Below are 72,089 nucleotides of genomic sequence, written 5' to 3' on the forward strand. Positions count from 1 at the left end.
ATAAGTATAGGCTGTTTTTAGAGTCCGTATGTGTGGGGAAACAAGAGATAGGGTTGGTTTCGGACCCCTTCCTCAAGGGCCACGAAATTCCCCCCCTCTTCCTCCATATATACAGCCCTTAGGGCGTCGTTTAGACTTTGGGTTTTGTTTAGATTAAAAGTTCGCCATAGCTGCAACTTCGCGTACTTCGTTTGTGTTCAGCGACCAGACAAAGGCGTCACAGAACCCCACCTTGATCAATAAAGCTCTCATCTTATATTCGCAATATCCAGATTGCAATCTCAGTTTCTTGCCTGTTCTTCGTTTGCTCGCAGGAAACAGACCCTCGTGGTCAGGTTGATCGTGCTCCGGCGTGGTCGATAACCTCTCGGAGTTGGTTTAGCGATTGCTAAGGCGCGACGTCCTCGCACGTTCGTAGTCGGATCGTCAAAGTCGACTTCCATCAAAGCGATATTCATCATCTCATCGAAAGACGGGACACCTTTGCCTCTATCAGACTACGAACGTGCGAGGACGTCGTGCCTTAGCGATCGCTAAACCAACTCCGAGAGGTTATTGACCACGCCGGAGCACGATCAACCTAACCACGAAGGTCTATTTCCTTCAAGCAAACGAAGAATAAGCAAGAAACTAAGATTGCAATCTGGATATTGCGAATATAAGATGAAAGCTTTATTGATCAATGTGGGGTTCTGTGACGTCTTGGTCTGGTCGTTGAACACAAACGAAGTACGCAAAATTGCAGCTATGGCGAACTTTTAATCTAAACAAAACCCCCAAGTCTAAACGACGCCCTAAGGGTTGTATATATGGAGGAAGAGGGGGGAATTTCGTGGCCCTTGGGGAAGGGGTACGAAACCAACCCTATCTCTTGTTTCCCCACAGATACGGACTCTAAAAACAGCCTATACTCATGTATTTCGAAATTACATGGCCTGGCCCAATAATAAGGTGACGCAACACCTATAAAAGCCTTTGGACAAAATTTGTGAAGTGGCATCTTGTATATTTCGTCCAAGACTTCATTACGGTGGCTTCAAAGTCCTGAAATCATCACTTGAAACTCCGTTCTTGTTTCCCTTGCGCATGCCATCATCTCCACGCTTGTTCTTGCTCCAATGTTCATCCTTCTCCAAGCTAGGCCCTTCATTTGTAAGCAAAACAAATGTATCCAATTTAGGCAGCATCATATTCTCATGAACATTAGAATCATTACCAAGAAACGAAATTACCTGGTAATTTAATTGGCGTGCACGAGCTCTAGTAATTGGTCCAGTATGTATAGTAGCAGGGGTTGTGGGTGTAACAATGGTATTAATGTCCTCATCATCCTCCCCTTCTTGAAATGAAGTCGTCCTCGACGGAAGCTCGTCTTCCTCACCCAAATAAGGCTACAAATCTGCAATGTTAAAAGTGGGACTAACCCCAAAATCTGCAGGCAGCTCAAGTTTATATACATTATCATTTATTTTCTCTAACCCTTTAAAAGGACCATCAGCACGTGGCATTAGCTTTGATTTGCGCAAATCAGGAAATCTATCCTGACGCAAATGTAACCAAACAAGATCTCCAGGTGCAAACACAACTTGTTTTCTACCCTTATCTCCAGCAAGTTTGTATTTAGCATTCATACGCTCAATGTTTTCCTTAGTTAAATCATGCATTTTTAAAATCAATTCAGCACGTTCTTTAGCATCAAAATTAACCTTCTCCAAAGATGGAAGAGGCAACAAATCAATAGGTGCATGAGGTAGGAAACCATACACAGTTTCAAAAGGGCACATCTTAGTAGTAGAATGCAATGAACGATTATAAGCAAATTCAATATGAGGCAAGCATTCTTCCCACATTTTCTTATTATTCTTCAAAACAACCGTAAGCATAGTAGACAATGTTCTATTGACTACTTCAGTTTGTCCATCAGTTTGGGGGTGACAAGTAGTACTAAAAAGCAATTTAGTCCCCAACTTAGCCCATAAACATCTCCAAAAGTGGCTAAGAAATTTAGTATCACGATCTGAAACAATAGTATTTGGCACACCATGCAAACGAATAATTTCACGGAAGAACAAATCAGCAACATTAACAGCATCATCGCTTTTATGACATGGTATAAAGTGTGCCATTTTTGAGAATCTATCCACGACAACAAATATGCTATCCCTCCCCTTCTTTGTTCGAGGTAAACCTAAAACAAAGTCCATAGATATATCCTCCCAAGGAACACTAGGTACAGGCAAAGGCATATATAAACCATGAGGATTGAGTCGTGACTTAGCTCTTTGACATGTAGTGCAGCGAGCAACAAAACGCTCAACATCCCGTCTCATCTTTGGCGAAAAGAAATGTGTAGCAAGTATGTCCTCCGTCTTCTTCACGCCAAAGTGTCCCATTAATCCTCCTCCATGCGCCTCCTGCAACAACAAAAGACGAAGAGAGCTAGCTGGAATGCATAGCTTGTTAGCACGGAACACAAATCCATCATTAACGACAAACTTGTTCCAGGTTCTTCCTTCTTTACAATTCTGCAAAACATCTTTAAAATCAGCATCATGCACATATTGATCTTTGATGGTCTCCAAACCAAATATTTTGAAGTCAAGTTGTGAAAGCATAGTATAGCGACGAGACAATGCATCAGCAATAACATTTTCTTTACCCTTCTTGTGTTTAATGACATAAGGGAAAGTTTCAATGAATTCAACCCATTTAGCATGTCTACGATTCAGTTTAGCTTGACTTTTAATATGTTTAAAAGATTCATGATCAGAATGTATAACAAATTCTTTGGGCCATAAATAATGTTGCCATGTTTCTAAAGTCCGAACAAGAGCATATAGTTCTTTATCATAAGTAGAATAATTCAGACTAGGCCCACTCAATTTTTCAGAAAAGTATGCAACAGGTTTACCATCTTGTAATAACACACCTCCTAATCCAATTCCACTAGCATCACATTCAAGCTCAAAAGTCTTATTAAAATCAGGAAGTTGGAGTAAAGGAGCATGTGTCAACTTATCTTTCAATACCGTGAAGGCTTCTTCCTGTGCGGTACCCCAAACAAAAGGCACATCCTTCTTTGTAAGCTCGTTGAGAGGTGCAGCAATGGTGCTAAAATCTCTCACAAAACGCCTATAGAAACCAGCGAGTCCAAGAAAACTCCGCACTTGTGTGACCGTTTTGGGCTGCGGCCAACTCTCAATAGCTTCAATCTTGGCTTTATCAACTTCAATTCCCTGTGGAGTAACAACATAGCTAAGAAAAGATACTCGGTCGGTGCAAAAGGTGCACTTCCGAAGGTTACCAAACAAACGTGCATCACGTAGAGCAATAAAAACAGCACGTAAATGTTCCAAATGTTCTATTGACTACTTCAGTTTGTCCATCAGTTTGGGGGTGACAAGTAGTACTAAAAAGCAATTTACCCAACTTAGCCCATAAACATCTCCAAAAGTGGCTAAGAAATTTAGTATCACGATCTGAAACAATAGTTTTTGGCACACCATGCAAGCGAATAATTTCACGAAAGAACATATCAGCAACATTAGCAGCAGCATCGCTTTTATGACATGGTATGAAGTGTGCCATTTTCGAAAATCTATCCACGACAACAAATATGTTATCCCTCCCCTTCTTTGTTCGAGGTAATCCTAAAACAAAATCCATAGATATATCCTTCCAAGGAACACTAGGTACAGGCAAAGGCATGTATAAACCATGAGGATTGAGTCGTGACTTAGCTTTTTGACATGTAGTGCAGCGAGCAACAAAATGCTCAACATCCCGTCTCATCTTTGGCCAAAAGAAATGTGTAGCAAGTATATCCTCCGTCTTCTTCACGCCAAAGTGTCCCATTAATCCTCCTCCATGCGCCTCCTGCAACCAAAAAGACGAACAGAGCTAGCTGGAATGCATAGCTTGTTAGCATGAAACACAAGTCCATCGTTAACGACAAACTTGTTCCATGTTCTCCCTTCTTTACAATTATGCAATACATCTTTAAATTCAGCAACATGCAAATATTGATCTTTGATGGTCTCCAATCCAAATATTTTAAAGTTAAGTTGTGAAAGCATAGTATAACGACGAGACAATGCATCAGCAATAATATTTTCTTTACCCTTCTTGTGTTTAATGACATAAGGAAAAGTCTCAATGAATTCAACCCATTTAGCATGTCTACGATTCAGTTTGGCTTGACTTTTAATATGTTTCAAAGATTCATGATCAGAATGTATAACAAATTCTTTGGGCCATAAATAATGTCGCCATGTTTCTAATGTCCGAAAAAGAGCATATAATCCTTTATCATAAGTAGAATAGTTCAGACTAGGCCCACTCAATTTTTTAGAAAAGTATGCAACAGGTTTGCCATCTTGTAATAACACACTTCCTAATCCAATTCCACTAGCATCACATTCAAGCTCAAAAGTCTTATTAAAATCAGGAAGTTGGAGTAAAGGAGCATGTGTCAACTTATCTTTCAATACCGTGAAGGCTTCTTCCCGTGCGGTACCCCAAACAAAAGGCATATCCTTCTTTGTAAGCTCATTGAGAGGTGCAACAATGGTGCTAAAATCTCTCACAAAACGCCTATTAAAACCAGCGAGGCCAAGAAAACTCCTCACATGTGTGACCTTTTTGGGCTGCGGCCAACTCTCAATAGCTTCAATCTTGGCTTTATCAACTTCAATTCCCTGTGGAGTAACAACATAGCCAAGAAAAGATACTCGATCGGTGCAAAAGGTGCACTTCCCAAGGTTACCAAACAAACGTGCATCACGTAGAGCAAAAAAACAGCACGTAAATGTTCCAAATGTTCCTCCAAAGATCTGCTATAAATCAGTATATCATCAAAATAGACTACCACAAATCGTCCAATGAAAGCACGTAAAACTTCGTTCATTAATCGCATGAAAGTACTAGGTGCATTAGTTAACCCAAAAGGCATGACTAACCACTCATATAATCCAAACTTAGTTTTAAATGTTGGTTTCCATTCATCCCCCAGTTTCATACGGATTTGATGGTATCCACTACGCAAATCAACTTTGGAGAATATTTAGAGCCACTCAATTCATCAAGCATATCATCTAGCCTAGGAATAGGATGACGATAACGAATAGTAATATTATTAATGCCTCTACAATCAACACACATACGCGATGTACCATCCTTTTTCGGCACTAGAATAATAGGCACAGCACAGGGGCTAAGGGATTCACGTATATAACCTTTGTCGAGTAGCTCCTGGACTTGACGCATAATCTCCTTGTCTCCTCTGGATTGGTACGGTATGGTGCACGGTTGGATAGCGATGCACCAGGAATTAAGTCAATTTGATGCTCAATCTCTCGAATAGGTGGTAATCCCGGTGGCACGTCTTGTGGAAAGACGTCAGCGAACTCCTACAAAATGGTAGTCACAGCAGGAGGCAAAGACGAAGGCACGTCCTCGAATGAAAATAATGCCTCTTTGCACACAAAAGCATAGCAAACAGATTTGCTAAAATCTAGCTCATAAATATCAAATTTTGTGGCAAGTAAACATGCACTTTTCAATTTAATTTCAGAAGCAACACTAGATGGTTTATTATTAGGTTTCATTTGTTGCTCAAATTCTTTTGCCACAATCTGGTTTTCACTCTTATTTTTCTCCTGTTTTGCTTTATTAGCTCTATTTATATCATCTTTCAAAATGGAATCGGGAGTCATAGGAAGCAAAGTAATATTTTTATCCTTAAGAACAAGAGTATACTGATTGTTTCTACCATGGTGTATAGAATTTTTATCAAATTCCCATGGTCTACCAAGTAATAAGGAACATGCTTGCATAGGTACCACATCACAATCAACATAATCAGCATATGTAGAGATACTAAAATGCACACGAACAGTACGTGTTACCTTAACCTTCCCGCTGTTGTTGAACCATTGGATGTAGTAAGGATGTGGATGTGGTCTTGTGGTGAGAGATAGCTTCTCCACCATCTCCATGCTAGCCAAGTTGTTGCAGCTCCCTCCATCTATGATGACGCGAACAGAGCGTTCCTTCACAACTCCCTTTGTATGAAACAAATTATGCCTCTGATTTTGCTCAGCTTGTGTAACCTACACAGTCAAAACACGTTGAGCAACTAAACAATCATACCTGTCGGCATCTTCAGCAGCCATGTATTGCATCTCATGACCAGAATCATCTCCACCGTGTTCTTCACTTGTAATAAGAGCCAAAGTCTCCTCATCATAGTCACTAGCGGACTCATGCCCACCATCCTCAGTAACAATCATCACACGCTTAGATGGGCATTCTCTCGTATAATGACCTCCACCCTTGCAACGACGACAAATAATATCATGTGTTTGCCCTGTTGATGCCATGGATGAAGAAGAGCTCTGTGCAGGTCCAGAAGGTGTGCTCTTGGCAGATAGTGGTGGTTGTGCCTGCTTTCTTGTATCACGGTTGGAAGTGACAGCTGACGGAGGTACCGGTGCAGCAGAACGTGTGGAAGTAGAGGATGCACGCGGTGTCCATGATGAAGATCGACCTGTGAAAAAGTTAGTTCGCGCCAATGCCTGTCGATCCTGCACTTCACGTTCAGCTTTGCAAGCAAGATGAAATAAACGAGTGATATTATTATATTCCTTATACTCTAGAATGGTCTGAATCTCTTTATTTAATCCACCCATAAAACGTGCAAGCATAGCTTCATTATCCTCAACAATACCACATCTAATTATGCCAGTTTGTAAATCCTGATAATATTCTTCTATAGAATTTTTTCCTTGTCTTAAATGTTGTAGTTTTTGAAGTAATTCACGTTGATAATATGGTGGAACCCAACGAGTACGCATAGCAGTTTTCAAAGTAGCCCAAGTAGCTGGAATAGGATATAATCTACAATGTTCAGACCACCAAACACATGCAAAACTAGTGAAAGCACAAACAACAGCAGGAACACGTCTCTCCTCAGGATATTGTAAACATGTAAAACGTTGTTCAGTTTCTAACTCCCAAGTAAGATATATATCAGGGTGCAGCCCTACCGTTGCGATGATATGCATGAAGACGACCTGGTGGTGGTGGTGCCGGTGGTTGCACGTAGTTCTGATTTTGATCAACCTCATCCTCATAATGGTCCTCCACCTCTGCAGTAGCAGGAGGAGCTACAGAAGCATCAAAAGTAGGTACAGCGGCACCAAAAGTTTGACTAGGCTCAAGGGGAACGCGTTGTGCTCGTCCCACTTGATTTGGAAGGCGATGTTTTTGTTGTTGTAGTAGAGGTGCGACAGGTGCAGCGGGCGGTGGTTGTGGAAGACGCGCGAGCAATTCATTAAACTTGTTATCGAGCTTTGTTTTGAATGCCTTCTCAATGCCATCTATCTTCTTCATGGCCTCTTCAAATCTGTTTAGCACATCTTCCACCTATCCACTCATCATTTGCTGAAACTTATCATGTAACTATTTGTTCGTCATGTTCTCCCAGTCTGTCTCGTCGGCTTGTGATCCTGCCATGGTTAGCAGCAATAGAAACACACAAGAATATGATCCTACAAACTACTAGAAAGTGGCGGTGGTGGGGTATCACAAATCCGTCAAACAAATCTCAAATTCTTACTAGTTCTTAACCAGCAGCAGGTGGTGATTGGCAACCGTTGGAGTCAAAACTCTCAAAGCTTGGATAGAGCGATTACCAGGAAGAGTCAAATGCAGAGACGTAGATGTATGTGGAGGTGGGATGGCTTATAATATGGTAGCAAAAAGATCAGCAATAATCAATTCAGAGATGCAAAGGTGAATAAACGCTCAACGACGGTACTGTGCTGGTCCTAGGCTAGACCGTACTAGAGACGCGAGCCTAGAACACTAACAAAATCACGACGCGACACTGAAACAAGGGAAAAGCCCACTCTGGAATTGTTTTTATTTGCTCTTTTTTCGCGCACTTTTTTTGCGAAAAATCACTAGAATGGCGAATGTCTCAAAACTCTTCCCAAGTCAAGATAACAGGATAGGCACAAAAAAATTGACTATTTTTGTCGAAAATCAGGGCAGCGACGATGAAAAAGTGCGACAAAAAATCACTATGATGGCGAGTGTCTCAAAACGCTCCTTGGGACCTATAATTGGTCTTGCTTCTATTGCTGTGCCTCCTACTGATCCTTTACAACAATATCTGTTAGATCATGAAAATGATTTACATATGCATGAAAGAAATGAAATAGATAAGATTTTCTTTGAACAACGTCCTTTGCTTCAACACAATTTGCCTATTGAAACTCTAGGAGGTCCTCCTCCACCTAAAAATGATCCTGTGTTTGAATTTAAACAATTGCCAGACACTTTGAAATATGCTTATCTTGATGAAAAGAAGATATATCCTGTTATTATTAGTGCTAAACTTTCAGACCATGAAGAAGAAAGATTATTGAAAGTTCTAAGGAAGCACCGAGCTGCTATTGGATATACTCTTGATGATTTAAAGGGCATTAGTCCCACTCTATGTTAGCACAAAATTAATATGGAACCAGATGCTAAACCCGTTGTTGATCACCAACGTCGATTAAATACGAAGATGAAATAGGTGGTAAGAACGAAAATATTAAAACTTCTGGAAGCAGGTATAATCTATCCCATAGCTGATAGTAGATGGGTAAGTCATGTTCATTGTGTCCCTAAGAAAGGAGGTATTACTGTTGTTCCTAATGATAAGAACCTTAGCATTCGGGAAAGACAAGAAAATTTCAGGGTAGGAAACATTATCTAGAATTTCTCTTAGATTCGAACCCATAGCTGATGATAGAACTAGAATAGATATCTTTTGTTTTCTACTCACGCGAGCCGAATTTATTCCACAAAGAATTGTTACAGGCTATAGAATGGTAATTGATTTTAGAAAATTAAACAAAGCAACTAGAAACGATCATTACCCTCTGCCTTTTATTGATCAAATGCTAGAAAGATTATCTAAGCACACACATTTTTGCTTCCTTGATGGATATTCTGGCTTTTCACAAATACCTGTTTCTCAACCTGATCAAGAAAAGACCACTTTTACTTGTCCCTTTGGAACTTATGCTTATAGACGTATGCCTTTTGGTTTATGCAATGCACCTGCTACCTTTCCAAGATGTATAACTACTATATTCTCTGACTTTTGTGAAAAGATTGTTGAGGTTTTCATGGATGACTTCTGTTTACAGGAAGTCTTTTGATGATTGTTTAAGCAATCTTGATCGAGTTTTGCAGAGATGCGAGCAAACAAATCTTGTCTTGAATTGGGGGAAGTGCCACTTTATGGTTAATGAAGGTATTGTCTTGGGTCATAAAACTTCTGAAAGAGGTATTGAAGTGGACAAAGCTAAGGTTGATGCAATTGAGAAAATGCCATGTCCTAAAGATATCAAAGGTATTCGTAGTTTCCTAGGTCATGCTAGTTTCTATAGGAGATTTATCGAAGACTTTTCTAAAAATTCTAGGCCTCTTACGAGTCTTTTGCAAAAGGATATCCTTTTGTTTTTCATGATGATTTTTTAGAAGCCTTTGAAACACTCAAGAAAGCCTTAATTTCTGCACCTATTGTTCAACCACCTGATTGGAACTTGCTTTTTGAAATTATGTGTGATGTTAGTGATTATGCTGTTGGTGTTGTTCTAGGACAAAGAGTTGATAAGAAACTGAATGTTATTCATTATGCTAGTAAAACTCTAGACAGTGCTCAAAGAAACTATGCAACTACTGAAAAAGAATTCTTAGCTATGGTGTTTGCTTCTGATAAATTTAGACCTTATATTATTGATTCAAAAGTAATTGTTCACACAGATCATGCTGCTATTAAATATCTTATGAAAAAGAAAGATGCTAAACCTAGACTTATTCGATGGGTTCTCTTATTACAAGAATTTGATTTACATATCACTGATAGAAAAGGAGTTGAGAACCCCGTAGCTAATAACTTGTCTAGGCTTGAAAATGTGCCTGATGACCCACTACCTATTGATGATAGTTTTCCTGATGAGCAGTTAGCTGCAATAAATGTTTCTCATAACACTCCTTGGTATGCTGACTATGCTAATTACATTGTTGCTAAATATTTACCACTTAGCTTTACATACCATCGGCAGCTCCCCCCACTGCGGGACCAGCATCGCCTCAAGAGGAGCTTCCTCCAGCACCCCCCTCAGGTGCCCCAGCTTGCGGCCCGACCTCAGGAGTCCGCCTGCTCCTCACACTTGAGCCTCAGGAGGGGTGCTGGACCGAGGAGTTTAAGGCATACCTGCTCCAAGGCACCTTGCCGGAGAAGGAGGAAGACGTAGAGCGTGTGGCCCGCCAGGCCACTGCGTACTGCATCCAAGACGGTCAACTCTACCGAAAACGGCCAAACGATGTCTCTCTATGATGCATCTCCAGGGAGCAGGGATGCGAGCTGTTGGCCGACATACACGACGGGGACTACCGGCATCACTCCTCATCGCGCACCCTCGTGGGCAAGGCATTCCGCAGCGGATACTACTGGCCCACAGCGCTCAATAATGCCACCGAGCTAGTAAGATCCTGTGATGTCTGTCAGTTACATGCCAAGCAGATCCACCAGCCTGCTCAGGGCCTCCAGACCATCCCGCTCTCATGGCCGTTCGCGGTCTGGGGGCTGGACATCCTGGGCCCGTTCCCTCGAGCGCCCGGGGGCTACCGCTACCTTTACGTCGCCATCGACAAGTTCACCAAGTGGGCCGAGGTAGAGGCCGTCCGCTAGCCACAACCAGTCCACGCTCGGGAGCTTGTCTAAGGTAGGACGAGACACCTCATGAGGCTTTCTAACCCTGCAGCTACACGACGTCTCCTGAGGCTCAACGACTCTCGGGTCCTCAAGAAGGAAGCTCCGGAAGATGCCCTGCAAAGGCACGCCCTCGCGACCTAAGAGTCGACCGCAAGCACATCGAGCTAAGTTACCCTAACCGCACCTAGTGGAAACACGGATATCACGGCATAATATAAATGAGCATAGCATAACGGCGCAAGCGATATGGTTCATTACACGCCCCAGCAGGGCCCTCTACTTTTTTTTATGCAGGAGAAAAGAGGAAACAAAAGCAAGTCGCGTGACCACGGCAATTCCTGAGGCTCGGGCCCGGCAACACCCGAGCTCAGTCGAAGTCTTCCTCCTGTTTCACCGGGATGTGCCGACGATGCGGCTCATCGCCCTCCCCGGTCCAAGCCTGGCGGCGCGGCGGCTCATCGTAGTCGCCATCGCTCGTGTCTGCCCCGCGGAGGAGCCCCCGCTGCTGGAGCCGGCGCGGCCGTCACCAAGGGCAAGCTCACCAGCAGCAGCACTGTCACCGTCATCATCGTTGTCGCTCTCCGGGCAGCACCCCAGACGCCGGTCGCTCTCCCCGAAGACCCTGACGTAGAGGGTCGCGGCGCCATCATACTTGAAGTGGAGGGTGCATCTCCCGTGCAGACCGTGCACGCGGGCAAATGGTTGCCACCCGCGGTTCAGGAACACATTGCCAGCGGCGGTGACTTCAACATCCACCCACGAGGCCTTGCTGCAGCAGTCGTCGGCCTGTAACCAGAGGCCGCCAGGCCCTCCAGTCGGCAGCGCGCTCGCGAAGGAGCGCGGAAGCTGGAACCAGATGCCCGCTAGCCTCTCCGACCAGACGACGAACTTTGCAGGCGCGTCGGCTGAGTGGGAGCGCTCTCGCGGTGGCCGGACGATCGCCGCGCGCCTCCCCCCATTGCCGAGGTCGCCCTGTCCACGGCAGCCCCTACAACGGGAGGAAACCCCACCACAGCTGCCGGAGGCAGCGCCGGCCGTCGGAGGAGCGCGCCCGCGCCCCCGAGGGGCGGTTGCCGAGATCGCCGCGTGCTTTCGAGGCCGCCCATGGCCTCTCTTTGGCGGTGGCGAGCCCGGCCCCTCCTTGGGGGCTTTTCCCTTCTCCGCCGCGGAAAACCTCCTCGTCGGTGCCATGGACACTTCGGCAAGACAGCGAGACAAGAAGGAAGAAGAAGGAGCAAGCAGCGAGAAGGCGGAGATGAGCAGGGGGCTCCGCCCCTTCCCCCATTTATAGCCAGAGGGAGGCCAACCGCCGGCCTCCACGATCTCCGGTAATAATGATCTTTTTTGCATACAGCAGGCTCTTGTCAAGTCGAACGGTTGCCGAGACTGCGTGGGGAAGTGGAGACGCCCACGTCCTATCAAGCGCCACGCGTCGACCGGGGCCGCAGGCGGTTGGGGCCTGCGGCGCTTCGCCCTTGCCCTTTGGCTTCGTCTCGAAGCCAAGTCCGAGCGCGCCTTGGGCCCGGGGGCTACTGTCGGTGTTCTGGGAACCGGGGTACCCAGACTTGCCTGCCTGCGGCCCACAGCGTGGCTCCATCGACGGCCTGGTACAACCCATCTTCAGCACCAACAACACAAGACCCTCGCGAGGGGGCCAAGCCTCGCGAGGTGGACGACGCCAAGACCTCCAGAAGGAGTGGCCTCCTTAGGCTGGCTCCTGAGGAGCGAAGATTTCCATGCGAACCCTCACCTCGTGAGGTTCATATGACGCAAGCCATGACGACCAAGGCCAGGCGGGCACCAGCGGGCGCAGTACAGCAGGTTTCCATGCTACAAGACCAAGACCGCCAGGACGACAGGACGGAGGTCACCGCCGAGCCCACCACGACGTCACGACCAGAAGCTTTGTAGGCGAAGACCACCTTTCGTCAGGATAAGGTGTACTAGTTGTCTCCCTTCGAATTTGGCTGTTGTGGGATCCCTTCCCGCCTTCATTTTGGGGGAAGAGGACCAAGGTCATTATAAGTATAGCCTAGCCACCAACATAGAGGGGGGATTCAGACCATCCACACCCTCACACGCACAAGAACACACCTCCTGAGGTTGTTCTTCCACTGTACTAGTTCATCCTCAGCCCACCTGGAAGCTAATCCACCACAAAGCAGGAGTAGGGTATTACACCACAAGGTGGCCCGAAACCTGGGTAAACGGCCTTGTCCCGTTCTTCCTCAGTTCATCGAGCTAGGCCGTGAGATCGTTGAGTTGGCAAGCTGGGGAGGTTGAGTTCTTCGCATGCACCCCAGAGTTTGAATCTATCTTGGGTCTGCGTAGCCCCGAATCCGACACCTATGCCAACATAATAGCACAGGCACGTAAGGGAAGTCGGCGGCGTGTGCCGGCGTCTGGGTGGCCAGTGTGCGGTATTGTGACGGTGTCACGGGGAGAAGCGCCCGTAGTCAGGCCTCGGGGATGTAGCCATATCGGTGAACCTCGTTAACAAATCCCAGTGTCGTGCTCGTCTGATTGCTTTGTCCTCAGATGATCGACGATGGCCTCGGATTTATTCTAACAGAAGCACCATGACAACGGGGATCGAACGTGGAAGACATTATTCCTACTGAGGGACATCACCACCGCCACACAACCCTAATCAAGATGTCGAACCTAACAAAAACGACATCTGGGTCCCTCCCTGCCGGTGGGAGGGGGGCGAGATCCTCCACACCTCCACGGCCCAAAGGCCATCCGAGGCGGGGTGAACCAGCGTGGGGAGGAAAAAATCTTTTCTTGGGGAGGAGAGAGAGCCCTTATTTCTTTACCAATTGGTTGTATGCTGAATCATCTAGTTGTGTAGATTCTAGAACTAGAAAGGTGTCATTTGTTTTGTTTTCTAAAACTTGAAAGCTGCTAATTGTTTTGGATTGCTTGTTCTCTTATAAGGATAATTGTGGCTATATTTATTGTCCTTGTTTTTATAATCGACATCAGGGTTTGCGCTTTTCTATAAGAAAGGAGGGTTTATGAACATTAGCAACTCTGTTCTTGGTAAGTTCTCTTTCTTACAAGTATTCACCCTTGCTCGGGCAAATACGCTCCACCTTTTTGCGGCAGAGTGGGCAGCCCTTGTATGGCTATGACACCATTCATCAACACGAAGAAACAACAAGAGAAATGCTTAAACTTGCCATCACTGGAAAAGTAATTGATATAGGCTTCAAGGTAAGGGGTGGGCCAAGATTACTGTAGAAAATCCAAAGCCAAAAAACCACCTCGAACTTGGTCGGGGCACCTTTTAGGTGATTCACCGGCCCCGCTCATATAACACTTGGTGCCCCCACACTTCCTTCTTCCGATATTTGTTTCCTACTCCCTCCCCCACACAATGTAAGAAGTGTTTGCAAGTTAAACAAGCTTGCAAAAACATCTTACAAACAGAGGGAGTATCTTTTAACATGTTTTTAAACATCTTTGTCAATTCTTCCATGGATATGTTTGTGTGTGCCTGATGCGAATTTGTACTTAGAACATTGAATAACTCAAACATTTTGAATTTAATCCCCCACTCGAAGTTCTCATATTCTTTAAGGAGATATCTAACCCGTTCCTAATCAAATTTTCTTATGGGATTCGCCCATTTGCGCCTACGAGCACATACTATATTGCAAACATCTAGTGACAAGCCAACAACACCTGGGAGTGAAATGCGACTGCTGGTTGTTCTTTCACACAGAACCCTCGGCATTTTGACTTTCTAAACAGCAACCTTTCCTATGCTTAGCTATTACTCCCTCCATGTAGGGGTGGAATTCGAGCCGAGTCGAGCTAGCTCGGCTCGACTCGCTAGAGCTCGTTTCGTTGACGAGCTAGCTCGACTCGACTCGTTACTATAACGAGCTCAAGTCCAAGATTGGCTCAACTCATTTAGCTCGCGAGCTAGCTCATTTAGCTTGTTAAGCTCGTTATAGGTATGAACATAAAACCTTATGAATATGATAAAAAAAAATTAATTGGGAATGTAACATGTACATATTAATCATGTACGATGTTCACAAACAATTGTAAGTAGCTTAACTTACAACTGTTAGTACCATCAACATGACCACAATTGTAAGTAGCTTAACTTATAACTTGTACATGACCACAAAGTCAGTACATGTACATGACCACAATTCCACATACAATGGTACATGATCACAATAATCAACAAGTTAGCAACATGTACATGACCCGAGAGGTGGGTTTACACAGCACTGCCGCTGTCGCGAACTCATGATTCAGATATAGATGAGACGGGACAGGAATTGACATACTGGTCTCTCACTATTGTGGCGTGTGTGTCCTAGGTGGTTGGGCCTAGTGTTACACGGATGGACCCTGTGTTGTGCCTATGCGACTGGCCTGGGATGCAAGGTGGTGCTGGGTGGGTGAGTTTTATACCGAGCCTAACGAGTTACACGAGTACTCGTGAACTCGGCTCGTTTAACTTGATCTATAAACGATCTTAAAATAAAGCTTGGCTCGACTTGTTATTCTTCGAGTTCGAGTCGATTCGAGCCGAGTCACGAGCTACTCATTTAGCTCGCGAGCTTCAAGCTTTTTTTCCAGCCCTCCGTGTGGGAGTGAGGGAATACTAAGCTTCACCAAGGAGTTCAGCCTTCTGAATGAAATGGGAGATAAGCCTTTGTAAAAAGGCAGATGCAGAGTACAATGCTCTGAAGTCTTAAGTTAGTTTTAGATTCAGCAATTCTGCCACACTAGAGTAAATTTGCATACTCTCAGGTCTCAGTTAGGAGGTCTTCTTTAACAGTTAGTAGCACTAGAATCTTTTTATTACTTACTGAACGTGACAGCCCAAGTAAGCAGTACCTGGACTCCTGGAGGCACCATTCCCTACCTGGATGCTTTGTCGTTCAAGTGAACCAAAATACGGAGTAGATTAATTATATCTTCAGTCTCGACTTCAAGAATGAGATGCCGTTCTGCTGCACAGCATCCCAGCAACTAATACTAGCGCATGGATTACTGCAAACAAGAGTTCGTGTAATGTGCAAAACAAGATTTATGTCAGGTTAGTTCGGCCAATCAGTGAACAGATGTGATGAATAATATCAGCCGAAGCATTTGGTCGAGCAGCATTTAGTGCCTTCTGAGACATCTCTGCCATCAATTTCTCATCACCTGTATAATGAGAATGGTCAACGAAACATCAGTTCGAAAGCATGGAATATGACAACTGGGACGAAAAATGTCATATGCACAAACGATCAAGAATAGCAGATTTCATGCAAGTAGCAAAAAACATAGAAAACATGTGCATTCGTCGGTGTGATCAGACATGCATGGCCACATAATGGCAATTCAATATCATCCGAACAATTTGCTTTAGACAGATGTGCATGTAGTCTTTGTTAGAATAATCCGAGTCATGTAATCAATCTACCAAGGAGCAAGCAATCACAATAGACACGTCACCGAGATTTCTTAACGAGGTTCACCAGACATTGGCTACATCCCCACTGCTTGACTATGGATGCTCCTTCCCATGATACCGCACAACCACTACTAGGAAATACCTTATAGGTGGAGGATTAACAGTAGCGAGGGTTAATAGACAGCGCTACTGCTAATTTGCAGCAGCGCAAGGTGGCAACACGCACTACAGGTAAAACAGTAGCAGTAGCGCGGGCTCGACAACAAGCGCTGCTGATAGGTGGTCCCAACCGTGCCCACCGGGGTTGCCTATAGTAGCAGCACGGCGGATGAAAGCCCCGCTACTGCTAAATAGATAGCAGTAGCACGGGGGCCCAGCACAGCGCTGCAACTATGGTTGCACTCTGCCAGCTGGTGGGCCCCACCTAGCAGCAGCGTTGGGCATGCAACACGCGCTATTGCTAATGGGCTTAGCAGTAGCGCGGGCCCTATCCCCTCCCGTGCCCGTCGACTTTCTCACTCCCTTTGCCTCTGCCTCTTCCTCCTCCCGCCGTCACCGCCGTCCTCCCTCCTCCTTCCTCGGTAAGCCGCCGCCCTCCTCCCTCCTCCTCCGGCATCCCTCCTCTCTCCTCTCTCCTCCCTCCTCCCTCCTCCCTCTTTGTCCGGCCACCCTCCTCTCTCCTCCCTCCTCCGGCCGCCATCCTCCCTCCTCCTCCCTCCTCCGGCCGCCATCCTCCCTCCTCCTCCTCCCTTCTCCTCCTCCTCTCTCCTACTTCCTCCTCCTCACTATATGCAGCATAGTAAATTTAGGTATAGAAATGTATTGGAATGCTATATGAGAAATTTAGATATATGCAGCATAGTAAATTTAGGTACAAAATTTCTTAGCAATAAAACTTTTTAGGTATAGAAATGTATCGGAATGCTATATGAGAAAAAAATTAGGTATCAAATTTAGTAATAGAAACTTTTAGTAAAAAAAAATAGTAATAGAAAATTTTCAATATAGAAATGTATTGGAATGCTATATGAGAAATTTTTAGGTATCAAATTTAGTAATAGAAATTTTTAGTAAAAAAATTTAGGTATAGAAACTTTTAGTAAAATATAGAAATGTATTGAACACTTTAATTATTTTTATGTCATTATCACTTTGTCATCAAAGAATGTTATATGAGATTTGATGATCTAAAATTTTCACTCGGTGGAATATGCAGGCTTTGTAGTGATCGTCGTGGGAGCTTCCTCTATAGCCGAGTCGGTGAGCTAAAAGTCCACCTCCTCCTTCTCTTCTCCTCGGACATGTGTATGATGATATTTGGACATGTATTGGTTGTCTCTTTGGACATGTGGCATATGTTTGCGGCGAACACCTCCGGGTGGCCTATGTTTTGCCGGAATGTTGATTCATTTCCGTTCCGGCAAATTTCAGGCGCTCAATATGTCCTATTTTAGCAAAGGTAATGCCGGAATTTTCCATGATTTCAGCATGACTTGTGCTATAAAGTAGGAAATATCGAGTGGCTGTGATTTGCCGGAACGGGAATAAAACGACATTTTGGCAAACCATAGGCCATTTTCTTTATGTCATTACTCGATATATGTAATGGGTTGACTGTCATTCTGTCGGGGCTCCTTGTGTGACTTTCAGTCTGTTCTTGAAAGAAGGATGCCACCATATACTGTCGAAATATCAGAGAGAAAGAATCCCGACTGTTGTCGTGGGGGTCGTTTCCTCTCCTTCTCGTGATATACCTCGGTAATGCACGAGAGAAGGAGGGGAAGCGACCATCACCAACGGTCGAAATATTTGTGAGGGAGTGTCCACCATATACTGTCGAAATATCAGAGAGGAAGAATCCCAACTGTTGTCGTGGGGGTTGCTTCTCCTTCGTTCCCGTGTGCTAGACATTTTGGTGTAATGCACTTGGGAACGAAGGGAGGAGCGACCATCACCGACGGTCAAATATATCAGAGAGGGAGTGCCCACCATATACACCACGTGAGATGAGAGTTTTCAAGGAAGACTCGACAAACCGAAAGTCAACCCGTGCTAAATAGTGATCTTTGTGTTGAGTTCCTGGTAATTGTCGTCGATTTATAATCTTTGAATTATGCACACAGGAAATGTCTAACGATGATAGGATCCCTGAGTGCGATTACTGCAACGACGGCCGGGGTATGTGCGACATGCCTCACCTGGAAAATGGTAGGTTCTTCACCATCAAGCTGGACAAGACCTTCGATGTTTTTACGGTACGTAACGACAAGTATTTTTTTTTCGTAATTAATCATGACTTGTGCTTCTTTGCTTCAACATGTAATTTTCGTTTTTTACAATTCGACTAGTGCATTCCCTGCCATGCAAGATGTATGTCTTGGAGAAGCTCGGTTTCCAAGATAGTGAGAATATGGAGACGAGGAAAGCTCACCTTAGGACTCAACATGGTTACGCTCTCACATTTTGGTTGCTCGAATTGGAGAGCTCTATGCAAGGCCTATGGATTTCAGGAGGATATGCAAATAACCTTCGATATTCGTCCTGAAGATGATATTGAAGATAATATCGACATTTGGGTGGATGTGGATATGCTTCCAGTTCTACCTCTATGTGAGTTTGTCAAATAAATTTGTTAAGTAATTTATATTGTTTATTTAAAAATAGTTGACAACTTATTTCCATTCTTCAAGAAATGTACGGAAGGTAGTAGACAATACCTAGTACAGTTAGAAATGTACGGAAGGTATACCTACTACAGTTATGGCTCTGAACTAACTTGCAAGGATAAAAATCATCGTCTCATTTATTAATGATGTTGAGACTTTCAAGAACAATTATGAAATAAACCCAAATTATGCTCAATACGTGCCACTAGTCCACGTGTTGAACTACGGTAACATCCATGGAAATAGCATGGTAAGATTCTTTACTATTATGTCACCAGTGCATCTTTTGCATACATTCTTCTTAAGCTAAACTACATTGCTAACTATGTTATTATTATGTTCTTCAACAAAAACTCCCGAAGGATTGTGTGCCTCATATGATGTATATGGAAGGTGACATGGATATTATTAGCTTACGGCCAAGTCTGCCTACGGTTCACCACACTCCATACTCGATTTCTCGAAGAGATGAAGACCTCACAATCAAAGGATGGAGAAAAGTTATGAATGAACCCAGGAAACTACTTGGAGGCAACATGGTGCACAACCCACAAATTGGAGACAGGTGGATCTCTATTCTCCATAATGGAGATTCAGGGGCTATCTTGTTTTATGCTATTTTACCTTAGAGAGAGAAGCGGGTCTAGCTAGTACTTGTCATGTGCTAGAATGATGAGTTATTACCTAGGATGATAACCATTAGCTAATGTTGACTAACTTGTCATGTGCTATATTGATAGTGAGTTATTATATGACTAAGATGACGATGAGGAGGTCGTACTACTTAATTGTCATGTGTTAGAATGATGATGATTTATTATATATATGACTACGGATGATGATGATGCGTTATTATTATATGAGTATGGATGATGAGTTGTTATATCAGAGGTTGTGTAAGAAACACGGATTAGATTAAACTTGGATCCGTCCACTTTAATCTAATATGTGTATGATATGATGAGATTGTATGTGTATGTAACCTGTACAAATACAGCGTAAATACAGGATAGAAAAAAATACACAAAATATTAGCAGTAGTGCCGGGTAATGGCGTAGCAACTACGCGGGATCGGCAGTAGCGCGGCGTACAAACCTACGCTACTGATATGTATGTTAGCAGTAGCGCGGGTAAAAACAAGCGCTACTGCTAAAAGTTAGTTGTAGCGCTACTGCTAGGCCATCAACCCACGCTATGCTATGGTTTTCCCTAGTAGTGAACAGTCACCCCGGCGCCGGCACATGCCGCCGACTTCCCCTGTGCGCATGTGATATTATGTTGGCATAGGTTGCAGACCAATGCATTTTACATCATAATTTATAGCTCATTTCTTGCAGAAAACCTCCTCATATCATGTCCCATTGAGCCACTTTCATGTCCATCATGCATGATACTAGTTTCCACTCATTTTCATGTAAGCCCTGCATAGTTTTCAGTTTTTATTAATTTTTACTACCTTTTCTCCGGTTTTGTGTGTTCGTAGAAGAGGTGGAACTCCTCTGGGCTTGGAACAACAAATATTTTGATGTAATTTGAAGGAGATTATGATATAGACTTTGTGGGGTTATAGGAAACAATAAAAAAAGTATCCTCCCAGTTTCTTTAGAAAAATTGATCCTCTTGATCAATTTTCCTGGCATTGGATCCCCTCAAAAGGCAAATCTGGAGGGATCCTTGGGGGGGCGTTAAATCCTATAGTGTTAACATTACTTGAACATCACAAGGTGATTTCCGTATTAAAATCCAGTAGTTTGGCACTAAACTTTTATTGAGCACAAATCCTTTAGATTTGAAACCAGCTGGATTGGCGGAGAAGATTTTCTGGAAAAGGTTGAAAAGATATGGAATGAGCCTATTGTTGCTAAACAAATCCTTTAGATTTGAAACCAGCTGGATTGGCGGAGAAGATTTTCTGGAAAAGGTTGAAAAGATATGGAATGAGCCTATTGTTGCTAAAGATGGCCTAGATGTCATGCAGAAAAAGATGAAGAAATCAAGAAAGTAAGTAAATACTTGAAAGGGTGGGGCAGGAATGTGAGGGCAGATTTTGAAAAATAAGGCTGAATGGATGGAAGAATTAGAATATCTGGAGGGGCTTGAGGAAATACAAATTTTGACTAGAGAACCAGGAGGGGGCGGTTACAAAGTTCTTTGTGCACACTGCTCGAAGATGAAGAAGAATATTGGCAAAAAGATCTAGTGAAACTTGGCTACTCAAGGGTGACAACAACACTGGATACTTTCATAACATTGCTAATGGGAGGAGGAGAAAAAAGAAGATCTTCTCCTTAAAAAGTGAGGCAGTCACTATCCAGGGGACCTCTGATCTGGTTAAACATGCTACTGAATATTATAAATTGCTGTTTGGCCCTGCTAGGGGTTGCAGTGTAGGTTAAGAAGCAGTGTCTGGGATGCAAATGAGAAGCTATCTGCTGAAGATAATGTGTTGCTTAGTAGACCTTTTTGTGAAGAAGAAATCAAAAATGAGATTGATGGGATGAAGAAAAACAAGGCTGCTGGTTGTGACGGATTTCCTATTGAATTCTTTCAAGCATGTTGGAGCTTTATCTAGTATGGCATCATGATGTGCTTTCATGATTTCTCTGAGGGGAGGCTGGATCTATCTAGAATCAACTTTGGGATTATCACTTTATTGCCAAAGGAGCTGAGGCAGATACTATGCAGAAATTTAGACCTATATGCCTCTTGCCTGTCGTATTTAAAATGTTCCCAAAGGCACTGGATGAAAGGCTGAAACCTTTTATGACAAAGTTGATATCTAGGAATCAGAATGCTTTCAACAAAGGGAGGAATATTATGGATGGTGTGATGTCTTTGCATGAGATTCTGCATGAAGCTAAGGTAAGAAACAACAAGGTGTGGTGCTGAAACTGGATTTTGAAAAAGCCTATGATAAGGTCAAGTGGAATTTTTTATTTCAAAGCTTGATTGATAGAGGGTTTAATGATAAATGGATTGGCGGGTTTAAGAATGTTGGGAGAGGAGGAGCCCTGAATGTGAAAGTTAATGACACAATTGGGAAGAACTTTGAGAGCTTTAAAGGGGTGAGGCAAGGTGACCCCTTGTCTCCTTTCCTCTTTAATATTGCTGCAAACTGCTTGCAGAAGATGGTGCAGAATGCTCAGGATAGTAGGCAGGTAACTGGTCTAGTGCCACACCTTATTGATAAAAGGGGTGGCCATTCTGCAATACGCTGATGATACCATCATCCTTATGCAAGACACTGTGGAGGAGGTGAGGAATATTAAACTGCTTGTATACCTATTTGAGCAAATGTCAGGATTGAAAATCAACTTTATGAAAAGTGAAGTATTGATCATGTTGCATGATGATGAAAAGGGGAACCTATATGCTTTCAAGCTAAATTATCAATATGGTTCTTGGCCAGTCAAATACTTGGGGGTCCCAGTATCTGGGAGTAGACTGCACGTGGAGGACTGGGTCCCAGCTGAGGAATGTATGTACAAGAGGATGGATGGTTGGGAGTCTGGAAATTTATCAATAGAAGGGAGGGTGACTAGAGCCAAGTGCTTGTCTCACAAGTATGCCTGTGTTTTGCTTCTCAGGCCTCGTTTGGTTTCAGGGTATCCCCCCGGGATCCCTGCCTGTTCCCCGGGCCAGGAAACCACGAGCCAATTCAGCCCGGGGTGATCCACACTTGGAGGCCCACGACACAGGGGTAGCCCCGCCCTTTCCGCGACTTTTCCCCGGGAGGGCCTTCCACGTCTGCAGTGGTCGGGGAGGAAACCCTCGCTCGCTCGATCTCCCGAACAAGAGGCGGCGGCGGCGGCAAGATCCACGAACGATGCACCACCACGCTCCGCCCTCCCCTGTCCAACGCTCCGCCGGGCAACTGGAAGCGACGCACCACCGCCCTACACCTCCACGCCCCGCTCCTCCGGCAGGGACGACGGTGACCGGGGTCATCATCCTCCTCCTTCCCGGATCTTGCTCTGCGTCGAAGCTTCACTCACCTCCGGTGAAGACGACGGCCAGAGGTCATCCTCCTCTTTCTCACCAAGGTTATCCCCTCCTCCTCTTCCACTCACCATTTTTCTTCCCCATGGTGATTTCTTTTCTGCTACATGAACTGATGAGCGCCTGTACAGATCGAAGGACCTCCTCTCCTGTCTGAGATTTGTACCCAAGTGAGCAAAGAAAAGCATCGAACGTTTTGCAGTGCATCTAACTATCCTGAACTCACAAGTGAGCACAGCCACCTTTTCCTCCCCGTCATGCTAATCTATATGCACAATGTTCTAGTATATTGTGAAGGCAAATTTGTTTGTGGGTGGGTTCATTCAAGGAGGTGCTTGACCTGGGAGTATTATCTTATCATCATGTACTGGAAATTCAGTACATGATATGATGAATTATTCAGTGCCCCCATCCTTATAAGCAATTCTCAGTCTTGCTTGACCCCTTTGTTTACCCTATGTATGTGCCAGCTAATCAATCCGAACCCTTTAACATGTACCATATGTATGTTGGCTGCATACCATATGTATGTTGGCTGCAAACTGTAACAGCATGCGCCAATTTGTGGTTCACCACGTGAATTTCTTAACTGTGGCCGATCATGTTTTGTTCAATGGTCGTCGATCTTACTTTGCTCTCTGGAAGTGCATGTAGAAGAGTTAGATATATTGTTTGCCAAATTGTTACGCGAAACCTGGGAATAATAGACCATGTAGAGTAATAGAGTCATTTCATTGTGTTCTGTTTTAGTTGAAAAATGGAGTGGTATACAGGAAGAATGGCCTGTGTCCTGTACTCACACGCTGCATTTGATCGATCCTAGCTTATCTGGTTGTGAATCCAACAAATATTTTGTTTGGTTTGTCTGACTGATGAGTGACCATTGATTTCTAGTAGGTGCTGATTTGTGGGTCTGCTCTGACATTAGAAGTTGGCTTTATCCGAAGACTTTGTGTTCAATTGCTTGGTGCCTTTTGATTCGTCTGTCATTGAGAAGTTTGCACTCAGAGCAAGAAAGGTATGTGACGCAGTCATCCCTGGTAATTGAGGAAGCTTAAATTATGCAAAACTACTGCTCTTGTGATGTTATTTTTCTGTGCCTAGTATTGAAAGTGTTCTTATTTTAGTATATGAGAAAACTGTTGCTCTTAATTATGTAGGTAGATGTTACAATAGAAATGGTATTATCTTTGTATTCACTCCTGAGCTTTCTAGGCTCCTAGCTATTGGTTCTTTGCAGCCATAATAGAGATGGTACTATTATTGCTTTAGTTATTATTATTATTATCGTTGTATTAATTTTGTTTTCATTGGGTATAAGAGCATCTCCAGCCGCGCCCCCAACAGGCCCCCCGGCCCCTTTTTTCGCGCCCGCACCGAAAATTCGGCCCAGCCGCGCCCCCAGAAGCCCAATTTTCGCTGGCTCGGGCCGATTTTGGCGCCGGCGGACCCGGCCGAACCCGGCGCGCTGGGGGGCGCCGGGGGGAACGATTTTGGCGCGAAAAGGAGTGGGTCCACCGAGTCAGCGACTCGCCGCCTTCGGCGTCCTCATCGCCTCGGTTCCCGCGGGAATCAATGCCAAGGCTGCCGCGCTGGTCAGCCTTCCATTGATGCCTCACGGGCGGCGCCCGCGACGCGCGTCCCGCCCGCTCCCGCCACGCGGCACCCGGTGGGCAGCTTCTCACCGCCCATCTTCGGCTATAAAAGCCGAACTCCCCGCCGGTGAATGCCACAACTCGCCCCCTCTCGCCACCATAGCCCCTCTCCCACACTTCCCCCGCCAACAAGCAAAGGCCGAGCATTGCCCAGGCGACGCCGCGGCGGCGAACGGCTTCGGCCGACGCCATCTGCGCGAGGACGAGGCGCGCCTCCTCTACGAGGCCGACTACCCGGCGCCCTCGGACATGCGGGTGCCGGGCTCGTGGAGGCTGAGCGCCGGCAGCGTCCCGGTGCCCCCGGTGCCCACTGGGGCTGAACGGCGCGCCGAGATAGCGCGCATCCGTTCGTCGCTGTCGGAGGTGCAGCGGAACGAGCCGAGGTACGCCGCCGACAACCACACGCTGTGGACGATGTACTTCGACCGCCGACCAGGTCGCCTCCGCAAACGGCGTCATCCCCCGCGGCCGCCTCAACGCCGACGGGCGGTGCGAATGGTGGGGCGTGCCCGGCCGCACCCTCGAAGCCGTCCTCCACCACATCGAGACCGGCAACATGCCGCGCCTCGAGTACCCGGCGCCCCCGTCCTTCTCTCGCCGCCGCGGCGAATGGAAACGGCGACCTCCTCGTCGTCGGGTTCCGGTTCGCTTTCCTCCAGGTCGCCGGCGCTCCGCCCCGTCAAGCCGGAGCCGCAGGAGACGCCGCTTGGGCGCCGCACCCGCAGCGGCGCCCTCGTCATCAACGAGGGCGGCCGCCCCTCCCCTCATTCCCTCTGCCTCATCCGACCGAAGACCGAGCCGGGGTTGCTCCCCGTGAAGAAGGAGCACGCGGAGATGGCCGCCGACGACGAGACCGCCCTCAAGTGGGCGAAGGCGGACTACATCCGCGAACAGGTGGAGCGCCAGCGCCAGGCCTACGAGGAGATCAAAGCTCGGCGCCGCGAACGCGACGAGGGCGGCGTTGTCGTCCTCAACAGCGACGACAAGGACGTGCCCGGGCGGTCCAACCCCTCGCGCGTCGGCGACCCTGGTCAGGGGTGCAGCAGGGACGGCGGCGGCTCGTAGGGCGGCGGCGACAATGACGACGACGGCGGCGGCGACTACACCCAGTTCTACAGACTCCTCGGCATGTAGAAGGCGGGCGGCGGCGTAGTAGGGCTAGGCGTGGTTGTTTTCTGTTTTTTGTACAAATTTTAATGAAATCGCCGAGTTTGTGTCGTGTTTGTGCCAATTTGGGGCCGACCTGGGGGCGGCGACTGGGAACACAATCGCCCCCACGCCGAAATTAAACACCGGTTCGGCCCCAGACGGCGCTTTTTCGGCGTCCTGGGGGGCTGAACGGCTGGAGATGCTCTAATAGTGATGGATTCTAGGAGAAATAAAATTATTAAGATTATCTCGCAAGAACAAGAAGACGATGAACTATTCTTCCTTTTGGTTCCCGCTTTATATGCTTGCCTTTATGAGGAAAAGCATCCAGTTCACACATCATCTTTATCCGGGGCTGCAAAGGTTAAGGAAATATTAGAAGGCCATGAGAGTTGGTCTAGGGTTGAGTTTTGGATGGAACATGAGATTTTTAAGTCTATCATGGACTATCTTAGAAGAGAGAATCTATTGAAGGGCACGTCGTGTGTTGCTGTCGAGGAGCAGTTGACAATGTTTATGTACATGATTTCGCACAATGCTAGTAATCAAGATCTACAAAAATACTTCCAACACAGCGCAGAAACAAATCATAGGAAGATAAACAAGATTTTTGACTTAATTCCAACTCTAGCCCAAAGATTTATAAAGATTCCAAGTTCACTCCAGCCCCACCCAAAGATCGTTTTGCATTTTCAAGTAAAATACCTCCTAATTCATTTTCAAGTAAATACCAAGTTCACTCCAGCCCCACCCAAATCAAGACTACAAATAATACCTCCTATTTCATTAAAATACCTCCTATTTCAAGTAAAAGATATAATCTGGAGACTATTTCAAGTAAACAAATTGGGTTACTGGACAGCCTTGTGATTGCGTTCCTAAACTATATTTGTAGTCTTGATTATTTTTTATGCACAGTGCACAAATCATATGTTGGTTGATACTATTTCATTAATTTGCTTATACTACAAAATAGTGTTGTGAGACTCTGAACTGATGCTAGCTAACTTATTTCTTTTTGTCATTCAGCCAACATCAAGTTGTGGTACATGATGTCGAGGAAGGAGTGGAGAAAAGACCCAAGTAGGACGTGATTGTTGCCTTGCGGCCCATCTTGTTTGAAAGTATCCCTGCCTTGGACATGGCAACTTATAATCCAGAACTTTTTCTAGTGCACAAACTTGACAATGATGTATCAATAACTCTAGTAATGATTGCTTTTATTTTGGCACATGAAAACGGCTTAGGCCAATGCTCGATCGTCGTGAAATGCAGACTGATATCTTAAGCTTGATGAAGTGATGGATAAGTTGTAGTAATATTTTTAAAATTCTAGTTGACATGAATTATGAACCTTTGTTATGTGCCTGTGGTTTTTGTTGTTTCTCCGAATTATTTGTAGAATTTTTATCTATGGTTTGGTTGTTTTCCAAAATTATCTGTAGAATTTTTATGTTAGATCTGCTGTATTATATTTGTCTATAGTATGTGAGGGATTTCCTTCCCTTCCATGTTACTATTTGGGCACCTGGGCAATGGGAACATCTCCCGCGTGGTGGGAGGGGTCGCATGTGCACAGGGGAATCCCCCCTAGGGGTTTATTGCCCAGGCTTTTTCCTACCTAGCAACCAAACAAGGCCTCAATGTATAGATTCCCCGAAACTAATCTGGGAAGAATGAATAAAGCTATCAAGAAATTCTTTTGGCAAGGTGGGAGTGCTAAGAAGTATCACATGGTAAGAAGGGATATAATGTGTAGACCCAAAAGAAAGGGGGCCTGGGGATAAAAGAGTTAGAGAAGTTCAACTAAGTCTGTTATGTAAAATGGTGGTGGAATTTAGAGAGTAAAGAAGGGATGTGACAAGAAATTGTTAGGAACAAATACAGAGTGGATAACGGGGTCAGGCAGGTGAGATTTACTGCCAGGGACTCCCCGTGTTGGTCTGACTTGCTCAAGATTAGGGATATATATCTCCAGGGGAGGAGAATGTATGTAAAAAAATGGGAGACAGACTGATTTTTGGAATGATGGGTGGATTGGCAATGGCGCTCTGATAGAACAGTTGTTTTTCACAATATTTCTGGTGGACACCTAATTATATCAATAGAAGGGAGGGTGACTAGAGCAAAGTGCTTGTCTTACAGCTAGACCTACTGTTTTTCACAATATTTCTGGTGGACACCTAATTTTATCCCACCAAGCAGAAATGTGCATATTGTGGGGGTGGCTGCTCTATGTTGGGCTATCTGGAAGCTCAGAAACAGAGCCTGCTTTGATAACAAACTTGTAAAATCGCCAGCTAAATTTCTGTGTTATGCTTGTTCCTTCTTATGATGCTGGGCAGGCTTGCAAAATGATGCTGACAAGACGATGGTGGAACATGGGGCGGACCTGCTACAGCATGCGGCACTGGAGGCGCGTGTTCATCCAGTCAGTGGCATGAGGAGGTGACATTCTCATGCTGGAGCTGGATGAGGGGCGCCAAGGTGATGAAACAACTGAAAGTGCTGCAATGAAGGAAGATGATGGGGAGCAACTGGTGCATGAAGAGTCTGACGTGCTGGGGGTGGGAAAGGCACCTGCGTGTGCATCCTTAACCCCCCCCCCCCCCCCCCCCCCTGCTGGGTGGTTTAAAGTTTTGGGTTTGTGAACTGTAAGGTTTGGGGTTGATGTCTTGGCCCGCCTTTTGAGATGTTGTTACCCTCATCCCACTCTCCTGCTAGCGGCGCATGCGGTGGTTGGGCCTTTTGGACCTGAGAGTGGGGCTGGATCTTGTCGTTCTTTCTTTTACTTTTTTGCGCTATGGACGCTTTGGCTCTATGTTCCGTTATATGATGATAGTGGAACCCGATCCATTCATGGATTGTATGGAAAAAATATTGAAGGAAAAAAGGCCATATATGAAGACAACATGAAGAGAGGATAAAGAGCAGACCACCAGAGGCACTTCCAAAAGAGAAGGCGAAGGGCTGTCCTGGGGCGCAAAGTCGTACTGCCGGTCGTGCCACTTGGAATCGGCTCCAGCCGGACAAACCAAGTCCCATTTGTATTGGGCCCCAGCCTAATTCGCAATGTTGCGACCCCGAAACCCTACTCTAGACGTCTAGAACCATACATATGAGGAGGACCTCATGGCTGTCACACAATCGCCAAAGAATAAATATAGCTTCGTCCACACCTCCATGGCCAATTCGATCGATCAGAACAATCGCCGCGCATCTTGCCAGCTCCTGGAACGTGCACGGATCGCTGCCGCCAAGGGATACTGCTGTTGCATACCAACCTGCATGCCTTGGACCTGATCCGGTCTGCCACACCCGCGCTGCTGCCTCCCGATTGCTCTATGACGCCCCGGCATGCTGATTGCTGCAACTCGCTGGCATCGTCTCGTCGATTTTCTTCGGTAGAACTCTGTCACTATTTTTTTCCTCCTCCAAATCAACACATCCGCCTCGTAACCTAGCTCATCATACCACTTTTTAGAATAATCCGAAGCAAGTAGATGATCCATCGAGGACCAAGCAATCACACAAGGCACGACACTGATATTTGTTAACAAGGTTTCACCGAACATCGGCTACATCCCAGGGCATGACAATGGGCGCTCCTCTCCAGGATACCGCTACAGTACCAAACACCGTCCACCTGGGTGCCAGCACATGCCTCCAGCTCCCCCTTTTGTTGACTTAAGTTACCTCCACATTACATAAGAGGTCTGAGATAAAAGTGTTCCATCCAAACACGACGCCGTACCCTATCTACACATTGTACGACTCAAAGTCCACCTGTAACCTACCTTGTACAAAATATTTGACACAATTCCAACAGTCTGTAAGGCCATTTGTCTTCCAATTACATTGTTAAGAGTGCATTTTAATCAAAAGAACATACTTACTGTTAATCTAAGACAAACCGAGAAAACAACGACCTACCTAGAGAAATACTTGTCGGTCCCATGTAGACTGGGGTCCCACGGATCCGTCTTGCGCGGGCCGCGGCAGCCCCGCCAATGGGCGGACACAGGCACGTAAACTACAAGGCTATGCCCCTTCCGAGGTGGCATGCAGATCTTCGTAGAGATTCAAGGCTATGGAAGGCAAGCTCCAAGGTGGACATGGCCGCCTCACTGCCAGCAGGTGGTTTGAGGATGGCAGCGCTCCGGCTAACTCAACATCCAGAAGGCGACCCATACCGCCACCTTGCCTGCCTCCCGGCAATGTGATGGTCAACATCCAGGGGGTGCGGTCAAGCATGCACGGCCTCCCTTGGAGGGCAAGTTCCATGCGCAGTGGCTAACTCCTGCATGTGTGCCACTTGTCGGTGCATGGCAGGCGCGGAGTCAACAAAGCTGCCCTGATGAGGCGTGCATCAAGTCCCGACAACGGAATACGATGACACATGCCTCTCACATTTAATGTGTTAGGTGCTCCACTATAAAACTACCATATTCACTGCCTTATAGCAATTATGGCCACCCCTGGAACTATAAAAGGAGGTCAAACGGAAACCATCTCTTTTAAACTTTGTTCATCACATCCAGTGAGCAAATCCAGCAGGATGTAGGGTCTTACGCATCTCAGCGGCCCGAACCTGGGTAAATATCACCTTTTCGTAGAGGTAGAATTCGTGCGTCTTTTCGCCCCTCACCGAACCAAAAAGGGGGCATCCCTTGCTCCCTGGTATTGTGTTTCCCACACGCGACATCTGGCGCACCAGGTAGGTGGTGTCAGCGTTTGAATCTTCATCGTCTTCGACACCTTCACCACGAATGGCGACGAGCATGGCTCCGCCAAGAAACACGCGGTCCAAGAAAGCAGACTGCTCATGGCGACCACCAGCAGCTCGCGCTGCAACAGCAGCAGCCGCCACCGATGGTGGTAGGGTCCCACCGGGACCAGTCCGCTGGCCAGCAACGAGTGTCCCGACACTGGTGGAGGGGGAGAACTAAAGCAGCACAAAGGTTGTGGAGGAGCAACTCCACCTTGCTGCTATAATGTGTACAGCACAAGTGTTGAAGGAACAACTTCAACGTGCTTCCTTCAACGTGCTGCGCTAGATATCGCTCTAGAGGCGAATGTAGGCCAATATGGCAACAAGAGTTCAATCCAGAACTCCTAGAGCACAAGATCTACTCCAAGATCTTAGATAAGAACAAGTTCTATTTCTTTATACTACTATATAGTGTATGAGTTTTGAAATTTTGAATCCTAAGCCTGAGAAGCAACTTGAGCCGTTGATGAGGGTCAATCCTATGGCTCAGAGTGAAGGGATTCGCGTCTACAGTACCAGTGTATCATCTCGCTTCGTTCCTGAAAATTCTAGGCCCTCCCGAGGCATTCACTGTAGGTCACATGGACGACAGTACTTGTTGTGTTAAAAAAAAGTCGACAGTACTTGCAAGACCTTGCGTAGGCAGAACGATGGCTCTAGAAGCTGAAATAAGATCAGTATTTTAATGGATGAGCAGGTGATACCGTCTGCCTGTCCCAAAGGCTTCACAGGATTTACTAGGCCGATCTGTACGTGATATGGCAGAATTAGCAGCTCATTAGAAGTAGCCTTGTGATTAGAGCATACACTAGCTTTAAATGCATCTTTTTCTCAATTTTTTGTGCATAGAATGATGCAAAGGCCAGGGTCCAACCTTTTTTCTAAAAGAATACATAAAAAAATTCTAGGAACAAATGTAACTACAAGAGATTATCCCATTAAGGTGCATTGGAACCCCATTGTAGTACTGGTTAATGAAACTATCCCATTATAATAATTATCAAAGAGCTTTACATACACACACAAAAAGACGGCTGATTCCAACGGCGGAGCTATGTGTGTCTTTGGGCGCGGGGGGGGGGGGGGGGGGGGGGGGGGGGGGGGGGGGGAATGTGGCCCCCTGACACCCTGACATCTTCGTCTAGCTCCGCCACTGCCTGATTCCTTGGACTTTCCATCGAAACACATAAATTAAAACTTTGCACGTGCTATGCACGTACCAGCTTACTAGTTATAGGTAGTGTGTACATGGTCTGCATTACAAAGTAGAGGTGAGGACCTCTATTTATAGGCTTTGGGAAGCCTTCACATACTTCTACTTATAGCTGGAATACTCTAGAAAACATTATTTAAGTTTCACCATTCTACTAGTAGCTACTCACAACTAGAAGACTCTAGAAAACAGTAGGTAGGGTAGAAAAGAAAAGAACAGAAATACTACACTAGAGTGGAAGCATCTGGAAGTAGCCAAACAAATCTGACATACGATTTTTATTTATCTTTTTCATCTAGTGTTCCTCATCATTCTCCCCTAGTTGTTTGGAACTCGCCCTCGAGTTATCTTCATAGAGCGCTTCTTCTAGATGGTAGAGAGTCAAGTCCGCAACATTGAAAGTGTTGGATATGCCATGTCGCTTGTAAGATCTATCACATAAGCATTATCATTCATCTTCCTCATCATAGAGAAGGACCCGTACCTTCGCCGCCTAAGTTTCCCCTTAACACCTAAAGGCAACCTCTCTTTTCGGAGGTAAACCATCACCTTATCACCAACTTGGAATGATTTTGGCCTCCTTTTGCAATCAGCAAGTTGTTTATATTTCTGATTTTGTGCTTCCAAAGCACCACGAATCTCTTTAAATAACTCAGTATAATTATCAACAAAGGACAATGCTGATTTTGAGTTTTCCTTGATGGTAGCTTCGCCAGGTCCACCACATGTGTTGGAACTTTAGTGTAGACAATGGAAAAAGGACTCCTTCCTGTGGATCTATGCTTGGTGTTATTGTAGGAGAACTCTGCAAGAGATAAAGCCATATCCCATTATCCCTTTCTTTCTCCACAAATGCAAAGGATTAGACAACCCAAAAACTTGTTCACCACTTCTGTTTGCCCATTTGTCTGTGGATGAGCAGCGCTAGAAAAATTTAATTCAGTGTTGAATTGCTTCCACAAAGTGAGCCAAAATGCAGCAAGAAACTTGCTATCACGGTTTGAGACGATAGACCTTAGAACTCCATGAAGTCTGACCACTTCTCGAAAGAATAGGTTTGCCACATGATGAGCATCCATTGTCTTGCGGCATGGGATGAAATGAGCCATCTTAGAGAATCTATCCATGACCACAAACATAGCATCACTTCCTCGTCTTGTTCTTGGCAAGCCCAAGACTAAGTCCATAGAGATGCCCTCCCATGGAGACACAGGAACAGGCAAAGGCATGTATAACCCCGTGTTTTGGACTTGGCCTTTGCAGGTTTGACATATAGGGCATCGCTGGACAAACTTTCCAGCATCTCTCTTTAGTTGTGGCCAAAAGTAGCGAGCTTCCAGGTTAGCGATAGTCTTGTCCCGTCCAACATGGCCACTAAGATCACTTGAATGGAGTTCCCTAATCAGTTTGTCACGCAGAGAACTCCTTGGGATGCATAAACGATCATTTTTTAAGAGATAGCCATCCTGCACCAAATAGTCATCACCTAGTGGCTGGCCCCTGATGTGCTTTACCCAAACATGGCCAAAGTCTTCATCATCCTCATACAACTCCTTTATTTGATCCATGCATGGAAGTTCAGCTTCAAAAGAAGTCAAGAGGCATGCACGGTGACTCAAAGCATCGGCCACTCGGTTAGTTGTTCCAGATTTATGCACTATGAGATAGTTAAACCTCTCCAGATATGCTGCCCATCTAGCTAGCATGCAGTCAACATGCTTTTGATTTCTAAAATGCTTCAAGGATTAATAGTCACTATATACAATGAACTCTTTAGGTAGCAAATAAACTTCCCAAATTTTCAAGGCTCTGAAAACGGCATACAATTCTTGCTGATAGGTGCTCCATTTCTTTCTAGCTTCACTTAACTTCTCACTAAAGAAAGCAATGGGCTTCCTTTCTTGAGATAGAATAGCTCCAATGCCTACTCCACTTGCATCACACTCCAACTCAATAGTCTTGTTGAAATCAGGTAGCACCAAGAGAGGAGCTTGTGATAGTTTTTGTTTAATCTCATTGAAACTAGCTTCAGCTACTTCTGTCCATTGGAACTTTCCTTTCTTCAGACACTCGGTAACTGGTGCCATGATAGTGCTGAAATTCTTCACAAATCGCCTATAGAAAGTTGCAAGGCCATGAAAACTTCTTACCTCAGAAATGGTCTTCGGAGTTGGCCATTCTCAAATTGCTTCAACCTTAGAATCATCAACACGAATACCGTCACATGTTATGACGAATCCTAGGAAAAGAAGTTGTGTTTGCAGGAAAACACATTTCTTCAAGTTGATGTAGAGCTCATTTTCCCTTAGTACTTCTAGCACCTTCCGAATGTGATCAAAGTGTTCATCCTCATCCTTGCTATAGATCAAGATGTCATCGAAATAGACCACAACAAAGTCGGATAAGAAGGGTCTAAGGACTTGATTCATCAAGCACATAAAGGTACTTCGTGCATTTGAGAGTCCAAATGGCATGACTAGCCATTCAAACAACCCTTCTTTTGTCTTGAAGGCGGTTTCCATTCATCCCCGAGTCTGATACGGATTTGATGATATCCACTTCTTAAATCTAGCTTTGTGAACACTTTTGCTCCACTAAGCTGATCCAACATATCATCCAGACAGGGAATAGGGAATCTATACCTTACGGTGATCTTGTTAACGGCTCTACTGTCCGTACACATGCGCCAAGATCCATCTTTCTTGGGCATGAGCAGGGCCGGTACAGCACATGGGCTAATACTTTCTTGAATGTGCCCCTTCTGTAGCAATTCCTCTACTTTCTCCTTCAATATATCATGCTCTTTTGGGCTCATTCAATAGTGCGGAAGATTAGGAAGACTTGCTCCCGGAAATAAGTCGATTCTATGTTGAATCCCTCTCATCGGCGGCAGGCCTTGTGGCTCCCCAAGTATGTTATGAAATTCTGCTAATAAGCCACATACCTTTGCAGGAATTTCAACAGTCGGGTGCTCTTCTCCTTTTAAAATAAGTGCGGCACACAAATCTACCTCCTTCAAGTCTTCCATAAACTCATTAGAGGTGTGGGAGATAGTTAACATACTGTTCCCCTCGTCCTTAGAGATATTACTGTCAGTTTTGTTTGGTAGAATAATGATCTTTCTCTTCTTCCAGATGAAAGAGTAAGAATTTTCCTTGCCCTTGTGTATCCACATCAAATTGCCAAGGTCTCCCAAGAACATGGCCGGCATCCATCTCAACCACATCAGACAACACATTTGAGTGATGATGCTTGCCCAAAGAAAGTGGCAGGTTGCATTATTTGGTGATCCTCATATTCACTCCTTTCTTGATCCACCCAATAGTGTAGGGGTTTGGATGATCATGAGTATCAAGCTTTAAATGGTTCACCAACTTCTGGGAGATAAGATTCTCGCAACTGCAACTATCAATCACTAATTTGCATACCTTGCCATTCACCGTGCATTTGCTCTCAAATATTTTCTTGCGGTGTGTATTGTCAGGTTGTGGTGTGGAACATAGGAGACGCTGAATCACACATACCACCTCTTCACCTTCTTCTTGACAAACCTCTTGCCCCTCTACATCTTCAGATTCGTATTCTTCTTGGTCATCTTCACCATCATGGATAGTTGTGTTAACAAATTTCCTTAGTGGGCAACCGCTGGATGTGTCCCTCTTCACCACATTTATAGCATTTTGGGCCTTCATTAGACTTACCCTTACCTCTAGTTTGCTTCTGGATGGGTCGTTTTGCCTTTGGTGGAGCGGTCTTTTCTTCCACTCTATTAGGCTGACTCCTAGACGAGCCTTCGGTATGAGGATATGGAGGATATGGAGCCTTAGTTGCCTTTCTTGTCCTCACAAACCTCTCGGCCTTTAAGGCTAAAGCTTGTGCTTGATCAATGGACTAGATTTGTTGCATCATCAATCGATCTTGAATAGCATCATTGAGATCATTGATGTACCTTGCAACTTGTTGATCTTCAGTTTCAGCAAGGTTGCACCTCACTTGTTGCCTTAGAAACTCCTCCGTGTAATCTGAAACAGTCCTATTTCCTTGAGCACAATTTTTGAAATTGGATAAATAGGATCTGGTCATAATCAGCAGGCAAAAATCTCCCTTTCAAGAGACCTTTCATTTGCCACCAAGTTCTCACACGAGGTTCTCCTCTCAGCCTGCGCTCTCCTTGAACGCGATGCCACCATGCACCGGCTCCTCCTTTCAGCTTGTATGCGACCAAAGGAACTCTACGATCTTCCGAAACCTCCATGACCTAAAAGAAAGTCACCACTTCATATAACCAATCTAGGCACCCTTCAATATCAACATTTCCATTAAAAGTTGGGATCTCAGCTTTCACCTTGTATGCATCCCTTGCATATGTACGGTTGGGTACTCTCCGAATTGCATAGAGATCAGGTTCTTCAAGGGCTTCATCATATTCTTCACCTTCAGAAGTTTTGTTGAACCGGTATGGGCCCTAGCCCATCTAGATCTGTCTCTTGGGCCCAAGCCCATGAGAGGGAGTGACCTAGAAGAGGAGCCCCCCTTATCCCAGTCCCATGCAAACCACCACACAAGTGACACACTCGCGCGAGCCACCAGACAGAAGCTCGATCCAGTATGGAGGTACCTCTCCCTCGACTCAACATGGTATAAGGCCAGACTATGGAGGCGGCGGCCGCCGCCGCGTAGTTGCTCGCCGGCGAGGTGGCGGGGTCCGGCGGGGCCAGGCGCGACGAGAGACGGCTGCGTGCGGGACTGTGTGTGCGCGCGCGAGGCGGGTGTGCTGTGACGCGGGGTTGTGTGACCGGCAGGAGGATTGGCGGACGAGGATAAAGGAGAGGCAGCGCCTGAGGGTGCAGGAGGAGGAGGAACTGCCCCCGCAGGAGCGGGACAGGCAGGAGGCCCAGGTGGCCAGGTGGAGGAGGAGGACGCTAGGAGGAGAGGCGGCTGGCGAGGGTGATCCGGTGCAGGCCGCTAGAGTGCTCGATCTGGAACAGGAAGAGCTTGGGCTGGACTGCTGGAGTGTGCTGTGCTACTGCTCCTACTCTCCAAGAGTTGTTGACTCTGCAGCTTGCTCGTGAGGGGCTGTGAGCTGCTGCTGTGTGCTTTACTAAGATTTTTTTTTTCCTGTGGACTTGTTGTTGTGTGCTTGGTGCTGTGGTGGTGGTGCTGCTGCTTGGGAAAGAAGACTTGCTGAGGCTAAGTTCTGCTGCTGCTGTTGAGAGCTGCTACAGCTGAAGTGTGTAGTCCTGAGGGTTGCTGCTGCTGATTATCCCGCCAAACGATAGCTGAACCAAATGCTCTTGCTGAGGCTTTCGAGAAGCTCGCTAAGATCCTCGCCGAGTCCAACTCTGGGGCCATCGTTCCTCGAGGAAGTGGCTCAAACCAATTATTTGAGCTGGTCCAAGAGGGCTTTGTGGGCTGTGGAGCAGAAGGAGCTTGATGGACATTTGTTGGGCACCGTTGTAGAACCAGGGGACAAGAGTAGTGCAGAGGGCAAGAGGTGGAAGGTCATCCACTCTGTACTTATGGTGTGGTTGTTGAACTCCATGGTGCCCTCCATTGGACGCTCTGTGGAGGGGCTATCCACACCTGCTGAGATATGGAAGATTCTATCCACCCATTACTCTGGCAAGGGCAATGTCATGCTTATTGCTCAGATTGAGGACAAGATTAGGTTGCTGCAAGATGATGGCATGTCAGTGATGACATACGTGGCAGAACTGCAGGCTTTCTGGGCTAACCAGGATAACTGTGATCCCCTGGAACTCTATGACGCGGCTTCAATCGAGTCAAGGCACAAGTGGATGGCACGCAGGCGTGTACTGAAATTTTTGGCTGGCCTCAAAAGTTGCTTTGATGCCGGGAAGGCTTCCCTGTTGCACCAACCTAATCAGCCTACCATTCCCGAGGCTATTGCAGCGATGACTCAAGAGGAGGTGCGCCTATCTCTTGAGCATGCAGACGTGAAGGTTGTGCCAGCTTCGACCTTTGCAGTCACTGAGCGCATGGAGTGTGGAGGTAGGTCACTGGAAGAGAGAATGTCCAACTCGTGGCAGAGGTAGGGGGATATAACAGAGGGGGAACAGGCAGAGGCAGAAGTGCTAGGGGCAGAGGTGGATACTCAGAGACCTCATGGGGCCAGGCTGCTAGAGGCAGAGGTGGCTACTCAGGACACTCAGGGGGTCAGAGGGCTCACATGGCCGTTGCAGGAGACATTGGGACGTCCAAAGGCAAAGATGTAGATGATGTTGTCTATGGAGATTTTGCTCACTGGGCCTCCACTGATGAAGGTAATCCGGAAAGAGCATCTCTTGCTACTAATGAGAGTGCTCCAGAGTGGGTTCTTGACTCTGGAGCATCTAAGCATGTTGCTAGTAAATCCTGTGTTCGAGTCTTACAATAAGCATCCTCCCTCTCACACGGGCACCATACAAACGGTTGATGGCACAAAACAACCTGTCATAAGGGTTGGTACAGTAAAGTGCACTCCGAACATTTCCCTATCGTCGGTTTTACATGTGCCAGCCTTTCCTATCAATTTGGTCTCTTTCAGTGCTCTCATTGATCAAATAGACTGTCGTGTGATCCTTGACAAGTTCGGTTGCTTGATTCAGGAGCGACGGACGAGCCAGACGGTTGGGACTGGCACCAGGCGTAGGGGGCTCTGCTACATGGACCAGGAGGTGCAGCCGGACTTGGTGTGTGCTGCGACCATGGAGGACAAGGAGAAGCAGGCGATGATCCATCACTGTAGGATGGGGCATGTATCTTTTGATAAGATGAGCAGAATATTTCCGGATGTTATGTGTTGGCATAGGCAAGGGCAAGCTGACGTGTGATGCTTGCGAATATGCAAAACACACACGAGCCTCAGGAGCATATCTCCTTTTATGCTTATTGATTCGGATGTATGGACTAGCCCCATGGTGTCAATGAATGGGAAGAAGTATTTTGCTACCTTTATTAACTGCTATTCTCGTATGACTTGGATTTACTTGATGCGTCACAAGGATGAGGTGTTTAGCTGTTTTCAGAACTTTCATGCTCTTGTAAAGAACCAATTTCAGGTGCAGGTCAAGGTGCTCCGGACTGAAAATGGCAGAGAGTATGTGAACAACAGTTTGGGGGCTTTCATGGCTGACCAAGGGATTCTACATCAAACTTCATGTCCGGACACCCCCCCCCCCCCTCAGAATGGAGTGGCCGAAAGGAAGAATCGTCATATTCTTGAGGTTGCTCGGTCGTTGATGTTTACCATGAATGTGCCTAAGTTCTTGTGGGATGATGCAGTTATGACAGCCACATACTTGATCACCGGACACCTTCCAGGATACTAGGCATGAAATCTCCGTCTGAGTTGCTAGTTGGAGATAATAAGTTTGTTGTTCCCCAAAGTTGTTTGGCAGTACCTGCTTTGTTCGTGATCGCCGACCTTCTGTTGGAAAGCTTGATCCTCGGGCAGTGAAGTGTTTTTCTGAGATACTCGTCTAGTCAACAAGGGTATAAATGTTGGTGTCCCTCTGAAAAACGCAGGCTTGTAAGTATGGATGTTACCTTCAAGGAGTCTGAGCCATTCTATGGTGAGCCGACTGATCTCAGTCTACTGTTTGCAGAGCTTGACCACCTACACCCTGTGCGTGATGGTCAAGAGGGGGAGAAGGATGTGTCTCATACTCATGGTGATTATGTGGACATTAACACTGATAATGATATACGAGCTCGGGTTCAACCAATAGTGGGTACAATTCCGGTTAGTACCCTCACTGATGATGATGTGCAGGCTCATGTCGAGCCAACTGTCAATACACTTAAGATTGGTGCTCTCCATGTTCCTATTCGGGACCGATGGCAGACGAATACCCTGGTGTACTCTCAACGGCAACCACAAGTGCAGGGGGAGCAGCAAGGCAGGGAGGCAAGAGTGCAGGGGGAGCAGCAAGGCAGTGAGGCAAGAGTGCAGGGGGAGCAGCAAGGCAGTGAGGCAAGCTCATCTGACACAGTGGAGCTGCCCATTGTGTTGCGAAAAACTACACGTGAAGCGGCAAGGAAGGGTGAGGTAGCAAGGAAGGCTCTGCCAAAGGATGATGCTTGTGATGACCTTGATATTGGCAATTTTGTGTTACAAGGCTTTGTCACCTTCATACAAGGCGTTTGTTGCCTCTCTACAAACTGTGTCTATCCCTAAGGATTGGAAGGCTACGAAGCAAGATCTGAAGTGGCGTGAATCAATGATAGAGGAGTTAGAAGCACTGAAAAAAAAGAACAAGACATGGGTGCTAACCACATTGCCGGCAGAAAAGAAAGTAGTGAGTTGTAAGTGGATTTTTACCGTGAAACAGAATCCTGAGGGCAAGGTGGAACGGTATAAGGCTAAATTGGTCGCCAGAGGATATAATCAAACTTATGGAATTGACTATGATGAGACATTTGCTCCAGTTGCAAAGATGAACACAGTAAGGGTATTGGTCTCGTGTGCTGTAAACTTTGGGTGGAAACTGCACCAGTTAGATGTCAAGAATGCCTTCTTACATGGTGACTTGAAAGAAGAGGTATACATGGAGATACCACCAGGTTTTGGCACAGAACGGACTACGGGGAAGGTATGCAGGCTGAAGAAATCCTTGTATGGTCTGAAGCAATCGCCGAGGGCATGGTTTGATAGGTTCAGACGGGCTGTTTGGAATATGGGGTATGGCCAATGTAATGGTGATCACACGATGTTCTATAGACACACTGATAAGAAGATCACCATTCTTGCAGTGTATGTTGATGATATCATCATCACTGGAGATGATGAGGAGGAAATAAAAAGAGTGAAGGGGTGTCTAAGCAAGGAGTTTGAGGTAAAAGACTTGGGCAATCTAAAGTACTTCCTTGGCATAGAAGTGGCTCGAACAGAGAAGGGAATATCTTTGTGCCAACGAAAATACACCTTGGATCACTTGGCTGACATGGGCATGATGGGATGTCGTGCAGCCCCTACTCCAATTGAACAAAATCATCAAGTAACGGCACAATCAGGTGAGCTAGTGAATAAGGAAGATTATCAAAAGCTGGTTGGGAGGTTATTGTGCTTGTGTCATACCAGGCCTGACATTACGTATGCCGTGGGGGTGGTGAGCAGATACATGCATGAACCAAGGAGTGGGCATCTTGATATTGTTCACAGAATCATGAGATATTTGAAGGGGACTCCGAGTAAAGGGTTGTGGCTTGCGAAGAGTGGACATCTTGAGGTGGATGACTATAGTGACTCTGATTGGGCTAACTGTCAAGATGATAGAAGATCAACTTCAGGCTACTGTGTGTTTGTGGGAGGAAACTTGGTGTCATGGAGAAGCAAGAAACAGGCTGTTGTGTCTAGATCAATAGCAGAAGCTGAGTATAGAGCTTTATCTCAAGGGTTGTGTGATATGCTCTAGGTGAAGCACCTACTGTGCGAGTTGAAGCTTTTAAGGAAGGGACCCTTGAGGGTGCCATTGCTAATAACCCAGTTCGACATGATAGGACGAAGCATGTGGAAATTGATCGCTTCTTCATTAAAGAGAAACTTGATGCTGGGATCATCAGCCTTACTCATGTCAGCTCTGGGCAGCAGTTTGCAGATTGCTTGACAAAGGGACTGGGAACACAGGACTGTAACTTGGCGTGTGACAAGATGGGCATGATAGATATCTACCAACCATCTTGAGGGGAGTGTTGAACCGGTATGGGCCCTAGCCCATCTAGATCTGTCTCTTGGGCCCAAGCCCATGAGAGGGGGTGACCTAGAAGAGGACCCCCCCTAGTCCCAGTCCCGTGCAAGTCCCGTGCAAGCAGCCACACATGTGACACACTCGCGCGAGCCACCAGACAGAAGCGTGATCCAGTCTGGAGGTACCTCGCCCTTGACTCAACAAGTTTCAACATAAATTGGCCTTCTTAAAGCACGTTGTTGTGGCGGTCTTGCTCCAAGATTACCTCTCCTTTGTCGAACATCTTCTTTAGATGAATCTCCTTCATTAGCAGTAGGGGGGACACCCTTTCTTATCATCTCAACCAGTAAGTCAAATCTCCGATTAAGATCTTCACGCGGCTCTTTGATTTGTTGTTCTGCAGCACCCATCCTCTTCTCCAATTGCTCCATTGCTTGCTGCAGCTGGCTCTCAAAGAGGACAGCAAGAACTAGTATGGGTCAACAAGGCTCTGATGCCACCTGAAGCAGCACAAAGGTTGTGGAGGAGCAACTCCACCTTGTTGCTACAATGTGTAGGAACAACTTCAACGTGCTGCGCTAGATATCGCTCTAGAGGCGAATGTAGGCCAATATGGCAACAAGAGTTCAATCCAGATCTCCTAAAGCACAAGATCTACTCCAAGATCTTATATAAGAACAACAAGTTCTATTATAGGTAGTGGGTACATAGTCTGCGTTAAAAAGTAGAGGTGAGGACCTCTATTTATAGGCTTTGGGAAGCCTTCACACACTTCCTACTTCTACTTATAGCTAGAATACTCTAGAAAACATTATTTAAGTTTCACCATTCTACTAATAGCTACTCACAACTAGAAGACTCTAGAAAACAGTAGGTAGGGTAGAAAAGAAAAGAAATACTACACTAAAGTGGAAGCATCTGGAAGTAGCCAAACTAATCTGACATACGATTTTTATTTTTATTTTTCATCTAGTGTTCATCAAGAACTCCCACAATTGGCCTCACGACCATCGAGATGGTTCCCATGCCATGGCCACTGGTGATCGTGTGCGGAGCCACCCTTCGCAGGAGCCCAGGAATCCCAACGGCGCGGAAGCCGCTGCACCTCCTCCCCCTCCGCGACGCTCTGCGGATCCGGCGCAACCACCCGGCTCTCGCCACCCATCACATGAGATGGGCGGTCGGCTCTCCGTGCGCGAAGCTGCGAGCGAAGAGCACTCTTGGACCCATGCCTCAGAGCATGACTTGCAGCATCCGTCGCACGACGGCAGCGCGCCATGGGGATCGTCCGCCATGCGGAGAGGGAGCTGGCGCCGCTACCCGGCAAGCGGGGCCACCTCTAGGCATTCGCAGGCCAGAACACGCGCTTGCAGTTGTGCAAGCCCTCTCTGATTTCCGCCCGTAGCACCGAAAAACGAGTCGCGCCTTGGCGCCTAGGCTGACAGGCTGGTAGCTCATGGATTACGCCCACGATAATCCCGCCCCGGCGCGTTCCCGAGAGTCGAAGCGTACGCCCGCTTCAGCTCGCGACCCCGCCGCCCCGGGCCGTAGCCATGGGCATTCCAGCTAGCTGCGGTCCCCTCGGCGGGAACCACGAGGCGAGGATCATGTCTGTCGTCAGGATGAGCGCCACAAACAGCGTGACGCTAGGTGAGACGATAGACACCGGCGCATCTTCGTCACCGCCTCGCAACCGAGACCTCCAAACCGACCTCACCGACCAGCGTGGCGAAGACGCCCGCGTCCGGATGGAGCGTCGCCGGGCGAAGGACGATGTAGTTCTCGTGAACGGGTCAGTGTTATATGGCGTGGGTTGCCCTGTGTTCATACCCGAGCTGCATCAAGTGGTCTGGCCGCCCAAGTTCAAGTCCAGCGCGCCCGTTGAGTACGATGGCAAGACCAATCCTGTCGAATTCTTGCACGTGTACATCACCGTGATGCACGCCTCAGGGGCTGACGGCACGGCTATGGCCAATTGGTTCCCATTGGCCCTCAAGCCCAATGTCAGGTCCTGGTTGATGAACCTCCCGGCTGAATCCGTCCGCTCCTGACACGGCCTATGCGATCAATTCGTTGGGGCTTCCAAGGTCGATTAAGGGCCCGCGATCAAGAGTGATTTGCCTTCCTGTTCAGAATCCAGGCGAACCCTTGCGCAAGTACATCCAGAGATTCGGCCAGGTGCAACAAGCATTCCCACATCGACGCCGCAACAGCAATTGCCATGTTCCACGCGGACGTGCGCAATCCCAAGATGCGTGAGAAGCTGAACACGCACCAAGTGCGCACTATATACGAGCTCCTTCAGCTGGCTAATAAGTGTGCGCGCGCGGAGGAAGGTAGAAGGATTCCCAAGGAAGCTCCCACTGACAATGATGTAGCCGGGACATCCGGTGGTCCCGGCAAGAAAAGAAATCGTAAGCATCAGCAGGGCTCAGTCCTGGCCACGGAGCTTGATCCCACGAACTCAAGGATGGTGAACAAGGGGAAGCTTTAGCTGCTGCTGATCACAATGTCGTGGTGCACGGTCCACATGAGTACCACGCACGACCTCAAGGATTGCAGGAAAGTGAGGACACTCACCGAGGAGCGGTGCTAGGAGTGGCAAGAAAAGAAGAACTGTTGTCGCAGGAGCTCAAGACTAGTGTGGAGGCCACGCAGCCACTCAAGTGGTCCGCCATCCCAATCACGTTCGATGTCGGGGATCACCCCGACTGCACAACGGGCGTTGGTATCCTCCCACTAGTAGTCTCGCCTACAATCAACAACATCAAGGTCACCAAGATGTTGGTTGATGGTGGCGCTGGCCTCAACCTCCTCTCCAAGAACATGCAAATCCTGGCAGGGCATCTTCACCCCATGGGAACGTTTCAGGGAGTGAACCCAGGATCCACTCAGCCGTTGGGACGGGTTACCTTACCGGTCACATTCAGCAATCCCGACGACTTTCGCACAGAGAGCATCACTTTTGACGTACCCCAATTCCCTACAACAGCATACTACGGCAGCTCGCGTTGGCCTGGTGGCATCTCATTATGCTTACAACGCCCTCAAAATGCAAGGGCCTTGGGATGTTATCACCATCAAAACTGACGAAAGATGCCATTTACTGTGTGGAAAGGTTGTACTGGATGGCAACGGAATACGACGACACGTGCCTCTCACATTTAATGAGTTAGGTGCTCCACTGTACAACTACCATATTTACTGCCTTGTAGCAATTGTGGCCACCCCTTGGAACTAAAAAAGGAGGTTCGTGCTACCCAGATCGTGGTTCGACTCTTAGCAAGTCTACACCCACATACTAGAGCCCGTTTCTTAGTCCCGGCGGCCTCGGTAACGAAAACCATCTCTTGTAAACTTTGTTCATCACATCGAGTGAGCAAATCCAGCAAGACGTAGGGCGTTACGCTTCTCAGCGGCCCGAACCTGGGTAAACATTACCATGTCGTAGAGGTAGGATTCGTGTGTCTCTTCGCCCCTCACCGAACCAAAAAGGGGGGCATCCCTTGCTCCCTGGTGTTGTGTTTCCCACACGCGACAATACTTGAGCAAGTGCCCTGGTCGAAAGTACTACAAACTAATAAGGGGACAATTCAATTCAAGTGCAACTTTTTGTTTCCATCTAGTATAATCAATTTTGACCTTGCAAAGCATGCTAAGTCTAAAACAAGTAAGTTCGAATTCCAATAATTGCCATGATAAAAATTGCTTCCTTAGTGTTTGATATTATCATGTATAACTCATGAAAGTAAGTTGATGTCACATACCAACAATTTCATCAATTATGCATGTTAGGCTACTAGAATCAAGTTCATCTTCTGTTATGACCCTTGCTCCCATGACATCTGCCATGATATACGCGTTTTTCGTTTGATGGTCATCCACAATTGTCGGTAAGGGTATCTGAAAGAAAGAGGAAACATTATCTGAACAAAGTTGCATGGACAAATTTTGAGAAAAAGGATAAAACATGTAACATGTACTGTAGTTTGGTTTTGCAGTTTGTGGCCAATAAATGCACATTATTAGTCCACCTTTTCTATTAACTTAAAATAAAAAATACTTTTAGCAGCACATAGGTCTTTGGCACAGCATGACGGCATTGGTCATTTTATGGTCCTGAGAAGGGAGAAGACCTTTCTAGTTGCTGCACTCTAAATATGTTACTATATGGTTATTCTTTAAGCTTTGACACAACTCATAACATCAATTTCATTAGAACATCCAAGTTTTTTTTTTAACACAGCAAAGAGGAATTGGTTTTAAAATATGCAAATTATTAAACATGAAAGTTATAATTTGAGCACAGCAAAGGTTAACCTGGTTGCGTTCTGTTGTTAAAAGGTAGGATTAGGTACATAAAAAGAAAACAAATGGAATTACATAACAAGTAACTTGATGTGATATATGATACCAGAATTGCCGGTTTCCCAGTGACCAATATCTCAGTGCAAGCCACAGAACCAGCTCGAGAAACGACAACATCAGTAGCAGCATATGTCATGTCCATTTCATGCAAGAATCTTCATATGAAGAGATACGATAAATCAGTATGGAGAACTTACAACAAAGCTTGGAAAACAAAAACAATTCAACCAATACTAAAACTGCTCTGCTAGAGCATTACACAAATGCACATTACAAAATATCATGGACTGCCAAAGATCCATACCATGTTGTTGAAATTAGAATCTGCAAATACAGACTAAGTTGATGCAGCAACCGAACCAACATCATGATTTGAGACCGGATTAGAGTTACATAACAAATCAGAACTAGAAAGAGTGTTCTTTCTTTCTTTTGTCAGTCCACTTTGATAATAGTGTTACTACTGCAAGGGAATTCGTCAGAAAGAGGAAATATCTTAATACTCTCTATTGCACCATTATTCTGAGCTATGGTCAAATTTGGATCAAGTACCATGTAAAGGTTTTGTTACCAATAAACTCTAGTTTCAGAAGAAGTGGAACATAGGCTATGAGATCATAACACAGAAATGGTATCGTAATGCTATCCGTGGTGCTTGTAGGAATATCACAATCATGTCTTCTCCTAGTTCTGAATACTAATTAGTACTGTCATGATAGAAGGTAGATCTTCGCTTGACTGAATGGTACCATGTTACCTAAACCATGTTTAATTGGAGCAAAAGTGAAAAGATCACAGTTCACCTCACTACACATGCCACGTCATCAATCCACCATTTTATTTTTCTCACCATCATACAGCCAAACGGACATGCATCTTCCAAGAAAGTTCACATTCCCATTAATACAGCAAGATCCCCAGTGCAGGCCAATTAACAGCTAGAAACTGACATCCCAAGTACAAACAACGTCATACAGCCAAAGGAAGGGAACTCACGGTGTCAGAAACAGCCGGCGATGCGCCCTGACGAGGCTCTCCATCTCGCAGAAATCCTCTGGTCCCGTCTGCCATATAATGTACCTATTTTTCCTTCTCGACAGCATCTCGTAATACATGTTAAGTACTGCCACATTGATCTGCGGCGATCCCACCGTCCCGGCGAGCACAAGCACGACCTCCATCCCCTCCGCCTCCACCAGCCCTGCCCTGGGGAAGAAACGCGCCATGGCGGCGGCCTTGGACATCCTGCGGTTGCGGATGGACATGCGGACGGGGTTCCCGTAGACGGCGCACTTGCGCTTCGGGAGGAGGCGGACGGGCGCGTTGAACGCGAGAAAGACACGGCGAGAGAGGGGGGCCAGGAGGCGGGTGGCAGGGGCGGGGCCGGCGTCCTGGTCCTGGATCACGAAAGGGAGTCCCAGGAGCAGCGCGGCGAGGCAGCTGGGCAGGGCGGGGGGACCGCCGGTGGCGACGAGGACGTGGGGGCGGAAGTGGTAGAGGTGCAGCGCCGCGGCGAGGAGCGCGCGGGGGAGGCAAGGAGGGACGGGGGCGAATGGGTATGAGGAAGACGCGGCGGTGGCGGACTCGAGGGACGGGGCGGGGGCGCCGAGGAAGAGGGAGCGGGAGCCAGGGAGCGAGGCCTGGACCTCTTCGGCGAGCGCGAACGCGGCATAGACGTGCCCCCCCGCGCCGCCGCACGCGAAGGCAACGCGCAGGGAGTCGGTAGCCTGTGCCTCAGAGGTGGGGGTGGGGTCACTCGAACGGGAAAGGTGGCAGCGCGGGAGGCGGGCGCGGTTTCGTGTGGGGATCGGGATGCAGACGGGCGTTTTCATGGGTTGTCTGCTAGGAAGACGGCGAACGGGGAGAAGAAGCCACCTCCGGTGAGTGGTTGCCACCATTTTTGTCTACTCAGACTGGCGAGGGTGGCTGGCAAGTTGTTAGTTGGAGAAGAGTTTTTCTTCACGATGTGCAGTAACCGGTCACGAGCACTAATACTCGCGATATGGTGCGAGTCCGCTAACTCATGAGGATCTAGGCCAAATTTGTATATGGTTCGTTTTGAAGTGTTGGTAATTAGCCAACTGCTAGGAAGACGGTGAACGGAGAGAGGAATCCGGCTCCGGTGAGTGGTTGCCATCATTTTATCCATTGGCGGGCGAGGGTGGCTGGAATGGCAAGTTGTTAGTTGGAGAAGAGTTTTTCTTCTGAACGTGCAGTAACTGGTCACGAGCACAGATGCTCGCGATATCGTGCGCGTCCGCTAACTCATGGGGATCTGGGCCAAATCCTTATACGGTTCGTTTTGAAGTGCTGGTAATTAGCCACTGTTCGGGAATATGGATGTGTGGTCGAAGAGTTAAGTAGGCTAGTGACGTGAGAGACTTGGCGACATGCCGTCGATTGGCGATATGTTGTCCTCCTCTTCCTCCTGATCTCCATCCCCAGTTGATTCCCCTTCCGATCCAGCTTTTCCCCAGATTTTCCCCTTCCTGATCTTCCTCCTTCCCTCTTGTAGATATCCTCGGCCTCTCTTCTTCGATTCTTCCCCCACTATCATAGCTCTGCTCCACCCCTTTTCTTCAAGCTCAGTCCAGATCCCCTTTTCCTAGCCTGAGGCATTCATATGGGATTTGATGCTGCTCCTAGTGGCCTTCTTGGCTCCATATGAATGGCGCCTGGGAGCCTTGGATTGGATCTGATGGTCCTACAACAGCTAAGGGCACGGACGTTGCATTTGGTCCACAACTCGCGCGATCCGGAGAGGTGCTTGCAAGTTTTGCATGTTCGAGCGGCGACTTTCTTTCATTCCCGCGACCTGGACGTCATTGCCAAGGAACAATCCGTGCAGGGTGGTGGGTTTGTCGTTCGTCTGGACTCTGCGCCTCCTGCCTTGATGGTTTTCTCCGACAAAGAAGTATTATCTGAATCAAGTTTAGCAATTATCTGTTGAAGACAAAGTGACCGATGAAAATTGCAGCACTTTTATTAGTTTGCGAAAGACTGTTCCTCAATTAACGGTGGAATCTAAGGCAGCTATGATTATAGGATGTACGAGAGGGGAGTTTCAAGATATTAACATGTGTCAGGATAATACTCTGATGTTCATGGACATTCATAGTGAACGAAATGGTAGTCAAGCAAGGGAATTTGGATCGCAAGGTTGGTATCCTATATTTATTTTTATTTTCGGTTCTGGTGAAGTGATATCCATATCAATGTTTTCATCTATGCCACTGGATATGAGGTATGATAAATTTGGTGAAGATATGGATGATTGGCAGAGAGAAATGTTTATCATGTTCAAAGAGATGGCAATGTATGGGCTATTGATATTACTTCTGCTGGAAAGGAGGCATATGAAGGTATGGAAAATTCAAAAGAAATGGTACAGAGGCACAAAGAAGATGTTGAAGACTTAAACTCAGCCAACTCGAGATCGGTGGGCTCTCTCGGAGAGTACCGCCGGGAACATTGAATATCTTTAGCATTAACTGTCGGGGCTGCAGGCGGCCCGAGACAGTTCAGGAAAATTGTAGCTTGATACAGCCACATCACCCATGCTTGGTCTTTCTCTCAGAGACCAAACTGTCCGCTAAGAGAGCACATGATATGAGGTTTCGTTTGGGTTTTAGACATGCATTTGTCGTTAAATCTGAAGGTCTTTGTGGAGGCCTAGTGCTTTTTTGGAACGACGACTCCGTGGTCAGCCTTAAATCTTTCAGTAGATCACATATTGACGTTCATGTCAGAAATATAAATATGGGTGATAGAGAATGGAGGTTTAGTGGATTTTATGGGGAACCATCAAGAGCAAAAAGGAAGAATAGTTGGGAGTTGTTGCAGTTCCTGCGAGGACAATTTGATAATCCGTGGATTTGTGCTGGTGATTTTAATGAGGTGCTGGATGCAAATGAACTGGAGCATACAGGGAGGAGTGGATGATGGAAGGTTTTCATGAAATGGTGGACTTTTGCCAGTTTTCAGATTTGGGGTATGTTGGACTTCCTTACACGTGGGATAACCATCAACAGGGCATTAGAAGCATAAAAGTCAGGCTAGACCGGGCACTAGGGGATGATAAGTTCATGGACCACTTTGACAATACCATGGTTCGTCACCTTCAGACTACAGAGTCGGACCATTGTGCACTACTTGTGAGCATTAGGCAGCCAAGTTGGCTCAATGATGGAGATGGGCATCGAACTTTTCATTTTGAGAATGCTTGGACGAGGCATGAGAACTATAAAGAAGTTGTCGAGAAAGCTTGGGTGCACTACCATGGTGACCTGGGGAGCATGAGTGAAGCTTTAGGTATTGTGAGATCCAGGTTGCAGGTGTGGAGCAAAAGTGAGTTTGGCTTTGTCCGTAAAAAGTTAAAAACTATGGGAGATTGATTGGAGCACCTGCGCTCACAATTGTTGTGCAAAGGACCATCAGCAGAAGAGAAAAATTTGATGAGTGAGAACTCAGAACTTCTGGCAAGAGAGGAGATGATTGCCAAGCAACGGTCGCGAGTGCAATGGTTGACTGAGGGGGATAGAAATACAGGTTTTTTCCAGACAAAGGCCAAGGAGAGGGCAAGAGTTAACAAGATCAAATCCCTTAAGACAGAGTCTAGTCAGAATATCACGGCTCAGTCAGAATTGGAAACGACTGCCAAGGTCTTCTATCAAACTTTGTTCACAGCATAGGAGGAGTCAAGGCCGGAGGTTGTCACTGCATGTGTGCAACAAAAGGTAGATAAACAGATGAATGAACGTCTCTGTTCGCCAGTCAAAGATATGGAGGTGGAGAAGGCATTATTCATGATGCATCCTAACAAATCGCCAGGGCCGGATGGCTTTACACTCGGTTTCTACATCAGACATTAGCATGTGATCAAACATGATGTATGCTTGGCGGTTCGGATATTTTTTGAAACCGGGGTCATGCCGGAGAATGTGAACAACACTGTGTTGGTGCTCATACCAAAAATTAAAGATCCCTAAGATTTGACTCAGTACGGACCAATTTCATTATGCATTGTCCTTTATAAAATAGTTTTGAAGGTGATTGCTCTTAGGTTGAGACCTGTTCTTGAGGAAATAATTGCAGAAGAACAAAGTGCTTTTGTTCCTCGAAGGCTTATTACAGACAATGTAATCACAGCGTATGAGTGCATCCATTATCTAAAGCACAAAAAGGGGAAGACGGGAGAATGCGCCATCAAATTGGACATGGCAAAAGCCTATGATCGGGTCGAGTGGGAATATTTGAGACAGATGATGCAGAAACTCGGTTTTGCAGAGTTGTGGATCAGTAGAGTGATGGCTTGTATTCAATCCGCCTCATTCTCAGTTCGAGTTAATGGTGTTTTCTCTGAAACTTTTAAACCCTCGAGAGGTATAAGGCAAGGGGATCCAGTTTCCCCATACTTGTTTCTTATTTGCGCTGAAGGACTAGCAAGTCTACTTAAGTGTATTGGCACATGTATTTATCCAGGGGAATTCGTGTGGGCATCCAATCTCCATGAATTTACAACCTTCTTTTTGCAGATGACTGCATTGTATTTACCCAAGCATCTCAAGAGGGAGTCAGTAGGTTACATAATATTCTGGAGTTGTATCGCCTAGGCTCAGGTCAACTAGTCAACAGAGTGAAGTCTGCAATATTTTTCAGCAAGAATTACACCCACGAAGTGAAGCAATCAGTGCATGATGCATCAGGAATAGTTACTGAAGCGTTAATGGAGAAATATCTGGGGCTTCCGGCTGCTTTAGGAAGATCCACATATTCACAGTTTGAAGGAATTCCTTCTAAAATCAAGAAATTGGTGAATGGGTGGACACCACAGCTCCTGAATAGTGCAGGCAGAGAAGTGCTTGTTAAATCAGCATGTCAAGCTATCCCGACGTACTCAATGAGTTGTTTTAGACTGTTATGTGCAAAAAAGTTACTAATTTGGTAGCTCACTTTTGGTGGGGAGGAGATGAAAAGTCGAGGAAGATGCATTGGCGGAAGTGGGCTGACATTGCTACACTAAAGTGCGAGGGAGGAATGGGGTTCCGAGACCTTCAACTATTCAATAAAGCGATGTTGGTGAAGCACGGATGGAGGTTGCTCACAAATCCAGAGGCGTTGTGTGCGAAAGTACTCAAGGGGAAGTATTACCATGATAGTGATTTTATATCTGCACGCAAGAAGAAACATGCTTCACACATTTGGCGAGCAATTTTGTATGCCCGAGAGGCTCTTAATATGAGCTTAATCAAGCGTGTGGGTGACGGGAGTTTGATCCGAATATGTGAGGATCCGTGGATACAAGATAATCATAGTAGCAGACCACTTGTTAGGCCTTCGACAGCTCACTGGTGCAGAGACGTGCTATACAAATGGTTTTTACCCCCTTTCCACGACGGAGTTTTAAACCGTCGCCTAGTGAGTGTGTGCGATAGGGGAAGTCCTTCCCACACGACCCATAAACCGTCGGGGATAGGCCCTCCGGCCACACACGTGGGGCAAAATGAGCTCGTGTGCGATCGGGCGAGGCATCGAAGCCCAATCGTTTCTGCTCGTATGTACATCCCACACAGTGAAACCCAGAAAAACGTTTCCGTTCGTATGAATATCACACGCAATTTTTTATGTGGAAACATTTGTGCAAGGTGGCCTAACGCAATAGTTCTCTGCCGGAAGCCTTGTGTGATTGTTAATTGATCCAACACGCCTACTTTCTAGAAATTGTGTGGGTTGTTTGAGTTCATTGCCCACGGTGTTGTTAGAGTAACCGTTTGCAATAGAAAACCCCAATAAGCAGGGTAATTAGCCTATTATTGATAATCTATGTAGTAATCAAATTGACATTTCTTATAAAACACACCAGATATTTCATTCCGTATAACGGCAACCAAGATTTCATAATCGAATTACATCAGATAGCTTCAGCACTCAGTTACACCAAAGAGGGATATAGCTAGCTACGCCATTACACAACAGCACCAAGTTTCACATGCAACATCGAAAACCTTTGGAAAGTAGCATCATACATGGTAAAATAGACAGATGAATCTCATCTGGGAAACTGCAGAAGCGGAAGGAGAATATTGAGCCTTCAGTGATGTTGAATGTCCTTGTAACTTTAGGCCAGTGGCTATGGATAATTGCCCGCCCAACCTTCACCCTCTCCAGGAAGACTTCAATATTGTACCATGGGTGTTGAATGAATACCTTCCTCGCCTCTTGACCATGCAGGTGGTTTGAGAGGTAATCATCGGTGAACTGCTTTGCAAAGTACTGAAAACAAAGATATGCATAAATTGATGTTATAAATTTTGAAATGGCAGAAGGGGTAAAAAACAAGGTAAAAGAGTTAGTACCATCCTATAGTTGACTGATGTCTTCTTCATTGTGCAAACAAAGATCTTGCTGTTATTTGTCGCAAGTTTCTTTATCCTAACAATCTTTCTGAGTTTCTTGACTTGACTGATATTCATGGACATCTCATTTCCCCATATGCAAAATGGATCGAACAGTGGGTCTAAGCCTCTGATAGCAGGACCTACATGTGCAAGACCAAATTGTAAGAAACCTAAATATTAGAATGATTCCTGCAACTGCACAATTATGTACTATTAGCGAAAGGACCATGCATGAGCAAACCTCGATGGTAAACCGTAGTGCCTCCCATTGTTTCCCTGCAACACATATAAGGAAGATCTTGATCAGGTTAACTGAGAGTTGCCATACTATCAGTAGAATATGTATTGAGTACAGCCAAATTCGATTTATTTCTCACATGCATAACAATACAAAATTGTACCCACAACAAATGAAAATCAAATTGCAGAATTGAACCAAATAGTTTACTGGACAGCAGAACAAATGAACCAAAACAACTAACTGAGCACGACATTGCAGAATAGAACACATACTAGAAGATAAGACGGTTAACGAAACCAAGAATGCTTGAGAACAATACTACAAAATGTAGAAATTCTTGGACCAAACTGTTAACTGAACATTACATTTCAGAATATCGGATTGCATATTAACATTACAGAGGACAAATCACTAGAAGGCACTAGCGGTGGTCTCGAGAAAATAGCACGAACTGTATTTTAAAGTAGACAACCGCGTGGCGGTGTCGACGGTGACCTCGAAGACGAGGTGCTCCTCCAAGATCTAGCGGTCGGCATGCATGGCAGCCATCGCGACCTCGTCCGCGCGTGCGGCCGCGATTTGCTTCTCCGCTGCCAGATGCTACTGAGCTCCACGTTATACTGCGTGCAAAATGGCTGTGGGCGGCGCTTAATTGGAGGACAGGGCTAGTGATTTGGGCGAAAGTGTTGCGCCATCGGTTGGGACATGTGGGATGGGGAAGGAGGAGGATGGTGTGGGTGGGATGTTGATTACCTGACCATATCGACGAGGCCGCGCAACAAGAAGAAGGGTCGCCGGCGAGGAGGCGGCGCTGCAAGAAGAAGGGTCGTCGGCGAGTAGGCGGCGCTGCCAGTAAGCAGCAGTGAAGGTTTGAGCTTGGAAAGTAAGGAGGAACAGTGGAAATGTGCCTTTTGGTGGGGAGGGGGGAGATAGATATTTTCACGGTGGCAGAAAAATTTCATTCGGTGCCGCGAGAAATTGGCGTGCAAGTGTGGATCAAGCGCGGGCGGTGGACTATAGATGACGAAGCTTCATGCGTAAGCTAGACAAGACGGTGCGCCAAGATATTTTATATCGCATACCACACGATTCTTGCTAGTAAACTGTTTGTGGTATACCTGATTTTTTTCATTCTGTTTTGAAAGACAAAATGGTGTTATGGAGGGAACGGATGGTGTTTGAATTGTAGAACATTTATCTAAAGTGAACATGCAACTATATGAGTGTCGTGTTAGAATTTGGAATTATTCCGGGTCCGTTTGGCCTTTTTTATGCATTAATTGATTTTCTAGACATTTAATGTGCATCATTCAAATTTGAACTACAAGAACATGCTCCAGTGCACCAAAGTTTGTTGAAAAATCACATGTGTGTCTTTGGGTGAATTTATAGGTCCCATGCAACAATGGGAATGAAATTCAAACATCTGGGCGTCGTGGCTCGGCCGGAAACATTGAGAAACTTGGGTTTTAAATTCCTGTAAATCCCAAACTCGCTTGAAAAGCATGAAACTTGGCATGGTGTCATTTCATGGCACCAACATGTTGTGGTAAATTTTTTGGCCGAATTGGGACAAGTCTTGGTACAAGCTTCTTGCAAATTGGAGCTTCTCTCAAGAAGGCGTGTGGTTCTGAGAGGAAATGTGTCACCTTTGTGTGCGAAACGACATACGCTGCCCCCCCTCGATTTTTTTACAGAGCCAACATAGAACTACATGAGTGTCGTGTTAAAATTTGGAATTATTCCGGGTTTGTTTGGCCTTTTTTATGCATTAATTGAGTTCATGGGCATTTAATGTGCATAATTCAAATTTGAATTACAAGCGCATGCTCTAGTCCACCAAGGTTGGTTGAAAAATCACATGCGTGTCCTTAGGTGAATTTCTAGGTCCCATGCAAGAAATGGGAATGAAATTCAAACATTTGGGTGGCGTGGCATGGCCGGGAACATTGAGAAACTTGGTTTCCAAATTCCTGTAAATTCAAAACTCGCCTGAAAACCATGAAACTTGGCATGGTGTCATTTCATGGCACCAACATGCTGTGGTAAAAAAATGGGCTGAATTGGGACAAATTTTGGTATAAGCTTCTTGCAAACCGGAGCTTCTCTCAAGAAGGCTCGTGGTTCCGAGAGGACACGTTTCACCTTTGTGTGCGAAACGATATACGCTGCCTCCCCCCTTGATTTTTTATAGAGGCAACATAGAACTATATGAGTGTCGTGTTAAAATTTGGAATTATTCAGGATTTGTTTGGCCATTTTTATACATTAATTGTGTTTCTAGACATTTAATGTGCATAATTCAAATTTGAACTACAAGCACATGCTCCAGTGCACCAAAGTTGGTTGAAAAAAATCACATGTGTGTCCTTGAGTGAACTTCTAGGTCCCATGCAAAAAGGGGAATGAAATTCAAACATCTAGGCATCGTGGCTAGGTCGGAAATATTGAGAAACTTGGTTTTCTTAATTCCTGTAAATCCGAAACATGCATGAAAATCATGAAACTTGGCATGGTGTCATGACATGGCACCAACATGTTGTGATAAATATTTTTGGCCGAATTGGGACAAGCTTTGGTATAAGCTTCTTGCAAACTGGAGCTTCTCTCAAGAAGGCTCGTGGTTCCGAGAGGGAACGTGTCACCTCCGTGTGCGAAATGACATACATTGCCTTCTCCCGCCTTGATTTTTTACAGAGGCATCTTGGACCAATAGGAGTTTCATGCTAAATTTTGGAATTATTCTGGATTCGTTTGGCCTTTTTTATACATTAATCGAGTTTCCAGGCATTTAATGCGCATAATTCAAATTTGAACTACACGCACATGCTCCAGTGCGCCAAAGTTAGTTCAAAAGCAATGGTGCTAAAATCCTTCACAAATCTACGGTAGAAACCAGCTAAACAAAGAAAACTATGCACTTGTTGCAAATTGGTTGGTTGGGGCCAAGTTTTAATAGCATTGATCTTAGATTCATCAACATGAACACCCTTAGAAGATACTACGAAACCCAAGAAAACAAGCTTATCAACACCAAAGAGGCATTTTTCCATATTAGCATAAAGTTGCTCTTTTCGAAGAGTTTGTAGCACGGTGCGAAGGTGGGTGACATGTTCTTTGAGAGATTTGCTAAACACAAGGATATCATCAAAGTAGACAACAACAAATTCACCAATGTAAGGGCGAAACACATAATGCATAAGGCGCATGAAAGTACCGGGTGCTTCCGATAAACCCATAGGCATGACTAACCACTCATATAGACCAAACTTTGTTTTGAAAGCGGTTTTCCATTCATCACCCTCTTGTGTTTTGTTTGTCGGCGAGCACTTGGCTTGGAGACATAGGACGTAGCACAAACTCTTTCCCTTTCATCTTGAAGCTATAGTGATTTGTACGCCCATTGTGAATGACACCTCGGTCAAATTGCCATGGCCGTCCAAGAAGGAGGTGGCAAACGGTCATCGGAAGGACATCACACTCCAAAGTGTCTTCATAGGCGCCGATCTTGAAAGAGACTTGTACCCTATGCTCGACTTGTATGGTGTCGGTGTCGCTTAGCCATTGAACCTTGTAGGGGTGAGGGTGCTTCATCTTGACCAATTGGAGTTTGGAGCATAGTTCTTCACTTGCCAAGTTATGGCAACTCCCTCCATCGATGATGACCTTGACGGACCGTCCATTGATGCCGGCCTTTGTGTGGAAGATATGGCATCTTTGATCTTCGTCTTGTTGATGTTGAAGAGTCAAGACCTTGGAGACAACAAGAGCGGGACTTGAGTCTTCGTCACAAAAGATGTGATCATCTTCTTCTTCATTGTTCACTTGTCGGTGCATGGCCACTTGCTCAAGGGCTTCCATTTCTCCTTCACTCATGGAGTCGTAGGTTCCGTCGTCGTTGAGGATCATGGTGCGCTTGTTTGTGCACTCGAAGGACTTGTGGCCTCGGCCTCCGCATGTGAAACATTTGATGGAACTTGTCTTGATGGTCTCATCGGTTGGAGTAGATGATGACGAAGCTTTCTTGAAGTTGCTTGTAGTAGGAGGATGACTTGAGCTTGTCGAAGCTTTCTTGTAACTTGACTTGTCGCCGTTGCTTATAGATGGCTTGGTTGAGGTAGAATGTGTTGGAGTCGTTGAAGCTTGATTGTTGGAGAGGCCATAGGACTTGGATGAGAACTTGGCATACTTGAAGTCATCATGTACTTGCCGTTCCGCTTTGGTAGCTTGGTGCACTAGCTCGATGAGATTCGAGTATGGTTGGAAGTCGGCAATCTTCTTGATAGGGTGATTGAGTCCATTCAAGAAGCGTGCCATAGTTTGCTCATCATCTTCTTTGACATTGGCTCGTATTATGGCAATCTCCATTTCCTTGTAGTATTCTTCAACGCTCTTGGTTCCTTGCTTGAGTTGTTGGAGTTTCTTGAAGAGGTCGCGGTTGTAGTAGTTTGGCACGAATCGTGCTCTCATGAAATCCTTCATTTGTGCCCAAGTGATGATGGGTGGTTCACCTCTTGCCGCTCGGCGCTCATTGACTTGTTCCCACCAAATGAGGACGTAGTCTTGGAATTCAAGGGATGCCATTGCGATCTTCTTCTCTTCTTCGTAGTTGTGCAAGCGGAAGATTTTGTCAACCTTCAATGCCCATGAGATGTACTCTTCGGGGTCATTGCTTCCAGTAAACTTGGGCATGGTGAACTTTACCTTGCCATATCGTTGCTCTTCATTGTGTTGGGGTCGGGGATGATGACGCCCATGTCGGTGAGGATTGGCAATCTCATGTTGCTCTTGGCGAGGAGGGTTGTCTTCCTCATGTTGCTCTTGGCGAGGAGGGTTGTCGACCTCTGATAGAGGCGAGGGTCCCGATCTTTCAATGAGATGATAACTATCGATTCGGTGGAGCCGACTTTGACGATCCGACTACAAACGTGCACGACGTTGCGCCTTAGCAATCGCTAAACCAATCTTCCGAGGTAACTGACGATGCCGGAAGCACGATCAGCCTGACCACGAAGGTCTATTCCTGCACGCAATCGAAGAACAAGCAAGAATATGATAATGCAATCTGAATATTGCGAATATAGATGAAGTATTGATAAAGGTGGGGATCCGAAAGCGGTCTTGGTCTCGTCGTTGGACACAAACGAAGTACACGAAGTTGCAATGGCTAACTTTTAACTAAACAAATCCCAAGCAAAAAGCTACTAGATGGATCTACTTATATAGGAGCAAGGGGTGGAGGCCAAGGAGGTGGGAGGACGTCCCAAGGCAGCCTAAAACCAACCCTAGGTCGTACAAGGCTCATGGGCCCAAGTGGAGGTGATGCAACACCTTTGGACTTGTTGTTTGACTCGGATTCTGCTGCAGCGTCAGATTGTTTCGTCCATGTCCCAACGCTCCGGACGAATTTAAAGGTGAATCCAGTTGGGTTGGAAAGAGGACGAAATCTACTTTCCAACAAAAAAAGAATCACCCAATTCGGAGTCCGTATGAAAAAGTTGTTGGCGTTTTGAGTCAGGTATGTCTGTGCAGTCCGAATCTGAATCCAGAACGTGAGAGACTTGGACTCTATCTTCTTTTGGCCCAGAAGTGACGTGAGAGGACTTTTTGAACATAACCTAAACTTCTCCTTTTCCCCTATCTTCATATGTGGATTGTACAAATGTCCCATACACCTGCAATTAGACAAAACACAAAAGTGTGTGAAGTATTTTTGTTCTGGATAACATAAATAGATTATTGAATAATTTGCACTAGAAATCACCTGACAAATATGCATGTATGCAATATTTTTGGTCGTATCCAAGGTAGTCATGTCCTCATCATCCTCCCCTTCTTGAAAATAAAGCCGTCCTCGGCGTTGCTTAATCTGAAATGTGGCTAACAAAAGAGACAAGGTGTACATGTTGTATATGTATATGTCATCCATTTTTACTTCCCGTGGATTTTGCACATATGACACATGTATACAGGAGTAACTTTCATAGTTAATAAAATATAAAGCCAAAATATTATCACAAGAAGTAGAAGGCATGAAAGTATTGCAACTCAGTTTGCACATATAAGTGAAGCTCTTATTCATATGAAAAGATTGACAATATTCATCATTAAACCATCCCAACATTAGTGAATAAACCTTACTTGCATCAAATTTACATGCTACAACATGCTTAAATAAGCAAACATGCAATAAGTCATTTGACACAGAATCATCACCAAGATTAGAGGTCATATCAAAATGATTAAACATTGGTTCTTTTGCATCAACAGTTAATTCATTGGGTGCACTCAAAATTGTTGGTATTTCAGTTGTTTGATCACATGACGCATTCATGACAGTAACATGATTCTCTAAAATAGGTGATGCGCTCAAATCAACAGGTAACTCAACACATGATGTATTCAAGTTAACTAGGCATGCATCATTCTCATGTGAAGTTATATCATCAATACCTTTACAGTTACCTTGTCGCAAAGATGTAGCTGATGTAGGTACGGATGATGGCAATGTACCATACTCTTGAGATGATGTTGCACTCACAATCTGAGGTGTGGCTTCTCTAGTAGGTGCAACGGTAGAGGAACCAAGCGGTGGTGGTGAGCATGAACTAGAATAGTAGTTGTTGTAGTCACCCAATGCATCCTCCTGTAACTGTCTCTCAAAGGTACAAGCACGAACATACATACCAGTAATGCAACGAGGAATATACTGAAATCGTGCCTGAATATCATGGTTCAAACCACCAAAAAATATATTCATTGTATCATCCACAGATTCTTCTATGTCACAATGATGCATATAAGATTTGAACTCTTGGTAGTAAGCATGAACAGTGTTACTGCCTTGTTTTAATTGTTCCAATTTGCGAAGCAATTTACGACGATAGTAAGGAGGAAAAAATTGTTGTCTCATTACAGCTTGCAAATCTATCCAAGTTGTGGGTTGGCTATCAATGTTTTTCTTACAATGCACACTCCACCAAACAGAAGCAAAACCAGTAAATGCTCTAGTGGCAGCTCGTACTCGCTCAAGTTCAGAAAAGTCATGGTGACTAAAAACTTATTCTACTTCAAGCTCCCAAGCTAGATAAATAGCAGGATTAAATCTACCCTCAAATGACGGTAAAGAGATAACCTGACCATGTGCTTGTGTGTGTTGTCCCAACTCTCGTGATGGTGAAGATGTGTCCGTCGTCCAAGAACGTCTATCTTCGGAACCTGTCATGATTAGTAGAAACAAGAAACAAAATTCGAGAATAATGTTCCTATGAACTACTAGGATGTGGTTGTAAAGTGCTCACAGTAAAGCAAATATCAATATCTTACAAGTTCTTACCAAGCAGCAGGTAGTGACAGGCAACCAGCGGGGTCAAATAACTCTGAAGGTTGTGTAAAGCGATTGCCAGGGGAACGTACGTATACACGGTGCAGAAATATGTGGAGCTGGGTTGGCTATGTATGGTAGAAAAATATTAGCAATAATCAATTCAGAGATGCAATGTTGAATAAACGCTCAACGACGGTACTGTGCTGGTCCTAGGCTAGACCGGACTAGAGACGCGAGCCTAGAACACTAATGAGGTCACGGCGTAGCACAACTAGCATCAATGAAGGATACTAAGTAGCTCTGGACAACAAGATATAAGTGAAGATCACAACGGCAGTAAAAATAATGATGAAAAACAACTGCCAAGCAGGATATACAACAACTCTCTCTCCAACTTTCCTCTTGAAAAGTTTGAGCCAATTTTCTGATAATTTTTTTCAAAGAATGATACTAACTCAGGCTTTCCAATGCAAAAAGAATCACTCAACTCCAAGTTGATATGAGGAGTCAAAGAATTCTGAAACTGGCTTGAAAAACTGGAATAAGTTGTGTCCGCGAACTTCGGAGGGCAAAAAGACCTATTTAGAAGACGATTTTGATGTGTCAAATATTGAACTAGTCTCTGCAACTATTTAGATGCGGCTCGTCGCTAGCTTTCATTTGAGTACTCGCGGAGCCAAAACGGACTTCGTATGAGGAAGTTATGCCTGTTTTACTGAACAGTGCACAAAACAGATTCCAATCCAAATTCAACTACGAGATTGAGTCTAGATAGATCCGAATGTTTTTTTTTTTCTTCTCTTTTTTTTTCCTCACACTTTTTTCTTTTTCTTTCTCTCTTTTTTTCTCTGACTTCTTTTTCTTTTTTTTCTCTCTCTTTTTTTTTCTCTGTCTTTTTCTCTCTCCCTCTTTCCAAGACAAACTAGATAAGATGCAGATTGGATCAAGCGAAGATGTGAACGACCTCAACTATGATTGTGACAATGAACTATGGGTAGCACGTGGTGGAAATTGATGGATGGTGTGGTGGACAGCGGAAGGGATAACGATGCAGCGGCGACGTGACTAATGTGAACAGAACTCAAAACTCTAAACGAACTAGACCCTAAGACCAGCAACTCGACACGACGATGCAACCGATAATTCAATAATGCAAACAATGAAAAGAAAATTGCAAAGTCTCAGACTGGCTTGGACAAAAGGATGAATAAATCTAACTTTTTTGTGGCTTTTTCTTGGACAATAGGTAAGAAAATAAATCTAATCTTGGGGAAACTGGAAATTCTCACCGAGCAACCTGAAAACTGATACCACTTGATAGAGGCGAGAGTCCCGATCTTTCGATGAGATGATAACTATCGATTCGGTGGAGCCGACTTTGACGATCCGACTACAAACGTGCACGACGTTGCGCCTTAGCAATCGCTAAACCAATCTCCCGAGGTTTATGACGATGCCGGAAGCACGATCAGCCTGACCACGAAGGTCTATTCCTGCACGCAATCAAAGAACAAGTAAGAATATGATAATGCAATCTGAATATTGCGAATATAGATGAAGTATTGATAAAGGTGGGGATCCGAAAGCGGTCTTGGTCTCGTCGTTGGACACAAACGAAGTACACGAAGTTGCAATGGCTAACTTTTAACTAAACAAATCCCAAGCAAAAAGCTACTAGATGGATCAACTTATATAGGAGTAAGGGGTGGAGGCCAAGGAGGTGGGAGGACGTCCCAAGGCAGCCTAAAACCAACCCTAGGTCGTACAAGGCTCATGGGCCCAAGTGGAGGTGATGCAACACCTTTGGACTTGTTGTTTGACTCGGATTCTGCTGCAGCGTCAGATTGTTTCGTCCATATCTCAATGCTCCGGACTAATTTAAAGGTGAATCCAGTTGGGTTGGAAAGAGGACGAAATCTACTTTCCAACAAAAAAAGAATCACCCAATTCGGAGTCCGTGTGAAAAAGTTGTTGGCGTTTTGAGTCAGGTATGTCTGTGCAGTCCGAATCTGAATCCAGAACGTGAGAGACTTGGACTCTATCTTCTTTTGGCCCAAAAGTGACGTGAGAGGACTTTTTGAACAGAACCTAAACTTCTCCTTTCCCCCTATCTTCATATGTGGATTGTACAAATGTCCCATACACCTGCAATTAGACAAAACATAAAAGTGTGTGAAGTATTTTTGTTCTGGATAACATAAATAGATTATTGAATAATTTGCACTAGAAATCATCTGACAAATATGCATGTATGCAATATTTTTGGTCGTATCCAAGGTAGTCATGTCCTCGTCAACCTCATGTTGCTCTTGGCGAGGACGGGGTCCATTGTCGTCTTGCTCTCGATGGACTTGATGTTCTTGTCTCGCTTGAGGAGGAGCTTGTCGATCTTGACGAGGAACTTGTCGATCTTGACGAGGAGCTTGTCGATGCACACGTGCTTGGTAAATCCTTTCTTGAGCTTCGTCTCGAAGTGCTTCTTGATGTAGTCGAGCTTGTCGGCCTCGATTGGCGACGGCACGACTTGAATCTTGGAGGGCACGTTGCGCCTCAAGTGCTTGAGCTTCACGTAGTTGTTGTTCTTGACGTTGCGCCTCGGCGTCTTGTGCATCTTGATGTTGTCGCGCTTGCTCCTCTTGTTCTTGTTGTCGTTGGCGTTGCCGTTCTTGTGCTTGTGCGAAAGCAGCTTGGTTTTGACGATGTCGATGCTCTTGAGAGTCGGTGTCGTGTAGAGGATTGCGGTTAGCTTGACGGTCTTGACGCGCGGCACGACGAAGAGTATTCGATGTCGGTGTACTTGAACCGGAGAGGGTGTCGTCGGAGTGACGACTTGAGCGGCTCCGTCTTGACGAGGACGAAGTTGTAAAAGAGCGGACCATCATGGTTCGGATATCTTCTTTGAGGGAACTCATGGATGTGTCGAAGTAGTCTCTTGTATGTTGCTCGGATTGTCGTAGGTCGGTGGCGAGATTGTCGATGCGGTCGCCCAAAGCAAGTTGTTCTTGATGCAAAGCCTGATGTGCACCAAATAGTTGAGTCTTGGTGACGTAGGATGACATGTCATCGTCTTGCTCCAAGAAGAGTGGGTTGGTAGAAGTACTTGGCCTATCCATCATTCCAAACAAAGATATGTGAGTGGGAGAAAGAGAAGAACCAATACCAAATGTACCTTGACCGATGTTGAAAATGGATCAAAGATCACTCCAATGTGTAGCAAAGAAATAGCACAATTGGTACCAATTCTTGTCGGTTCTCACACCTACACAAGTAAAAGCTTATGGTGGAGCTTGGTTAGGATGGTGGCACAAAATTTGATGCAATTGTAAGTGAGACTCAATAATGTTGGAAAAGATTCACAAATTTGCAAATGCAACAAGTAGACCAATAGCAAGATATGGTACACGGAAACACACACGCAAATAGATAATGTGGGGTTGGGCAACCAAGGATGAGCCAAAATGTGGAATCCACCAAGATGCTCTTGTTGCACAACACTAGAGAGACGCTAGCACGATTGCACAATAGGCGGATACGAAATTTGTGCACAACCTACTAAGCAAAAATGCAACGACTTCTATCCCAAGTATGCTATATGTATGATGTTCCTATGCTTTGATCCAAGATGATCGAGTATGACAATCGTAATGTTGTATGATGCTATGGTTCTTGCTTATAAGCTCTTTGCTTATCTTTCCGTTTTGCTTAAAAGCTTGTTTGACTCTTTGTTGTTTGAGCTCTTTTGTGATGCAATGCTTCACGAACCAAGATAGCAATTGTGTATGCGAAGACAACTTTGTGACACAAGAGATGATACCAAGATATGCAACACAATGATGGTATGTATGCTATGGGAAGTATGAACACTAATGTGCACAAGTCACGTTGTCGGCAATACTCAAAGGCTAGTCTCGATGGGTAAGTGACGCAAAAGTAAGGCTATGGGGTTATCAATGCAAATGCAAGAGAGTATGATGATATCACGATACCAAAGTGATACCAAGGTGAGGTGATACCAAAGTGATGTAGCCGTTCGTAGTAGTCCTTGGCGAAGATGAGCGGTGGTGATGTTGATGCCGAACCGTACCTAGATAGCCGAAACACAATAGGACACGGAAACTACAACTCAAATTCTCAAAGCAAAACGGATCAAAATTGTCGGAGTTGGTAGCGGAAAGGCTATGGTGGTGCTATGCGGAAGTGGTGGTGGTATGCGGAAGTGGTGGTGGTATGCGGAAGTGTATGTGGGCTCCGGAACAAAATTGGACGAAAGTTAGGCGGTAAACAAAGTGGAGGATGGAAGTGATGCTGTCAGGGGCCGGATGTCCGGGCTGATGGCCGGATGTCCGGGCCGGGCCGGATGTCCGGGCTCTGGATCCGTGGACGATCTTGAAGAACACCGCGTGGAGAGGTCAAATCCAGGGCAAAATTCGGAAGATTTTGTGGATGGAATTTGGGGAAAAGATGGGGAAAAGCTAGATCTACCTGCAACACACGAAATTCGCGGATCAAATCCAACAAAACTTCATCACACCAACAAATCACAAAAAAAATATTTGGGGCTATTTTTGTGGGGCAATTTTCGGATTAGGACGAAAAACAACAAAATCAAGCTAGAAAACAAAGAGAGGGGGCTCGGAAATCGTGATCAACGTGGCTCATGATACCAAGATGATGTAGGGTGGAACCCTAGATGGCCGATCTTTCACGAAAGGAGCGGATCCCTACGAAGAACGCGATGAACACGAGGGGAAACACGAGGGAAACACGAGGGGAACACGAGAGAAATCACTCAACCAACAAGAATAGATCACACATGCGCTAGATCGATGAACACAAAGGTGAGATACATGATCCAAAGTCAACAAAGGACGATACATAGGGTAACTGGTTCTTCTCCGTGAGGTCTTGAGGGGGCCGCCCAAGAGGGGGTCTTGAATCCAAGGGGATCTTCTCCGTAGAGGGGTCGCGGTCTCTCTCGTGGAGTAGATCCGTAATGGTGAGCAAAGCTCTATCTCACATATGAGCTAATCCTTTGCTAACCCTAGAAAGAGGAAGGGGATGGAGTATATATAGTCTAGGGGGTCGAAGAGGTACATGGGCCTCGGCCCTTTACTGTGCGCAGACAGGTGGAGCCGGATGTCCGGGCGTCGGGCCGGATGTCCGGGCCTTCAGGAGGTGCCGGATGTCTGGGCTGGGGGCCGGATGTCCGGGCTGGCGCTACTGCATTCTGTGCTCTCTGGATAGGCGGGGCCGGATGTCCGGGGCTTCAGGAGGAGCCGGATGTCCGGGCTGGCGGCGATAGTTTCTGTAGGTTCTGGTGCATGGCGCCGGATTTCCGGGCTTCTGGCCGGATGTCCGGGCCGGGGCCGGATGTCCGGGGCCTGTAGATGTTGGGCGGCTGGGATGTGGCTGTAGTAGATGTCTCCAGCGGCCGGATGTCCGGGGCTGGGGCCGGATGTCCGGGCCCTGGAGCTGTCTTCTTCTCCTTCCGGCGGTTCTCTTCATCCGTGAACTTGGCGGCTTGTCCGTCTTCACGTGCATCCTCGGGAGGTTCCTCTTGACACCTGATCATGCATAGCATATCGGACTTAGGTAGTAGCCATGTCTCGAGTGGATCATATGTGATATCACTAAGGAAGGAAGTCACCTCGTTCTCGAGAGCTCTAGCTCGTGCTCGTGTCATGGGTCCTCTTGGCTCTTGATGAGACGATGGTAGATCCATGGGGATGATCATGGGATGCTGCGCATCAATATGGTGCACACAAGTATGAGGATCATGCAATTGATGGGATGGATCAAAATCTCCTAAAATGTATGAGGAAACTATGGGGGTCTCCTCATGAGCAATAGCGGAAGCATAACATGGAGAATATTGACAACATGGCAAACAATGCATTTCCGAAGCTAGGTTGTCATGGCATGGCATATGAGATAAATGATGCAAAGGAAGCATATCAATATCATCGCAAGAAAAACAAATACCAATCACCATGGGCTTGTCATCTATGCCATATGTGCAAATTGGGTTTATTTTAATGACATATGCATAGTCACTATGACGAGATTGCAAATGTGACATATGGGTGATCTCATTCATAGCATATGACAAGTCAAGTGGATTATCAAACATGATGTGACCAAGAGAATTATCACAAGAAATCCCATGTAACATGGCATCACAACTAATAGACTCCTCATGGCAATCGTCAAACTCATCATAAATGGGTAAGTCATCGCATGGGGAAATCATACTAGCATGAAGCATGGTAATAGGTGGATCAACATCATGCAAGCAATCAATATCAAGAATGTCCACTAGTGGGACTAGAGCATCACCTTCACCTATGTTACCTTGTTCATTCCACTCAAGTGGTGTAGGTGAGGTGGTAAAGACCAAATGGTGGTCATCTTCATCGTGATGGAACCATGTGGGGGGTGCATCATAGTCCACCATGGCCATCGTCATGTCCGAAGGGAGGACGAAGTCGTCGAGCATCGGCGCGTCATCATATATGGAACCTAGCACCAAAGGAGAAGACACAATAGAGGTAGAGGTTAAGTTGTTAGAAAACGAAATGGCCTCATATGCCTCATCAACTATCTCACTCTCTCTATGTGGTGGTTCACTCACTCCCTCAAGGTAGGTGCACTCAAACTCACATATGGTGGAGTCACTCATCTCACTCAAATGGTGGGGGTTGTGGCTCTCCTCACATGGGAATTGGGGCAACTCATGAGATATGGGGTAGTGGTGAAGTCACTCTCAATCTCAATATGGTGGCTAAAGTCACTCAAGTCATCATACGTCACCGTGGTCGAAGGGAAAATCCCATGCTCAACCGTCCCGTCGTCGTCGCCATGGATGAAGGCCGAAGATGGCACATCATCACTCTCGTCGTGGATGAAGGCCGAAGATGGCACAACATCACTCTCGTCCATGACCGAAGGGAAAATCCCATGCTCGATCATCTCGTCACCGTCGCCGTGGATGAAGGCCGAAGATGGCACAACATCACTCTCGCCTCCTAAGATGGAAGCATCATCCTTGCTCGTCACCATGTCGCTTGCCTCCAAAGCTTGGTCCTTGAAGGTCTCCGTAGTCGTACTCGTTGCCGCACCATCTTGAAAAAGAGTCATGGAGGACTCGGCATCATCAATGCCACAAAGAGGGATGGCGGTGAAGTTGAACTTGGGAGGATCGTCTTGGAGCTCGTCGGACTTGGACATCGTGGTGGTACTAGCCTCATGCTCGCCGTGTTGGAGCTTGGTCTTCGAGAAGTGTGTTTGGGGTCGAGAAGCCTTGGCCTTCATGAGTTCTTGTTCCGCCTTGAGAGCACCAATGTAGTTGTCGTCGAGGGACTTGTAGTTCTCAAGGAAGATAGTCTTGGAGATGTCGTTGTTCAATCCCATCATGAAGTGGACCTTCACTGACATGGGGTCGTCCATGCCGGCTCGTCGCAAGGCTTTCTTCATCTCCTTGAAGTACTCGTCGATGGACTTAGATCCTTGGATGGTGTTCTCCCATTGGCGTAGAAGTTGTTCCGTGTAGGTTGGAGGCACGAACTCTCGCCGCAAAGCTTTCTTCGTCTTGGGCCAACTCATGTCGTAGGTCTCCGAAGGTGTGTGAAGCCACCATGTGGACGCGTAGTCGTGGAAGTTTCTTGAGGCACACTTCACTTGATCTTCGGGAGGTACTTGATGTAGCTTGAGGTAGTCGTCCATCAAACGCTCCCACTCGAGATACTCCTCGGGTTCTAGAGTCCCATAGAAAGGAATCTCGTGGTTGGTGTCGAGGTCGTAGTAGCTCGTGGAAGTCGCGGACTTGAGCTTGGGGAGCTTCTCTTGAGGTGCTTGTGGGCGAAGATGCCGTATGTCCGTAGGCGAAGATGCCTTGAAGTCGCTTGGCGAAGATGCCAAGGGAGATGGTGAAGTCGTTGAGCGGTTGTTGGTGTTGAGCTCTTGACCTTCACGTTCTTGTTGGTGATGGTGTCGATGCCGATGTGACCTTGCCGAAGATGGTAGCTCGGAAGCATGTGCACTTGAGCGTCTTCTCGAAGATGAGGAAGATCGCTTGTAGGACTTGATGAGGGCTTTGATCCCCTCCATTTGAGCTTGCATCTTGGCGTCGTTGGAGTTGTTTGTGGCATCGAACTCGTCGTTGTTGTTGTAGACCGAAGGTGAAATGCCTTGCCTATCCATCACAAGACTCGAGTAGAGGTGAGTAGGAAATGAGATAAACAATACCAAGTTACCTTTTCCCAAAGTTGAGGATGTATCCCGTTTCACTCAATGTGAGATGAAAGAATAGTGGAATTGGTACCGGACTTGTTCACTCACACCTATCAAGTAAAGCTTATGGAGTAGCTTGGTGAGGATAGTGGCAAAAGAATTTGATGCTAAATGTTAGCAAGAGTGAATAATGTTGGAAAAGATTCACAAATTCTCAAGAGAAACAAGTAGACCAATAGCAATATGTGGTACACGGAAACACACACACACGGATAGATAAATGGGGTCGTGCAACCAAGGAATGAGCACAAAATGTGGAATCCACGGAAAACGCTCGTGTTGCACAACTCAAGAGAGACGCTAGCACGATTGCTCAATAGGCGGATACGACACTTGTGCACAACCTATGATATGCAAAATGGATAAACTTCTATCCCAAGTATGCTATGTATGTATGGTTCCCGGTGTTCGCTCAAGATGATCCAAGATGATCGGATATGACAATCTTATGTGCAATGTGGTATGATGCTATGGCACTTGCTTACAAGCTCTTTGCTCTTTTTTCTTTTGCTTAAAAGCTTATTCTTTTTTTTGATATGGCTACTATGCGAAATGCACAAACCAAGATAGCAATTGTGTATATGCGGGAACAATCTTGTGACACAAGAGATGATATGATGATACCAATATGATATGGTATGTATGCAATGGAAGGGTGGATCACTAATGTGCACAAGTAACGTTGCCGACAATACTCAAAGGCTAGTCTCGATAGGTAAGTGACGCAAAAATGGGCTAAGGGGTTAACAATGTAATGGCAAGAATGTACAATGATGGGATACCACGATACCAAGATGATATAGAGGTTACCGTTCTTGCTTACGGTTAGGGTGTCAAATTGGTGAAGTGGTCGATGTCGATGACGACCTCGTGGCGATGATGAGTAGCGGTATTCTTGATGTAGATACCAAGATGATGTAGACCCGTCCCTAAGCAGCCGAAACACCTTAGGAAACGGTAAAAACCGCAAACTCAAAATCTCCAAAGGCAAATGCCAAATGGTGGTAGCGGGGATGGCAATGTGGAAGTGGTGGTGGTGGTTGATGAAGAAGCAACCGTCCCTAAGTAGCTGAAACACCTTAGGAGACTCAAGTCACCACTCAAACAACCACAATTGCTAAATGGGTTAGGTTGCGGAAGGCTACGGTGGGTTTTGCGGATGATATGGTGGAAGGCCTAGGCAAAGATGCCGAAATGTCAAAATTTTGATGGAGTCAAATGATGTTGGAACCTATCTAGGTGGATGGGGGATGTCAATAGCTACTCAACGAGCTAAAGAACACGAAAATCGGACTCCGGATGTGGAAGTTATGGCCGAAACGGTGAAGTGGACGCGACTGCTGTAGGGGGGCCGTGTGCACGGGGTCTAGGGCCCGTGGGCACGGGGTGCCGTGCGCACGGTACACACACCAAGGGCACGGGGTCACCTGGGACACGCGGGTTTGGCGGATTTCTTCCCGATCTGGGCTCCAAATGGATGGATCTCGTTGCTGGGGTTTAGCTGGGGGTATGGGGGTGGTATGGGAGGGTGGGTGGTCGAAGGGACAGCGGCCGAAGCGCACTGGAAGGGTCGTGCGCACGGGGTCTGTCTGGCCCGTGTGCATGGGGTCCCGATGGCCTGTGTGCACGGGGTGCTCTGTGAGCGGACGAACTGCTCCGGATCCGTGGGTAATCTCGAAATTGCGGTCAAAATCGAAGGATGGAAGGTAGGGGAAGGTGGAGGAAAGCTAGATCCACTTGAAACCAAGCAAATCCATGGATCAAATCCAACAAAACCTCATCAAACCAACAAATCACAAAAAAATTGGGGCTATTTTTGGTGGGGAATTTTCGAGTTTAGGACGAAATCACACAAAACAAGGCTAGAAAACACGAAGGGGGCTCCAATTTCGTGAGAAACCATGGCTCAGGATACCAAGATGTTGTAGGGTGGAACCCTATGGGGAGATCTTTCACGAATTGGAGGGGGAATCCCAAAGAACAAGATGAACACAAGAGATAAAACAAGAGGAACACTCAAGGACAAGTCCAATCACACATCCACTAGACAATCAAACACACAAGATCCACAAGGTACATGAACAACAAAAGGAAATAGGATACATGGTAGAGTTCATCCCAAATCCTATGAAGGAGATGAGGGCTTGATTTATCCACTAGGGATCTTCTCCAATGGAGGCCTTGAACTCCAATGAAGTGTCTCTTTCTCAAGAGGAATCCCACAAGGGGAGATACATGAGCTAAGCTCTAGTGTTTAGTTCTATTCTCAGCCAAGTCTAAATGGAGGAGATGAAGGAGTATATATAGTCCTAGGCAAAGAGAGGGATAATGTTGGGGAACGTAGTAATTTCAAAAAATTTCCTACGCACACGCAAGATCATGGTGATGCATAGCAACGAGAGGGGAGAGTGTTGTCCACGTACCCTCGTAGACCGATAGCGGAAGCGTTATCACAACGCGGTTGATGTAGTCGTACGTCTTCACGATCCGACCGATCAAGTATCGAACGTACGGCACCTCCGAGTTCTACACACGTTCAGCTTGATGACGTCCCTCGAACTCCGATCCAGCCGAGTGTTGAGGGAGAGTTTCATCAGCACGACGGCGTGGTGACGATGATGATGTTCCACCGACGCAGGGCTTCGCCTAACCTCCGCAACGGTATTATTGAGGTGTAATATGGTGGAAGGGGGCACCGCACACGGCTAAGAGATCTCAAGGATCAATTGTTGTGTCCATGGGGTGCCCCCTGCCCCCGTATATAAAGGAGCAAGGGAGGAGGAGGCCGGCCCTAGGAGGGGGCGCACCAAGTGTTGAGTCCTACTAGGACTCCCTAGTCCTAGTAGGATTCCACCTCCCATATGGAATAGGAAAAGAGGAAGGGAAAAAGAGAAGGAAGGAAGGGGGCGCCCCCCTTCCCTAGTCCAATTCGGACCAGACCAAGGGGAGGGGTGCGGCCACCCTTGAGGCCCTTTTTCTTCTTTCCCGTATGGCCCAATAAGGCCCAATACGTATTCCCGTAACTCTCCGCTACTCCGAAAAATACCCGAATCACTCGGAACCTTTCCGAAGTCCGAATATAGTCGTCCAATATATCGATCTTTACGTCTCGACCA

At 46.1% G+C, this 72,089-nt stretch overlaps 1 protein-coding gene and 1 pseudogene across 1 annotated transcript; one reads left to right on the plus strand and one right to left on the minus strand.

Moving 5' to 3' along the window:
- Nucleotides 1–14,862: 14,862 nt before the first annotated feature.
- LOC109769076 (uncharacterized) lies at nt 14,863–47,830 on the minus strand. The gene is made up of 4 exons (XM_020327810.4): nt 46,716–47,830; nt 45,766–45,874; nt 45,119–45,254; nt 14,863–15,955 (listed from the first exon to the last, which is right to left on the minus strand). Exons 1-4 carry the CDS (start codon nt 47,615–47,617, stop codon nt 15,837–15,839), a joined length of 1,266 nt encoding a protein of 421 aa, XP_020183399.1. The 5' UTR covers nt 47,618–47,830; the 3' UTR covers nt 14,863–15,836.
- LOC141042193 (uncharacterized) lies at nt 36,271–38,137 on the plus strand (annotated as a pseudogene).
- Nucleotides 47,831–72,089: the final 24,259 nt, after the last annotated feature.

This window comes from Aegilops tauschii, chromosome 3 (genome assembly GCF_002575655.3).
Source record: "Aegilops tauschii subsp. strangulata cultivar AL8/78 chromosome 3, Aet v6.0, whole genome shotgun sequence".
Lineage (NCBI taxonomy): Eukaryota > Viridiplantae > Streptophyta > Magnoliopsida > Poales > Poaceae > Aegilops > Aegilops tauschii.

Coding starts and splice junctions, on each gene's coding strand:
- LOC109769076 (XM_020327810.4), bottom strand. CDS start 47,617: ATGGTGGCAACCACTCACCGGAGGTGGCTTCTTCTCCCCGTTCGCCGT. Junction 45,875..46,715: donor CGCCGGCTGTTTCTGACACC/GTGAGTTCCCTT, acceptor CTTCATATGAAG/ATTCTTGCATGAAATGGACA. Junction 15,956..45,118: donor CATAATTGATGAAATTGTTG/GTATGTGACATC, acceptor CTCATTATACAG/GTGATGAGAAATTGATGGCA.